Raw genomic sequence first — 72089 nt, forward strand, 5'->3', positions numbered from 1 at the left:
AACAGCCAAATATAAGCAATGAATCCCAGTAAAATATTTTCAGGAAAATAAGTCAAATTATATTAGTATAAAAACCAAATATATTGATCTGCATATTCAATTATACACATTGAATGAAAAAGCATATCCTAGTTTCAAAAACTTTAATATTAAAATATACACATAAACATATACATAAATATATATTAATGTGTATGCATGTATATACACATAAGTAAAAAATTAGGAAATCAGATAATTTTCTGATCATAAATGTGAATAAAAAATTGGGAAATCTAATAATTTTCCACACTTCCCATTAGGTTTGAGTATAATGTTTAAGTCTACATCAAATAACTATGCCCCAGTCATTTAATGACAGGAGACACAGCTCCAGAGATATAAGAGCTTGTCTTGTCTTTTTTCTAAGCCAAGGTTGTATATTTGATGTGATCTGAATCCTTTCTACTTTGCAAAATTTGATGGGAGAGAAAGTGCCTATTAATAAATAATAAATTGTATAGCAGGTTAGAAATGATAATTACCAGGGGGTGGGGGGAAAGATCAGGGCAGGGGAAAGGAATATAAGGAATGTCAGGAGTCAGAATGGTTTACAATTTTAAATAGTGTGGTTAGGGTAAGTGTCATTGGACTTGAAGGAGAAAAATATAAATGGTCAATGAATATGGGGGAAAAATCTTAAAGATCAATAGTAAAAGAAATCAAAGCTAAGAAGAAAATCTTTATTGATAAAATTAGCAAAAGTGATAACTATATAAAAATACCAAATACGTTCTTTCATGGTGTGCTAGCAGAGTGTTAAATCAATTACATTCTTTCTGAGGGTCATTTGAAAACAAAAAATAAAAGCCTTAACAATATGCATATCTCATGAGTCAAGAATTCCAATTTTAGAAAATCATGTGTATCAAGTGTGCATAAATACTTGAAAATCTTGTCTAACTAGGAAAGATTAAACAATTATCAAACATTCAATAGACTACCAAGCAACGAAACAATGATGCAATCTATATGTATTGACCCGAAAGATACCCACTAAAAATCTGTGTGTGTGTGTGTGTGTGTGTGTGTAAAGCAAATGTTAATTGGTGATAGTGTTCAAAAGACCTTGAACTTCCTGCAGGAGAGGAGTGTCCCTACCAGAAGACTCTCCTCCTTGTGTCCATGAACATGAAACCCTGAAAATAGGCAGTTTCTGAGGAACTAGCTAATGTCCATGTGGTACGGCCAACTGGGCCTTGTTTCACTGTTTTGGTGACTTTTAAATTCTATGTTAGGTAAATGTCATACTTTCCACACGAACTTTAATTTTAAACACAAGCTGCCATTGGTTTCCCTTGATTATTCTACCAGTTTCAATCACTATGCCATAAATTTGTCTCCCTTATTTTTTTTTTTAATTGGCCAGACATGTTGTGAAGCTGTTCACAGAGAAGTCAGAGGGTGTATCATCAACAGTTTTCAATATAAGTTTTCCATTAGACATAGATCTGAGGAATCCTGGTGACCCAGAAAAAGACCCTGTGCTGTGTAAGGTGTTCTGTTCTCACTCTGCTCAGTGAGCCTCAGATCCATGCCAGGCCATCTATGCATTTAAAAAATATATATATATTTTTAGTTATGGATGGATGCAATATTTTATTTATTTTTATGTGGTGCTGAGGATCGAACCCGGTGTCTCACACCTGCGAGGCAAGTGCTCTACCACTGAGCTACAACCTCCAGCCCCCATCTATGCTTTAATTCTGCTGGCCAATGGGGCATGCTTTGGTAGTAAATTCGCCTTTCCCTAAATATAATCCAAGAGACTAAAACATGGTTTAACATAAAATTAATTATGAGAGTAAATATTTTATCAATAAAAACTGAAAAAAAAAAAAGGCTGAAACCAACCACTCCCTGAAGAACATCCAGATAACAAGCAGGTCACTCCCACATTTGAAGGGAAAGGCTCATATTTTTTGAGCTTCATCCCCTCTGTTTCAAAAAGAACTTAAAGTGACAAAAGATATGGCTATTAAAATATCTAAATTTTTGGCTCACGAGTTCAAGGCCAGCCTCAGCAACTCAGCAAGGCCCTAAAAGCAACTTAGGGAGACTGGCTCCAAATTAAAAAAAAAAAAAATTGTGCAATACTCTAGAGTTGGCATATGAAGTAGGATTGATGGGTATAGTGGACAGACTCCAGACTCCAGGATAGCTGATTGCCACTCCCCTATTAATCCTTTCCCTTCAAATATGGGAGTGACCTGTGATTTGCTTCTGACCAATAGAATGTGGTAAAGGGACCAGAATGTATGCACTTAACATACATGATGATGTGTGATATACACACGTGATTGCATAGATAAGAAAGTCGGGTGTGTTTTGTTTGAGTCTCTTGTCCTGGCTTTGGAAGCAAGGTGCCTGTGTGGGCATGGCAAGAAATTGTGGGTAATCTGCAGGTACTTCCCTGTCCCTTTCCCACCTCACAGCTAGCAAGATACTGGAGCCTTCCATCGTACCACTCCAAAGAACTGAATTCTGCAAACCTGAGTGACCATGTGAGAAGGTTCTTCCCCATGGAGCCTCTGTGGCTACCTTGGGATACTTTGTGGCCTGACACCTTGGTGGCAGCCTTCTGAGACTCCTTCCTTGTTAATGATTTTATATTGATTGTGGTATGAAATGATTATATTTTGGGTAGATTAAATTATATCAAAACCAACTTCACCTTTTTGATTTTAGCTTTTATAATGTGGTTCATAGAAAACTGAAACTTAAATATGTCAGTACTGTTAAGATTGAGAGCAGGTGATCTAGAAGTCAAGTCTGGACTAAATCACAGCCAGAATCCCTGGGGCATGGTGAACTAGCATTGTCCCTGGCAAGTCCCCCATCTTGCAAGATGAGCCTTATCTAGCCTGGACCTCTCTTTTGAGCTCTAAAACCCTTGTATCCAATTGTCTACTTGACACATTAACTTAGATGACTAGAGTCCCTAAATTCTAAGGGCCCAGAAAAATCTCTGTGCCTGTGTCAGGGGTCTCCAAGATCACCCTTAGACCTGATTATTTATTTGGACTCTCAGGGCTCAGAAAAGCAGCTATGTTCCTGGCTGTGATTCATCATACCAAAAGGAAACAATCAGCAAAGGGAACAGACATACAGGCAAAGTCTAGGAGAAACCAAGCACAAACTTCCAGCTGTCCTCTCCCAGTGGAGTCACAATAATATGTGACAATACATGCCAAGTGTTGCCAGTTTACCCAGGGCTTGGTGTTTGGAGTTGTTACCAGGAGTACTTTGAGTAGATATGTAGAGCCCATCCATGTGATTGACATTAGCTATTCAGATTCTAGCCCTAACATAGGCATTCACCATTAATCACATTGTTAGGATAATTTTTTTGCTCACGTTGGTACAGCCTGGACCAGGACCAACATCTGAGACATACAAATACTCTCTTAGCAGGCAGAAGATGCCAAGGCTCAGAGGTATTCTCAGGAACCAACAGGGCCAGTCCTACAGACAGACCTGTCTTGATATGTAGCAACCCAGGTCTGCTAACTTCTTCTGCCCTATCCCCTATCCCCCAAGCTGTTCTTCCTCTAATCCCAGCATCTACCATTGCCTAAGCCATGAGCCTGCCTAGATCGCGCCACTTAACCCCAGCACCCAATCTGTGATTCTACCTATAAAATCTCTCCCCTGCCCCAAATCACTTTTCCCTTGGGTTACTACACCCTGGTCTCTTCTCCAGTTTACTTTCCTCCCCACAACTCTTCATGTAATTGACTTACATGGGAAAGATTTAAGCTTTTGCATTAAGCTACACCAGTTGTACCATGACCTATTCTAATATTCTGTGCAAAGACTCAAGTGAGAAAAAGTTGGAAACACAAATCATAAAACAAGATTCCTACTCTCTTGAGAAAGAAGAGTTCTGGGACATGCTTACTGTGTTAAGCATTATACTAGAAACAAATATTTCTGAATTTTAAATATATGAATATTAAGGTATTACTGGCATTACAGTAGTTCCTGAGCCCTCCCCAATCTATTATTTGTAAAGAAGTATTCTTTAAAAACAAACATTAGTCATATGAAAGTTTTTATATCAAATAATTAATCAATCCACTCTAATTTTACATCCAGCTTAGGGGAGAGAAAAACACCCAAAACACTATTTAGAAAAAGGACTAGAATAACTGATTTGTTTTCCTTATCTTTGTGGCCCAAATCCTTGCAAATGCTAAATTAGATAACAGGGAGAATACCCTATGCTGCTTTGCATATGAACCATTTGTGAAAAACAATCTATTACATAGTACTTCCTGTGGTTAATAATGCCAAGACAAAATTGAAAGCCTGGTGTGACGATCACAAAATGGATGAGAGGCCCTGGAACAGAACCATCAGTTACATTATTTAAGACTGAAAGTGTGGATAGTTTATTTTACAATTTAGATTTATATGGCCAATCTATCACTTAACTCAGATTCTCCACTGCAGGGAGTGTGTGCTTATCTTTTTATTCCCAAGGACTGGAAAGAAGTGATAAACCCTGACACATAGTAGGTGCTTAATAAATGCTTATCAAAACACTGAAAAAGAGTAAAGACAAACATAAAGAAAAGTGTTTACTAGAGTTCAATAATCCATACTTAAATTCAATCTAGAAATAAGAACATGATTTACATTGGGAAATATATTTCAAAGATTTTACAACAGGACAATCATAGAAGGCCTTGATAATTCATGGCGCTCCAGGCATACACACCGCAAAATCCTCTTCTGGGGTCCCGGGGCTTTCAGATGCTTCCCCAGGGGAAGTCAAGACTGGATTTCAGGGTACTCTTTTCTCAACATGCACCATGGAATGTGTTTTTCCATAGAAATCATGTTATCACAAGCCTATAAATAAATCCTGGCTAGCTAAGGTTAAATACAGCACTCTTTCCAAATAACAAAGAATTTCAATTATACCATGAGACAAACAATTTGCTATGGACTGTCCTGTATCAATTAATATATTCCTCTGTAAGAAAACACCTATTAAATTTAATGATTTTCTGGTATCACTGATTGTTCTATTAAGTTCTTCATCACTGTAAACTGCAAGTGCAAACATTTAAGAGAAACAAATTTTTATCTCCCATTTTCTTTGCCACTTTTACGCTTTGAAAATTCAAAACAGATATGTCATATAGAAAAATGAATGAGGCATAAAATATTTCAGACTTACATATTGATAAAGAAGAAAACAAGGGGCTGGGGATGTGGCTCAAGCGGTAGCGCGCTCGCCTAGCATGCGTGCGGCCCGGGTTCGATCCTCAGCACCACATACAAACAAAGATGTTGTGTCTGCCGAAAACTAAACAATAAATATTTAAAAAAAAAAAAAAAAAGAAGAAAACAAGATTATCAGGAGGGCTGATAATCCTGAAGTACACTATGGTACCATCATTTAATCATGGCTTAGATGTAAGACTGTAGCACAGCAGTATTAGTATATTGCAAATATCTTTAGAAGAGAAATTCTTGGAAATTTTATGTATGGATTCAGGGGTTTTCCAACATGGAAAATCACACCAACATTCTGGAAACCCTAGGTGATTGGGGATCATTTTAGAACAGGAAAGTACATGCCAGGCCTGGTGTCATACACCTGTAATCCCAGTGACTTGAGAGCCTGAACCAGGAAGACTGCAATTATGCAAGATCCTGTCTCAAAAAAAAGACAAAAACCCAAAACAAAACAAAAATCTAGAATTGCAAAGTATGGCAAAACAAAAGTGATAGGTAAAAAATACAACTTCTAGCAGATCTATGCAAATACCAAAATCACAATAAATCTGGTTTTCATTTTACTGTTTCTTTCACACCTTACATTTTCAAATAAGTCTCAAGGAAATTTTCTTTCCAATAAGAGAATTCAACACATTTTAAAATGAAAACACAACAAAAAAAAGATGCTGCTTTCTAGAAATCCATCCTCATGCAATACAGTATTCTCTAAAGAGGATTAATATAAAAATCAGATTATTTACCTCTGGCAAAGTACAACATGAAAACCCCTGGGGAAAATTTATTTCTAAAATTTCTGATTGCCTTTTTTTCGACCACATTATTGCAAAATAGCAAAAGAATGATTATATCTTAGCTAGGTCCCTTCCCAGAATCTCTCTTGACATTCTGTAAAATTTGTAATATTTTAAAGACTAAAGAAGTGTCCATGCATCAAGCTGAAGGTAGCGAGTGACTAATATTCAAGAGCCATCTCCTTGGAACTATAAATAGGGTTAGTGTTGGTATATTCATTAACGTCTCAAGATACTATCAGCCCTGAAAAAAAATGGCCACTGCTACACAACGCTAAAGAGTCACATATAGTGAATGGATAACATGAAAGCCTTTTTTTGGGGTAGTCTTGGAAATTTAAATGGAATAGTTACAAACAGGGTGAGCATATGTAAGTGGTTAAATTGCTAAAAAACGGGAAGGTAGATGGGACTTAACTACCACACCTAGCAAAGACTGGACCTGTGTAGGCTTTTATATACAGCAAAAAGCAGGGAGGGTTAGGCACTTAAAAGCTTTTTGATGGAAATCCAGGGGAAGAGCTTGGGCCTACAAGTATTATTATTACTATCAATAATAATTTACTGTTCATGAAGAACATGCTATCAGAAACATTACAGAGACAAAAGAGCCTAAGATTGTTCTGAAAATGAAATGACACAAGACTGTCCAGAGTATCATATCTGGATTATAAAATTCAAAACTTTTGTACTGCCATATTTACTTATCATTAGTGGTAAATATTTCATTGAAAAATTATTAAAAAATTATTGTCAATGATATAAAGTCCTAGCTGATATAGATTATTACCTTACTGGTACCCATCTAATAAGGAAAATATCACCATCCATCTTAAATATCTTTATCATCCAAATATCTTAAATCAATGCTCTCAAAATTGTTATTCAAAGGTACTTTCGTTGACTTGCCCCATTACTCCCCATTACTCTATAATCAAATCTTTTAAAAATTATAATATCCTATGTATATAAAATAAAAATCTAATGCTGTAAAAAATCTCAAAAATGTAATGTTAGTAATGTTGATTATCTAAAGAACTCAGCTTCATGGAACAGATTTTCGAATATTTATTGCCCATATGGATAAAAAAAAAACACAAAACCTTAAATGCAATGTGGCAATGGTCCTAACACACCTGTAAACAGAATACAACTGAAAATTTTACTGTACTCATGGTTGTGTAGAAGTTTTTAAGTCTTAAAGCCTCTTAACATAATCATGTATATCTATGTACAAAACATACATAAATTTCATTTTATTTAAAACATGAAAGAGGTAATTTCAAAATCACACTAAACATAATAAATATAGAACTTGCTTTGTTAAAAATCTACAGTATACATTCAAGTAAAGGTTAAACTTCCAATGCCAACTATATTTGGGACAAAAATTAAACATTTACAATAATCAGTTTCCTAAAAGTGCTATTTTTAATACCTATAAAGAGGAAACTCATTCTAGTGCTTTGTTTCCATCCAAACATCTATACATTCCTTTATTCACAGAACCAGATGTTTCTGTTACTAAAAATACATATCCAAAGCTTTTATATCCTTTTAAAGACATTTAGCATTTCAGCTCTTTGGGGGAAGACAGGGAAATCCAAACAAACAACTCAGACCATCTTGAATTATTAGAGATGACTGACTTTATGGCATACCCTGTTTCAACTTAGATGTGAAATCTGATGAACATGTTAATGAAAAAAAAAAAAAAAATCCCATCCACACATCTAGGGTAAGTCATCTTTTTCCACATGAGAATTTGTATAGGTCAAGGAGCATCCACTGTAGCAACATTCCTGTGACCCAGGTCTTGATGCTATGCTCCACTTCTGATTTGTACATTCTCTTCCAACCTGATTTGGTGTAGTTTCTTCAGGAGTTATATTCAGTACATTGATTGAACTGTTGGAAAAAGAAAGGTAAATCTTAATAATTATCCCTTCCCTCTTTTATATTATATATGCTTTAGATATCCCTCAATGTCTAAATTCTGGCTGCTCCCACATCCTGTGCTAAGTAAATTTTGAGGACATACTGATCAAGAACATTAAAGAGAAGTGCTTCAAAATGGGTTATCATTTTTACCTATCCATCTCCTTACTATTGGTTTTATCTGTCCCTCTAATCTACTCTGAAGCATGCTGCCCAAGTGAAGCCTAAAGTAGATACAGAACATGTGGATTTTGAAAGCTAATGCTCCATGTCTCCATCTTTCTGCTACTATTTTCTAATCCTATTGTTTTTTTCTTTGCTTGTGTGCTTGTTCATGCTTGCTTTCATGAGTCCATCCACCCATCCATTCAGATATTTAATGAGGGCCTATAAAAGTAATTAAGAGATCAGACTCCAAAGCCAGATGGTTTAAGTTCAACCAGCCTCAAAACAAAGAAATATGAAACGATTACTTTAAAATCCACAAAGCTGAGTCAATGAATAATATATTTTTATTGCCTGAATATCTTATATAATTTTTTCAGAAAAACTTTTTAAATGTACATTTCCCATAACCTTTATTTACTAACCTGACCTTACAACACGACAATGTTGTTAGTCCTAAAAACTGAAACCAATAACCTAAAAATTTTATTTACACTTTATCTATACTTAAAAAAATTGCTTATACTTAATTCAGTCCTCAAAATCCCTGAACCTCAGAGCTGTCTCAGGTAAGTTCAATGATCAACTTAGTTCTGTAAGTAATACAGCACGTGTCACCCTGCACAGATTCAAAGCACAGCCTTTGTATAAAGTTCTACTCTATAGTAAAAGAAGTAAGGAAGGAGCTGTTATAGAAATTAGTTAAAAATACACCTAATTATTTTAATGTAATCTTATTATAAAATAAAAACCAAGTTTCTTCAGGAATAAAACATATGAATTTATAAAATAATATAAAATTCAAGAATTATGTCAAGATGCACAGCTTTATGTAACTCTATTCTGTTCATCTCATTCTCAGAGATTAGAATAGTTAAACAGAGTTCATTTAAGCACCAAAATTTTGTTTCTTTGCCACTAAAGTTGTTTAGGGTAGCCCTCAAAATACAAAAACAGAAAATCTTTTAAATAATACATTTTTATTTACATATATTTTTGGTGCCACTGAATGTTTACAATGAACCAAACTTAATTTATATTAAAACTTAACTCACATCCTGTCATGTAGGTACTAAATGTTAGACTTTTTAATTAAACCACAAAACAATGCCTTCAAGGAATACTGACCTGTCAAATATTTCATAATAAAAATAATTATGTAAAAAAGTAAAAATTTACAAACTTAAAAATGACTGAGATAACTTAGATATAAAATGACTTCTTTGTATATGATGAGAATTTATATCTATATGTAGATAATTCTGATTGATAAATTTGGGAGTTTCAGTAACATTCCATGTAAGAAAATACTAGGTTTATATTATTGTTAGATTATAAATTAAACTTTCATTTCCCATATTCAACATATCAGTCAATCTACTGGCCTTATCTTTAAATACACCTCAAATCTCTACATTTTTATCTTCACATATGACCTGAGTTCCAATGACCATAATCTCTCATCTCAACTCCAATAATGTACTCCTAACTGGATCCCCTGGCTTAATTACTGACTCTTATACTGTTTTCCACATAACAAAACTGTACACTTTTAAAAACTTGGATTCCCACCCAAATCTTGAATAAAATTCTGAAATGCTTATCCAATGCCCTTAGAACAATATGTGATCTACAAACTATGTACTACATAAAAACTGTGAAAACAATATTGTTATATTAAAATATTAACTATTGCAAATAAAATTGTATTTTACATGTGAAGTAAAAAGACACACATTATATAATTTTGAGCTCAAAGAATAGGAACCAGATCTACCTTGCTTGCTGCTGTACTCCTGGCACAATGCCAATATACTGGACACCTAGTAAGTACTTGTAGAATGAATAAACGCATCTACAAAATTTCTATCCCAAACTTCTACTATTGCTAATACTACAGGTATGTCAACTTCTCCTCAGCATTGCAATTTTTGGAAACACGTAAAAAGATCACCCACAAACAAATACCTATGTTCAGATACACAGGAAGGTGTTGGGCAAAAGTCTGAAGTAGAAGGTGAAGCAGGAAGAGATTTAGTCAGTTTAGAAATGCAAACTGGAGACCCATTAGACACACTGTGAGGCTTCTTCTGCTGTGTCCTTGAGTGCACTATAAGATTGTCCCGATCAGAACCTGTTAAAAAAAAGGGGGGGGGGGAGGATGCAGTACATGTGGTGAGGTATTAAAAACAGTGAAGACAGCTACTAGGATGATCCATTTGAAAGAGATATGAGAGAACAAATTAAATTAACTTGCCAACTCTGTTGCATATCCTGCAAACAGAACTATCTAGTTATAAAAATGTTACCTCTAGACTGTGATTTTTCAAAAACCTGACATTATTTCATTCACAATGAAAGTTACTTAAGATAGGTATAGTCTTCCTCTCATTCTCATTTTGACTCAGTAAATAAAATCTTAAAGTTGATTTTTAGGTCAAATTAAAAGAACTTTTTCTGGTGATCTACAAAGGTTTATATTAATAATCTGTACATTTCATTTGGATACATATTCAGATTAAAGAGTTTATGAAGTACTCACTTCCTGAGAAGGCACTGAAAAGTTTCACATTTTCTGAGTTCTGGTGGTCAAATGTAGTCATATTTAAAAACTGCTGTTTTAACCAACTGGCTCTTTCTTCTTCAAAAGCCTTTCTCTACCATGACGACAAACCAAAGAAATAATGGTTAATACTTCAATATACACACGGTTGCCATTTCACGACTTCTCCATTGGTGTTTGCTCTCTGGCTTATTTATACATATTCCTTATATCAAATAAATTAACCTAGGAAACTAAGAAAATCATGTTTAAAAAATTCTACCCATTTCACCAAATAAACCAACAATCCCTATTTTCATAGTAATTTTGAATTCAAATGAACAATGCAAAAACATACAGAACACATTATAAACATAAAATCATAAACAGAAAAAGTACTTTATAAATTAATGAGTGGGGGGAAAAACGGACTTCTGGCTTCATCAATCATTTCTTTCATTCTCTAGCCCTTTACCAGCCACCACCACTAAGCCACAAGAGGGCATATACAGGTTATGTCACACCTCACCTTTCTGAACAGCAGTCTCTCATCCTTCCCTCTCATGTCCCACTGCGCCACCACTGTCCCCAGTGACCACCAGCAGCTAATATTTTTATGCAAAGAAAGACACCAGGCAAAGTAGCAAGAGCAGTGTCAGACAGGGGCACAGAATGAAGGTGCTCCCACGGGACATGCTGGCACAAACTGCTCTTGCTCCCCGCCCCCAGGAGACAGCTACTGATAAAATAGACTTTCATAGTGGGGGAAATCCATGTCATATCACCTCTTAAAATATAGAGTCCTTTATTCATAAATATTAATACAGAATCATGTATCTTCATCACACATTGCAAGAAAACTAATGACTTGAAAAAAAAGGCCAAGATATTTTATTTATATATATATATATATATATATATATATATATATATATATATATATATATATATATATGATGACCATGGGTAACAGGTAATTCAATAAATGGGAAAAAAACCTTTAAAAAAATTTTAACATATATTATCAGATGAATCAATGACTGTAAAACAAAGCTTTAAAAAGAAAAGCAAAAATTAAGATTTTTTTTAAAAAGCAAAAATTAGAACATTTAAAAGATAAATTCTGAAAACAAACTATGTGGCTAAAGTGAATAATAAAACTAAAATCACCAGTTTGGTGATTCACAAGATAAAGGTAAAAGAATATCTAAAGAAATACTCAGAATGCCAAACATTGTCTGAACATACAGATGTCTAGAATACAGCGAAGTCAAAAAAGAGAAAAATTAAAAAATAGATAAAATTTCCGTAGACACAATCTTCCAGATAAAAAGAACTATTTGGACATATCCTGGTAAATTTTCAGAATAGTAGGAACAGAAAGGTCCAAACACTTCCAGAGAAGGGGATAGAAACTAACGTTATCTACAAAGTAATATAGGTTATAATATAATCTGGCCTTTCTTTAACAAAATCAAACATGAGAAGAAATGGAATAATTCTTCCAACACTATGAGGGGAAAAAAGGTGACAGAACAAATGTGGAATGTATTTTTGGGTACTCCAGGATTCAAAATGTTTATATCTTATGTACTATTTATGAAAAGTTACTTCAGATGATAACATAGGAAATTCAAAAGAAACCCCTAAGAGAAAAGCATGAGATACATATAAGAAATACAGCAGCTAAATCTGTATTTAGAAAATATAGAAAGTCAGAAAGGAAGCTACAGAGAAATTCAAAGAATTCACTAACTAGTAATACAGCTCTTATGGGTAGCGAAGTTTAATAATACAGAAAATTTTCTATGTGTCTAAACATATTAGTTTATGGAATGAACAATATTTATATAATCATGATGCTATCAGTGTTGTTGCCTGGTTTTAAATTTTCAAGTCTCAACTTTTGACAAAGTACTTATTTCTACCCTGATTATATTACAGGATGGAACACAAATGTGTTAACACCTGACAATGAAAAATAATACCATAAACAAAAATAGCCAAGTAAAGGGGGAAAGAGAGGTGGAAGAGGATAACTATCAGAATTTCTTCATCTTTCTTTGCAGGGATTTGATACTGTCTGAAGATGAACAAATGTGATATGGAAACATCAAATATATTATTTATTTATAGTAAAAAAGGAAACCAAAACAGCAAAAGTTAATATTATGAAGAAATCAGATGTGAATGAGGAAGAGTATAGGTGGAAAATACCATAAGATCACTATATTCTTTTATCTTACACAACAGAGAATTGATAGACTAACATCGAGAAAAAATTATTTAAATACTATATATTTAAGTTAAAAGAATACTTTCAGAAGAATTTACCAACACAAACATTTAATAGTGGTTACCACTAAGGAGTGAAACTAGGAATAAAGGAAGAGGATTTTTTCTCACTTTGTAGTCATATTTTTTTTTTAAAAAACTGTGTTCAGACATTACTTCTATAATTTTTGAATGGAAACATATAGGTAATACATTGCTTTAAAAAGCAAGCTGTAGAATTATACATGAATAAACAATCTAAACTATTAATTATTAATGCATACATCCCTGAATGAGAGACTGGAGATAGAAGGAGAATTTTGTTTTTAACTGTATTTTTTTCCCCCCAAACAAAGCACATGTTCTTGCTTGACTGTCTTCTGGCATACCTACTGATAGAGGCTAAGGTGCCTAAGACACTGTTGTATGAAACTAAAACTCTTCGCAGAAGAAAGCCAATCTGAAAGGAATAAATAAATGCTTATAGCTTATATTTTAAAAACTGCAATTCCCAATTTGGTAAGGGAAAAAAAGATATCATTCTATAATGTTCATATGCTTAGCCTCCCTTCAGTTTATGAGATGACCAATAAAATCCTTTAGAGAAAAAACTGGATAAGAAAGAAATAAAAGCAAACTAAAAGCACTCTACTGAAGGCTATGCCCCAACCTCCCGAATTTTCAAAAGCACAACTATTTAAAATACCTCCAATCCTAGGCGAATAGCAGCTTCTGTAAAGTTTCGTCTTTCTTTCTCAAAATTCTTTTTTTGCTCTTTAAAAAGGGACCATTCTTCTTTGAGGCGTTCCTTTTCTTCCAACAAATAACAGTCTCGTAATAGTGAAGTGGTATCATCGTCACATGCAGTAGCGAGCTGCTGCTATTAATTTTAAAACATAGTAAGTTCCAGGGGATCCCTACAACACTCCGAGTTGAAATGAAAGCAAGGGAAGACAGGTTAAACTTTAGCGAAAGGGCAGACATTTATGAAGAATCAGAAAGTCACATGACAATTCTCCTTTCTCAAATACTACTACCTCAACTATATAAGAAAGGGTACAGGACATCACCTGTTAGCAGACAACTTGGTTTAGACTGGGAAAAGTGATAAATATAAAGATCTTAAGAAATACAGGAATAAAATCTAGTAAGATTCTGTAAAATTCTGGCCTTTTATAGGGGAGAACAGCTTTGAAAGGTAATTCACATTTACCTGTAAAAGTTGCTGCTGTGTTTTAATCATTTCTTTACATTGCTGAATTTCTAACTCCAGTTTCTCAGTTTCTTGTTCATGGTCTTGTCGTGATATCACATCTTCATCATTAAAACCTTCTAAATGTACCTTTGAAACTAACAGAAATCCAGTAAGATGACAAAGATTAATACCACCATTAGTTTTGGGATGTTTTGAGCATGTATTTAAAAATCAAGGGTCTCAGAACTTTTTGTAGAATCTCATAGTTTTCAAAAAAGATAGGGTTTTTTTTGGTACCAGGATTGAACTCAGGGGCACTCGACCACTGAGCCACATCCCCAGCTCTTATTTTATTTAGAGACAGGGTCTCACTGAGTTGCTTTAGTGCCTTGACATTCCTTAGGCTGGCTTTGAACTCATGATCCTCCTGTCTCAGCCTCCCAAGCCGCTAGGATTACAGGCGTGAGCCACTGCACCCGGCTAGTGCTTTCCTTTTAATAAACAAAATAAAGTTAAATTTGTTATTTTAACATTATAAAGCTTTTTAAAAGCAAAGCAACTAGAAGTTCATAACAACTCTAAATTTGTATGACTTTTTGCAAAGCTCTGTTGTCAACCTTTAATTTGTAATCCATATATATTCAAGACTATGTCCTGATTAGAAATAGACAAATTAGCTACATTAACAGAATGTTAACAAAAATAATAAATTCATAACTATGTTCTGGCTGATAGTGTTTCAGAGATCAATGCAGTCTTCAAATCTTGTTCTCTCATACGACATTCAACAAATAGGAAGTCCAGACATACTTACTATGTACTAAAAGACAATGACTAACATGAATAACATGTACATTAATACTGAGACTAATAATTTTGCTCATTATTCTTTACTACTTAAAACAATGATGTTGAATAAATTTTTGGTAATTTAAAATAAATTTTCTTTCATGAACTTCTTTTAAACCATGGAGACTTTATTTAACAAATACAAAATATTAGGGATATATTCATCAACATAGATTTAAGTGTAAGCCAGGGAATAATGTCTAAAATAATACTGTTAAATGAAAGAAGCACACTGAATTAAATATATATAATATTGAAATTTTATTTTTATATTTTTAAATAAATAAATATTTTGTAAATCCATACAGAAGTCTACAAAGATATTCACCTGTTAAGTATTATATAAAAGGAACTGAACCAGGATATTCTACTTTATATTCTTCTTAATTGATATTTTGCATTGAACATCTATTATTTTGAAAATAATTTTTAATTATTTAGAACCTAGTGACATGCAAGTATCTTGGAGTGAGCAAAAGATTCATCTTTTTCTGTATTAATGAATGTCTTCATTTTCAAGATATAGAAAAAAACAAACAGTTTGCTCAACTGTATACTGCATTCAGAGCAGATGGATACATGAAATCCTCTTTTCAAAGATTTACTTTGAGAGCAAAGTTTATTTTTCTTACTGAAGTTAAAATTTCATGGCAAAAAGTAGGCAAAATCTTGCTTTAAAACCACCAAATTGAGCTACCAGCTTCATGGCAGAGCCCATACTGTGGCTTTCCAAGTGACTGGAAATAAATGGCTTATCACAAATCATTTTGCATGCAGGAAAGAAGTAGTTACCTTGATTATCAAGTTTTTCTACATGACTTTTCAAAATTCTCCACTGTTTTCTGATGCTGTTTGTAAGCTGCTCTCTCACAGTTTCACAAGATAGGTCCCACATACTCTCTCTGGTTAGTTCTCCAGCATCTTCTTCAACATCAGAGATAACCTACAAATGATGACAGTGAAAAAAGAAAGACCAGTATTTTAAAATGGTTTTACAACCAGGCAGTAATGATCAGATTGATTACAAGAAAGAGACCTACCTAAATAATTTCTGCGTTGTATTTTAGGCATACATGACCCAGTACTTCTATTTTGAGAAAAAACAATGTTGAAGATAATAACTCCCCAACTTAGATCTCCTTAAATCTGAATTTGAATCTAAGCAGTGACAAAAGTCATGGAGCTGTTTGAGGAAGAGATGCTCACTACCTGTCTAAACTCACATAGAGAAGTATTACATTATATATATATATATATATATATATATACATGTGTGTGTGTGTGTGTGTGTGTGTGTATATATATATATATATATATATATATATATATCATAAACTAATAAACCTTTGAAATAACCTCTGAAGTAAAAGCAACTATTAATCCTACTTTCCTCATACAATTTTTATACAACTAGAGATCTTTTAATTATGCCAAGACATGAAATTATAGAAGAATGTAGCAAATTTTAGTGATAAATTATTATAAAGAATTACAGTAGGACAAAGGACATGGGAAAATAATATTAAAAGGCAAATGTCATAATGACCTGCCATCTACATAAAATAGTTCTAATTTGTTATTATCATCCAGGAAGGTAGATATACTTTATTAATTTGAACAATAAAAAGAGAAAAAAATAAGATACAAGATGGAAAGAAAGAGTTGATTAGACTGTTCCCACAGCAGATACAACAGCACTGGGCTAAAAGAGGTCAAGGTCCCCAAGGCAGAACATGTACAGGAAAGGCCCAGGATGTGGCTCTTGTGATTCTGATTGTTGACAATTTATCTTCAGGAGTTACTTGTCAGTAACTTCCAAGGAGTCACATCTTTTCTTCTGTCCATTATGTACAAGTCTATCAGAATACAGATTGAATATCCCTTTTCTATAATGCTAGGGACTAGAAGTGTTTCAGATGTTTTTGGATTTTGCAATATTTGCAATATATACATATACATAATCTCAGGGATGGGACTTAAATCTAAACCCAAAATTCATTTATATTTCATATATACCGTATACACACAGGCTGAAAGTAATTTATATATATTTTAGTAAGCTTTTGTTTTGACTGCAACCTACCACAGGAGGTTATCTGTGGCATTTCCTACTTGTAGTATCATGTTGGTACTCAAAAGTTTCAGATTTCAGACCTATACTACAAATTAGTTGTTTAAAAAAACTAGTAAGATTTCTTACTGGGTGTTTCCCAAACAGTATAACAAGATGAAAATTAAAAATTTACCTAACTTGAATTTTAGGTATCAAATAGCCAATGTAATAGGTATTTCATTTAGCAAGCCAGCTAAATAATAAATGAAATATGGATGTTACTTAGGCATTCCAAGGTTACATCTTGCTAAAATGCTCCAAAATCTTTCCTTTAAAGAAGGGAATGGTTGATTACTTAAATTTTAAGATTAAAGGAAGCTAGAAAAATGGATCTTCTAAAAACAGCAAATATACTTAACAGGTATTTCCCCAAACTTAATACATTGGAATTATGAAGAATTACACACTGGCTAACTCATGGGAGGAAAGGCATCTGAGAAAGATCTCCTTGATTTATTACTCACTTTTTCTGAATAAAGGTGATAATGAAAGATTATTAAAGGATGGGTCAAAAACTGAGAAAGACTAAGTAATGGAAACCATGCTAAGTCTGAAGAGGTATCAGTGAAAGTTAACAACTGACTAGAAATGAAGGCTTTGTGAGAAAAAGGTTAACAGTTGATTAGACTGTTCCCACAGCAGATACAACAGCACTGGGCTAAAAGAGGTCAAGGATGGGTCAAAAACTGAGCGTATAAAAGAATACAGTTTGTATTCTCAGTTTCAGTTGTGTTCAGTTATCTTAGTCAACTAAAATCCTAAAATACATATAGAGCAGTAAGGTATTTTCAGGGGAAGGGAGAAATCACATATAACTTTTATAAAGACAAAATATTAACTATTTTATTATTAGCTACTAATTATTAATCTCTTATTGTGCCTAATTTATAAATTAAACCTTCTCAGAGGTATATGTTATGGTTTGGATATGAGGTGTCCCCCAAAAGCTCCTGTGTTATGCAGGAATATTCATAAGTAAAATTAGATTAGGAGAGCTGTAACCTTCCTAGTTTCAATGGACTAACTGGGTGGTAACTGTAGGCCAGTGGGACATAGCTGGAGGAGGTGGGTCATTGGGTACATGCCCTGAAAGGATGCATCTTTCCCACAGTCCCTTCCTCCTTTCTTTCTCTCTCAGCTTCCTGGCTTCCATGAATGAAGCAGCTTGTGTCTATCATGTCCTTATGTCATGATGTGCTGCCTCATCGTGGGCCCAAAGCAATGAACTCAGCTGATCATTGACTAAGCCTGTGGTACTGTGAGCCAAAATAAATTCTCCCTCCTCTTAAATTGTTCTTGTTGGGGATTCAGATCACAGTGATGAAAGGTTGACTGATATAGTATATGTATAGGAAAAAACATGAGAAAGTTTAATAGGAAAACAGGATATACAGGGTTCAGTATGATCTGTGGTTTCAGGCATTCACTGGGGGTCTTGGAATGTATTCCTATGGATAAATGGGGTTGGGGGACTATGCATTCAAGTAACATTTAAAAACAAATTTTAAAGAAAAATAGGAGGCAGGATGAGCTTATTAGACTTATTTGTTAAACCCCCAAATAAATAAGTCTCAAATATGGGTTTAAAATACAAGTTCTGGTGACTTGCTAAGAAATTAGCATTTCTCATCAACAGTGTTATTTTTAGATTTTAATCACTAATGTGAATTAAGATTACTATCAGATTACTTAACATGTACAATGACCACTTCTCCACATGTCTCTCCCAAAAAGAGCTTTTAAAAAAAAAAAAAATTATTTATTTTTTAGTTATAGTTGGACACAATATCTGTATTTTATGTTTATGTGGTGCTGAGGATCAAACCCAGGCCCTTGCACATGCTAGACCGCTAAGCCACAATCCCAGCCCCACCAAAAAGAGCTTCTTGAGGGGAAGAGTCAGTATCTTTTTGCTTTTTCTTTCCAGAAACTACAACATAATGAACAAGCAATAAATACATAGATGAAATGATTATTTGTTTCCCAAAGTTAACAAAAGTACATCACATGACACTTAGAAATAGTTGAAAAGATATTTGGGGGGTTGTGGCTGTGGCTCAGAGGTAGAGCACTCACCTAGCATGCATGAGGCACTGGGTCCATCCTCAGCACCACATAAATATAAAATAAAGATATTATGTCCACCTATAACTAAAAAATAAATATTAAAAAAAGAAGATATTTGCACAACGGTTACAGCACGAGCTCTAGAAATAGACTTTGATTCAAATCCTAGTTTTGTCATGTATTATACTGGGCTACTACGGTGGCTCAGTTTCTTCACCTCTAAAATGGGGATAATTATAGTACCTAAATAATCAAAGCTTAATATTAATATTCTCACATATATAGTACATATCATAGTGCTTAGCATGGACTAAGTCACCAAAAGATTATCTCCACTATTTCCCAGGGCATGTCTAGAAACATGCAGGGACACTGGTTGTCACAGTGACTGCAGGTAGCACAGCAGTGACTGTCCTGTTCAAAATACCAATAGTGTATTCACTAGGCATACCTACCCAATGTTTGAACTGCCCTACTGTTATGGTTTGGATGTGAGGTATCCCCCAAAAGCTCACGTGTGAGACAATGCAAGAAGGTTCAGAGAAATTGATTAGGTTGTCACAGTTTTAACCCAATCAGTGAATTAATCTCAGGGATTAACTGAGTGGTAACTGAAGTGATAGGGTATGGCTAGAGGAGGTGGGAATTGGGGTGTGACTATGGGTTATATTTTTGTATCTGGCAAGTGGAGACTCACTCTCTGCTTCTGATAACCATGTGAGCTGCTTCCCTCTGCCACTCTCTACCACCATTAAGTTCTGCTTTACCTTGAGCCATGAGGAATGGAGGTGGCCTTCTATGGACTAAGAACTCTGAAACCGGGAGCCCTCAAATTTCTTCCCTAACATTGTTCTGGTCAGATCTTTAGTCATAGCAGTGAAAAAAACTGACTAAAACACCTACTTTGCAATCTAAAGAGCATATTAGAGAGAAAAAGGCCACTTACAGTTCCTGTACTATCATCTGCTCTTTCTCTAGGTTTCTTCTTTTGGGGAGAAAGAAGAGAAATCATTTCCTTTTTCATTTGCTGAAGAACCTTCTTAAGTTCAGCATTTTCCATTAGGATTTGTTTCTGACGATATTCATAATCATTCAAGAGAATTTTGTACATTTCATCTTCATTCCTGAGAAAGAAAACATTGTTATGAAAATGCAGTGGAGAAAACAAAGTCTAAGTCTATAGATCTAAACTGGCCTTTACCTGGCTTCTGTTTTACCAGTCCTCCAGGAGCCTCTTTTTCCATCAGCTCTCCCCACATAATTTAAAACGTCCATGGCTACAAACATGAACACACAAAACAAAACCAATTCTTATCATACGTTATTCAAAACTTTAATGCATCCTATACACACTAGGGATATGAGTCAACTTGATATATGGGTTCAGATTTGGGCTCAACAGCCTAATTTCAAATTTTTAGTTCCTCTGCTGGTGAGCACTGAGATCTTAACTACTAAGCCACTTTCTTCACTGACACAATAGGAATAATGAAATTATTTACCAAAGAGTTTTTAAGATCATAAGAAATAATGCTAAAGGTAGAGCTGAACATAGAGTCTGGCACACAGTTAAGCATTTAATAGTTCTGATTTTTTCATTACTAATTTCATTATCGACAGTTGGCAAACTATGGCCTGAAGGCCAGCCACCTAATTTTATAAATAAAGCTTCCCTGAAACACAGCCACATCCATTTGTTTACATATCTTCTATGGATACTTTTTCTTTACAATGGCAGAGGAGTAGTAGGTACAAAAAACACCTGTAGACCCCACAAAGCCAAAAAATATTTACTATTTGGATTTCTATAGAAAAAGTCTGTCATGCCCAATTATCGTCATCATTATCATCACCACTGTCATCTTCAAAGAAGTCAAGAATCCTGACAATAGCAACAACTCTTCTGCCCTAGATGGAGGACACATTTGCTATAAGAATGAAATAAGATGAGAATAAATTACTGCAATTTTATAGTTAATAAAATCACTATGATTACGTCATTTCCAACTGGGTTTGAAACTGAAAACAACTAGACCCCTAAATATAAGGGCCAGTTTTCCAAAATTAAATCTTTGATATGCCAGTAAAATTGTATTGTACAGCTCTACTTTCGTGTCTGATTGACTTTTTATCTATACTATTGACTTGCAATCAGGCATATACTTTTGCATGAATTGTTGTAGTTTTCAGAAGAATACTTTTAAAAAGGAGACCTTAGACACTAACTTTTACAGTACTTCTTTATGACTAATCACTTCAAAACATGGAACCAAACTTAAAGGAATTCAAACTGATATAAGTGATTTGGTCTGATGAACAATTTTCTGAACTCTAAAATCATTCTTTTGACATTCAGAAATACACCCTGGTTCTTAATATTTTCAGTTCTTTGCTATGGAAAAATTAAGAGTATCTTTGGGCTCAGTTTCTCTCTATGGCCCAATACTACACCTGTTATGTTAAACAGATATATACAATTAATAAATCAAACCAAAATGACTTTTTTCCACTAATCAGTTCTCTAAATTTCCAGTTTATACAGACATACTAAAACTAAAATCAATCTAAAATCTACTGTATAAAGCATGAAAATAACACATCTTGAGCTGTCGTCCTCAATCCTTTTATAATTTTAATTCCCTTGGCCAGATCTTAGCCAGCTGCTTACTTATTTTTTTATCCTTCTTGTTCATAACAAGTTGATGCAGACGTTCCTTTAGCTTATTATATTCACGTTCTTTTCTCTTCATATCATGATTATACTGAGTAGCTCGGCTTGCAATGATATTTTGTAATTTTTGTACCTGAAAAAAGCATTTCCATCAAATGAGAAATGATAAATCCAGTTAAAATTCACAAATTCAAAAGAGAAAAGTATTAGCAGTCATCTTCCCATAGTACTTAAATTGAGATAATTCTCCCTTCTTTTTAATGATTACAAATCACTTAAATGAGTCACGAAGTTTATATTTCTTAATTTTAAAATTTTCAGAATATTAACTTTCTAAATTATATTCTATATCTTTTTACTATACAAATATTCTTAGTAACTTAGAAACCAGAAAATCTTATGGAAGTATTAAAATATTAAGGGCTTTGTCTGAAACAATTAGGATCCAGATAGTCATCTTAAAAAATGACCTCCTTCTCCTATTGACTTGCAATCACTTTACTTCGAACATTAGGTCCGGATAGGCGGAGTACACCAAGTGATCATGAGGTACATTAGCTAGTGGACATGTAGTAGGTAACTAGGCCCACTTCTCTCTGATCAACATTTGATGATCATCTATTATGTGTCAAAATAGGTATCTACCAAAGCTTCTCAGGCAGTACTTGACATAAGTGCTTTATTCTACAAAGACATTCTCAATCCTTGCTAGAGAATAATATGATTAACTTATTCCTTACCAAAGATGAACTGTTTTCAAACCATTTAAATCAACAGATCTGGTCAAACTTTTCACAGAAAAGTTTATTAAATATACCACTAAATATTAAATATACTACTAAAAATGAATGATAAAATTATCCAAATCAAAGGGTTTTAAAGACTTACACTCCCTTAAGAGTCTTTCATAAAACACTGAAAGTGTATTTTTATAGCTATTACATGGAATAAAAATAAATAATAAAGTAAACAATAAAAACATAATAGTATAGGTACCAAGTATAGATACATTACAAAACAAATCCATTAATTTTGTAAGTCCAACTAACCACTGAAGAAATTAGAAATTTGTCAGAAGATGTCATAATTCTAAGAACCCACTGGATTAGAAATTAGAATTCTACTAAGTAAACCTAAAGCAAAAATTAGAATTATTATATCTTTCACCTCAGAAATAAGATTTTTAATGAGAATTGCTCCTGTGCCCACTGAGCCAAGTAATTGCTTAACTGGACCAATAACGTCAATATTTCAGATAGTACAAAAAGGGGCAAGTCAGACATCAAGTGCAGATATAGCAGAGCACAAAAAACCTGCATTTAAAGCACCTTGTGCCTGTGAAAAAGTGAGTGAATCTGTGTGCAGGAAGGATGGTACAGGACACTGTTGTTATCTGCTATGAACCTAAGCCAAATCGATCCCCTGGGAGTGGAAGGCAGAGTGTGTAGTAGGGAGAGTTCCAAACCTCTTAGTTAAATATGATTTTATACACAAAGGTACACCACAGCAATTTGACATAAATAATAGGTTTTTTAAAAGTTACATGGCTCTTATGGTTTCACCTCAAATTTCAAAAAATAAAAAAAAAAAAAAAACTTCATATGCAATAACTTGATAACTTACCTCATCTTTTTCATTTTTCAGGAGCTGATGCAAATTCCTGTTTTTGCATTGCAATTGTCTGTCTCTCTCCTGAAGCCCAATCATTTCCCTCCTGGAGGTTTCCAGTTGTTCCTAGAATATTTGTATGCCATTTTGACCAAAATTATATAAATTCAAAACAACTGAATTCTTAAGTCAATAACAAAAAAGTCATACAGACTAGTTTTGTAAGCTAAAGTATAGTGGCACACAAAATGTTTATTTAGAGCAATTACTATGCAGCATTTATCTAAATTTACATATCAAATTCTATTTCATTTAAGTTCCAAATTTTGTGTGTATGTACAAAAGGAGCTTCAAAATGGTTCTCTTGAAAGACTTTTCACTTATTCCATGATGATGCCACTGAACCCATTTAAAATTTCTTCAGACTTTTTATTTCTAATACTTTTTATTTTTTACTTTTTGGTACCAGCGATTGAACCCAGGGGTACTTAATCACTGAGCCACATCCAGCCGTTTTTATTTTTTATTTTGAGACAGGGTCTCATTAAGTTGCTTGGGGCCTTGCTAAATTACTAGGGCTGGCTTTGAACTCGTGATCCTCCTGCCTCAGCCTCCTGAGTTGCTGGGATTTCAGGCACTTGACACCAAATCTGCCTTGTTTTTAATACTTCTGCTGAACACTTTGGAAGATATCCTCATCTATAATATCATCATCACCTTTCCTTTGAGAACAAATTTTTGGCTTTGAGAAAGAGACAAGTGAACTACAGCTAAGCCAAAAGAAGGGTGGGAATACCATCCCTGGCGTTACTTTAGTTCAAGTCCAAAACCTCTGCAAAGACATGCTAACAGGCACCCCCATCGTGATGTTTTCTGAGCCCCGTACACCTCCATCCTGAATACAAATGTGCACTCTCCCAATCATTTCTCCACCTTTCCACTAGAATGACATTTACACAATATCTTCCCTCTGTTTACAACTTGTTTACAACTCTTCAGCGCCTCCCAGTTTCTGAACCATATCCTTTCAAACCATTTGGAACCGGGGTTAAAAGCCTCACCTCTCACCATTCTTCATCCATATTTTACACACTCCAGCCCCTGCAGGGCTTTCTGGTTACTTGAAAGTGAAATGCACTCTCAAGCTACCGTGCTTTTCATGCAAGTTACATGCTCTTCCTGGAATGCCTTTTCCAAGAACAAAGAAATCCAATATACAATAGTATATTTAGGAAAAAATTAGACTTGGATCCCAGTACATTATATCCTCAACAACATACATAAGTCCTCACCATATTTTGAACACCTTATTCCTCTCTGCCAATATTTTTAAATATAAGCCAGGTATGGTGGCACATGCCCATAATCCCAGTAGCTTGAGAGGGTGAGGCAGGAGGATCACAAGTTTTGAGCAAGCCTAGGCAAGTTAACAAGGCCCTAAGCAACTTAGCAAGACTCTGTCTCAGAATAAAAAGTTCAAAACAAGTTTTTAAAAAGTGTGGGGCAGTGGAGGGAGCAGCATAAGCTACTGGGATGTAGCTCAGTGATAAGCAGCCTGGGGGTTCAATCCCTGGAAGGGGGTGGGGGTGGGGGGGGTGGACATGAAAGAATATTAAAGCAAACCAGGAACCAGTAACAAATGTTCTAACATTTTAAGGCAGCAGGCCAATGGCCTTGTGAAAATAATTTCATTTTCTCGGAGAAAAATTTAATAAACCATCTTTCTATATGGTCTTTTTCTAAGCCCCAGGACTTTTGTTAGATATTATCTGGTCTATTTTCATTATTGAGCTTTAGAACGTTTGACATAAACACATCAAGAATATTTTTCTTAGAATGAACTAATAAAGCTCTTACAAAGAATTTTAAATTAAACAATCTACTTTGTTAAGGAAGATTACATGGGGTGGTGTAATCCTTTTCCTCAGAATATAAACATTTTCTAAGTTAAATTTCTAAAGATTAATAAGTCATTAGAGTAGTCATAAAATCAATGCCTTCAATATAGATAATAGGAAGCAGTATAACTGATTTGTGCAAATTAAGCTCAAAGTTTCAAAAAAAACTAAAGCTTTTAAAAACAACCTTAACATTTGATAGTCAATGGACATTTATAATAATTATTTATATAATAATGATACTAAAATACAGAATGATATATGTTTTCTACCTTAAGTTTTGCATAGCAGTTCTGCAGATGGTCCATATCACTTCCCAGTTTCAGATTTTTTGTTTCCACATTTTCCTGAGCTAGAAGGTTTTTCCGCTGAAGTACAAGTAGCTCATTCATACAATTCAAAACAGCAACTATATTTAATTCTCTTTTTGTGTCTTTACTTTTGGATTCTTCATATAATGAAGGAAAACCAAAAGTGGTCAATTCCTGGTAGGAGAAAAATGTTTTTTTAAAAGTTGGTTATCCTTAGGGAGATATTGGTCAAAAAGATACAAAATTTCAGTTAGATATAAAGAATAAGTTCAAGAAATCTACTGTACAACATGTTGACTATCATTAATAACAATGTATTGTATTCTTGAAAATGCTGAGTAGATTTTAAATGTTCTTACCACAAAAAGTATGAAGCATGTTAATTAGCTCATCTGAGCCACTCTACAATGTACATATATGTTAAAACATTGTGTTGTATATAAGAAATATATACAATTTTTACTTGCCAATTAAAAATTTAAAAGTTAATTTTTTAAAAGTTGATTACCAGAGAGCAAAAGAAACAATATTTTCTAAAAAGAAACAGAAATATTTTCTAAGTCAGAGAACTATACTGAGTTCATTGAGAAACTAGTAAATTTCCCAAAGAACAAAAAAATTAAAAGAACTGTTTTGTGTGTGTGTGTGTGTTTTTTTTTTTTTTCCTAGACTCTGCTCTATAACCCCTGTGACCTGGAGTAAGGTACTTAGTTTTCTGCACCAACAAAATGAGGTTAAATTCAATGGAGAAGCCCGGGATGATGGTGAGGCCAAACTGCTCCAAATACAATAGCTAATCTTATATGAGACTAGATCATTACCAAGGTTGTCAGTAAATCTAATCTAAGTCTCTGGCCACTGCATAACAATGTACTTGTGCTCGACAAATGTTTTTATAACCTTCTATGTATGTTCTATTGAATAATGATTTATGCTATTTATGAAAACATGTTACCTGATCAAGATATGAAATACTTTGTTCAATATTCTCTTCTGTGCAGAAGGCACTGAAAAAGCTGTGCACATTTTTTGATAAAGGTATTGAAGAACATAGCACTTGCTGTGAATATAGACTTGATGGAGACATCTTTGTTTCTGAGGTATATTGAGAGAGATTTTTACTTTCTGAAAAGAATCAATAAATAGCATTTGCATAACTAATTAAAAAAATGTTTGTAAAACTAACTTACCAAAGATTTTAAACTTTACACATATACACACATATTTAAGAATTTTTAAATTGGGATGAAGCCATTTTTATCTGATACCTATGTTTTTTCTTTTTCCCCAAAAACATAAAATTAAAGTAGTATTCTTGGTAGGCATGTTAAGTGACAATACACCTTAACTTCTACTTCTTTAGACTTATAAAAAATTATAGACAAAACACACTTGTCTATTTCACTCAATGCTTACGTGACAAAGGAACAAACCTGGGAAACACTGAAGTAGCCACTAAATATATTTCAAATGCATAAAAATTTTACTCAAAAATATTATGTATCCAGTAAGCTATCTAAAGCACTGAACCCACTGATTATAGCACCTTCTTAGCTCTCTCTAATAACTTTACTGAAGATGAAAATTGGACACTTGTAACTATTTATCTCTCTCTCTAGTCACATCTTCAATATTTTCGTAACTTTTTAATATTTTTGTTGAAAACATTCACCTTGACAATTATTGCTTTGATTGCTAGTTATTTTAGATTCAGTTAAACTGCTTTGGTTTCCCTTTACTTTAGATTCAGTTACCTGCAGACAGACCTGGATCTGTAATAGTCATCCAATCTCCCATAGCAATTTCCAGAGCCAGGATACCTGAGGAACCAGTTTAGCACTGAAACATGTAGACCAGCTGCTGTCACTCTTCTAAGTAGGCATCTCCTTAAGAAGCAAATGACAGAATAATGGCCTCTAATTTAAAATATGAAAACCAGTATAAAACCATTATGTAACAATTAGTTGCATGTGCTTCAAAACCAGAAGGATTTGCAACATTTATTCCCACCCATGTGGATACAGAACATTAGTAAAGTTTAAAAATTATATAAAAAGATGTTACATATATGTACAAATATATAAGGATCAAGGCTAAAGGTTCTCTAGTTCTCATGGGGGTATTTGTGTTACTTCACATATAAGCTACATGGTACCTGATATGACTCACAATATAAATCTAAGGTAAGGCATTGAACTAAGTAACATTTTTATACAATATCCTTTAAAACAAAGCATAACTCTTATTTACATAGATAAAAAGATGAAAACCTTCTTGGCCATCATTCCCCATTTTGTTTTCCCAAACTTTTCTTTCAAATTCTAATTGCCAGTGTTGGCCAGTGTAGGGCTTGATGCTATTCAAATAACATCAATTTAAACTACTATCAAGCCATCTGGCAATCATGTATCAAAATTAAAAGTAAAAAATGTCTTCATCTAGAAAGTTCACTTCTAAAATTTTATTTTAATAAGGTAATGTATACAAAGATTCATATACAGGTTGTTCATTACAATAGGAAAAAGAAACAATTATGTTCCACAATAGAGGACTGGATAAATGAGACATTTATACACAGAACACTGAATAGCCTTGAAACAGAACTAGGGTCGCTAACAAATATCTAAAGGCCAGAATACAAATGAACTAAAAAAGTAAACTAAATAAGACATGTAACCTTTTCCATCTACCACTCATGTTTCCTCTTCTTTAGAGATAATGGAAAAGATATTTCTCCATCACAAGAAAAACAATTCAAGTAAAATTATAAATGGCAACTGGCAATTGATTTCAAGGTCAGGGACAGAAGGAGGAGGGGTGGAGTCTGCAGGCAAGCTGAAGAACATGTGCCAACACTTTGGACAGCTGCTTCTCCACTAAAGTAACTTGTCAAAAGAGAAAGCAGGTTCTATGTTGATAGAACTTTGAGTTTTTAGAGATGTTGGAAATCTAAATTTTTATGTGAAGTCTCCCTATTTTTAAATGGTAGAAGCCAATTAAAAGTTCTTAGCTCTATGCAAGTTATATTGTCAGAAGTGGGGGAGTGGGTAGAAGGGTATATGAGAACCTTCTGGGGTACCAAAAATGCTCTGTATCTTGGTCTGAGAATTGGTCACATGGGCATACATATAAGTACATTTTATCAAGTTGTACACTTAAGATCTGTGGCCCTGGACTGTAAATTGAAACTCAAATAACAATGGCCATGTGTAACAAGCCAAATAAAATGTGTTCTCAGGCCAGATCTGGACTGAGGATTAACAGTTTATAACCAGTATCCTCAATATTTCAGGCTGTGGAAAATAATAATGTGATGTTAAGATGAGTTGGGCACAGTAGCACAGGCCTGAATCCCAGCAGTGTGGAAGGCTACTGCAAGTTCAAAGCCAGCCTCAGCAAAAAGCAAGGTGCAAAGTAACTCATGAGACCCTGTCTCTAAATAATATACAAACAGGGCTGGGGATGTGGCTCAGTGATCGAGTACCCCTGAGTTCAATCTCCAGTGCCTCCCCCCCCACCAAAAAAAAAAAAAAGTTAAATGAAATTTTCACTCATCCAACAAACATTTATTGAGCTCCTATTATGTATCAGACATATTTTTTTAGGCACAAGGGAGGCTTTGCTCTTAAGAAGTCCACATTCTGGTGTAAGGGGGAAAAAGACACTAAAGAAGCAAGCAATAAACTAACAGTGATAAGAACTAAAAACAAAGTAAAACATGATAATATGAGATAATATGAGAGTTTAGGGATGGGGAGTATCTGAGTTTTACACTCAGATAGTGACATGTGAACTGAGACCTAAATAATATCAATGACCAAAGCAGATAGGTAGAAAAACAGCAGGAACAAAGACCTGAGATTGAAACGAACTTGATAAGTATGAAATACAAAGAAATCCAGTGTTTGAAGCACAGTAAGCAAGGCTAGAAAAGTAGAGGGTCAAAGTTCTCTGAATTGCAATAAAACATAGGTAAACAGTTGTAGGCAGGAAAGTAAGAAATTTCATCAATTGCTGTTGAGTAGATCACAGGTAGGCAACAGTAAAGGTTGAAATCAATAAGGAGGCACTGCAACAGCCCAGGTGTAATGACCAGTGATACACCCCAGTGCTTCCAACAGTGGAAGTTCAAACAGATGAATTAGAAATGTCCTGTGTGTGTGTGTGTGTGTGGTGCTGGGGATTGAACCCAGTGCCTTGTGCATGCAAGCCAAGCACTCTAAACTAAGCTATATCCCCAGCCCTAATGAAGAAAAAACCTTTATGACTTGCGGATGGATTGAAATGTGGGCAAATTAGGAATCAAGGATTATTTCCAATTATGGAGAAGCATCCAATATATTTTAATGCAGAGGATGTTATGTGTTATTTTATATGTCATGTCACACATGCATACATACACGTGGAAGGTTATCCAGTCTGGCAATGATCTTTTGCAAGTATGCTACTCATGTGCTTTGGTAAGAAAGGGTACCCTGATCAATTCTGTACATCCCACTATCCTTAAATGAATGCCTTCAATAACAGAATAAAATTTGAGTCTGCACCAAGTAAGAAAAACATTTATTTTACTTCTGGTTTTCAGAGATAGCAGCTATAAGTAAAATAAGACTGCAAAGGGCTATGAACCCATTTGTTCTTATGTAGCCCTGCTTTAGGTAAATAACCTCTCTGAGCCCTACTTTCCCCACTGGTAAACTAACAAAATAATGGCACTTATTTCAAATTTCCCATGAGGATTAAATGAGATAATGTATGAAATTGGTACACTGTTTGGTATATGGAGCACACAGAATAAATATTAGTTATCATCATCATTTAGACACAGAAAATTAACTTTAGTAAAAGTTCACATATCCGTCATCTTCATGTTAAAGAATCCACACACACACCACCAGGACTGCCCAAGGTCACGCTTATAATTGGCTGTGAATGCAGGACACAAAACTAAGTTTTCAAAATCCTGTGCTCCTTTCATTCTATCATTATTTAACTTTTCAACATTGTAAATGTAAATTTACCTATAGCAACCAAAAATAGAATGAAATAAAAAATCTCCAGATTTTCTTTAAAAGATCACTTTGCAGGGCATGGTGGAACAAGCCTGTAATCCCAGCAGCTTGGAGGGCTGAGGTAGGAGGTATGCAAACTCAAAGCCAGCCTCAGCAAATTAGCCAGGTCCTAAGCAATTTATCCAGACCCTGTCTGAAAATAAAAAATAAAAAGGGCTGGAGATGTGGCTTAGTGGTAAAGTATCTCTGGGTTCAATCCCTGGTACCAAAAAAAAAAAAAAAAAAAGAAAAAAAAAATTCAGATCTTGTAATCCACTTTAAACTATTTCATTTTTTATAAAATTTAAAATTCATCCCTGCTTTGCCACAATCAGCTTCTTTCTCATTTATAAACCCTTTCCTACCCTATCCTAAACATTAATGCAACACTGAAACTAATCTTACAGACCTAACAAAAACATTTGGTTCCTGAGAATAACACGTTTTTTTTTTTTTTTTTCCCATCAGAAAAGTTCCTTACCTAGTTCGTGTTAAAACTCGGGTTCTTAATACACATCAAAACCCTGTAGAACTTTGGGGTAGGCAGCTTCTCACACAGACCCCAGTTATTCCTGCTTCTTGAGTATGGGCTGCATTTAGTGACTAGGTTCTAACAGAAATACAACAAAAGTGATGGGATTTCACTTTGAAAATTAAGATTATAGAAAGGGCGTGGCTTTTATTTTTATTTTACTTACTGTTTCTCAAATCCCTCTTCCTGAGGCAAGCACACTATTGTGTTATGAGTGGCCCTATTTAGAAGCCAATGTGACAAGGAACTTATGTATGTGGCCAACAGGACCTGAAGCCTGCTAAGAGTCATGAATAAGTTTGGAAGTGGATCTTACTTCAAACATTGAGCTGCCTATAGTCTGGCCAACACCTTGATGGAAACCTAGTGAGAGATTCTGAGCCACAGGCACCCAGCTAAGCTGTGCCCAGATTCCCGACTCACAGAAATTATGAAATAGTAAATGCTTGTTAAATTGCTAAATTTTAGAGTAATCTGTTATACAAAAATAAACGAAGCATATGAAAAAAATGTATATATGTATGTCTCTAAGTCCCTTCTAAAATTTACTCCATAATTACATGTCTCCTACTGAAACAACTAAAAATTGTATTATACATTTCAAATGCAAATGATCAGGTTTAAAACAATATCATCCACTATGCAATTAATCATCCCACGTTACAGTTAAATGCCTCCCCCACTATTTTATGAACTTCTAGAGGGTAGGGAATGTACTCATCTCTGTAGCCACATTCCCCATATATAGCAGGTGCTCAATAAATCTCTACAATGAACTGAGTCTCACACATGACACTTCAAATTCTGTGCCTATAGCTATGTTTTCTTTCACCCATCCCCAAACTAATGCTTTTTCACAACATAGCTCAACCACCAAACCCTGCACAGTCTTCTCCAACTACTCCAGCCCATAAAACTTTATGCTATACCCTCCATATATTTACTAGATAGGAGCTATCTGTGAAAGATAAAACAAAGTACCATACGCTTATATTTCTACATTCCCTCCCACCAAGCTTAACAGAATAGTCAGTGAATACTCAAGAAAATAACTCATCATAAATCCACTCATTCTGGAAAGTAAACAAGATAAAGGAAAAACAGCAATGGAAAAGATGCAGAAGATGAGTCAGTCCTTTGGGGGGGGGGAAAAAAAATAAAGGCATTAATCTTGATTCCATTTCTCCTATCCTTGTTATCCTCCAAATTTCAGAGTTCAGCTGAAACACAGCATCTTTTTCTTTTTTTTTTTTTTTTTTAGTTGTAGTTGGACCCAATGCCTTTATTTTTCTATGGTGCTGAGGATCGAAACAGTGCCTCACCTGTGCTAGGTGAGCACTCTACCACTGAGCCACAACCCCAGCCCCCCCCACCCCCAACACAGTATCTTGATTCCCTTTACAGGTTACACTATTTTAAGTGTTCTTTTCAAGCTCTCTTGCAATTCACTTGAGAAGGTACAATGCCCACCTAATCATAATTCTAAAACCAACTGCAATCAAGTGTCAGGAAATAATAGCTTTCGGTTGTACATAATAACATTAGACCACCTGGGCTTCTAAATATTGCACAGGATTTTTTACAAACAGCTAAAGGTTGTTTTTTGTTTTTTTGGGGTTTTTTTGCTAAAATATTACAAAGTTATAGTTCTCAAACTGTTGGGTTAAGAAAATAAAATTGTTAAAAATAAATCTTTAAACATTAGTCCTATCTTACAAGTTCAGTCATAAAACTTGAGAATTTAGTTATCTGCATATTTTAAATGTTATTATAACTACCAAAATGAAATATGATTATTTAAAATAATACCACCTTCTACTATAATTTTGTCCCAAAAGGGACTATAACTTTCAATTCCATTGCTAATACTTCTGCTAACTTAAACAAAACTACTGAAGTATGTATATTGGTAAGAAACACATATAATTCAATCTCTTAGAAAATCTACAAATTCAAAATCTATAAATTATTTCATCTGTGTGGTATAATTATATAGATATTTTCCAAAAATGAATTAATCTTAAATAAAATTTTAATACATACCAAAACAACCAAAATTCAAAAATTGCTATTATCCTAATAATTTGCCTTCTTGTTGAGTTTGTAGCTATTAGGTGGCTTCACAGTTGGAAAACACAGGGCAAACAATGCATGGCTCCCTCACAGGCCTGGGTCAACAGACTGGAGTCACATCCTGATTTAGGTCACTTATTGCAAGACCATCTCTCCAAGCTGGTTTCCTCACCTGTAGAATAGGAGTGATAATACCTATTTCTTAAGGTTGTTGTGAGTGTTTAACATAACTGGTGGAAAACTAAGTACAGTCTACTAATTTAATATACACATGTGCCAGGCACTGTTTATATGTATTATGAAGTCAGTCCTCACAACAACCTTGTAGTATATTGTTTCCCTTTTACAGATAAGATTGAAGCAGAGAGGTTAGGCAATTTGCCCAAAGTCATAGAGCTAAGGAGGAGAAAAATCAGGATTCCAACCCCACCCTAGAGTGCAGAGACATTCTCTTAAGGGTCCTGGTCCTGGTGTGTGGTGGGGGAGAAGCTTTGGTCCCAACGCTGCCTTAAAAGACAGGACCTCTTACTGGATCTTCCAATTGGGCAAAGAGATTGCATAAAACAGTGCAAAGCACAAATTATGGTAAAACATTTCATGTGTATCCCTTTGGGCTAAGGGATACAATCACAGCCAAGCTCCTAGCCAACACCTGTCATTACAAAGCTACCTTAGATTAAGGAACAAGGAGCTACATGCTGTACTTTATAAACTCCTTACATACCATACCCTTCAATGATTTATTGCTGCAGTATGAGAAACAGTATGGTTATGGTTATGCACTGGATGCAAAGTCAGACCACCTGGTTTCAAACCATAGCTCCACCACTTACAAACTAAGTGATCCTGAACAGAAATCTCCTCTGGGCCTCATTTTTCTCATCTGCAAAAGGGGGATAAAAACAGTCTTTACCTCAAAGGATTATTATTGTGGTCAAACAGTAAATTTAGTTAATAATTTTATTTAATAACTTTTAAAAATAATCTTATACATATAAAGGACTTAAAAAAAAAGTTCTTGGGTACAAGGTAAGTGCTCAATAAATGTTAGTTATTATTAGCTATTTCACTAACTTGGAAAGGTTTCCAAACTATGTTTGGTAACTTAAAAGGTTGCAAAATAATACCTAACTTGATTTTATTTGGTCTTTTAAAAAAATCTAAAATTATACATAAAATATATATTTTAAAAATCTGCTCCATAAATTTATAAGTTTGCATGTGAACAGAAAAACAAAATGGAAAGACCAATCTAGAAATAAAAAGGGGAGAAACAGGGCAGTACTTTCCATTTAAGAAATAGGACTTTTCTTCTCTTCCACTCTCCCTCCTCCTCCCTAATCTCTCCTCCTCCCTAATCTCAGGGGAAACAGGATTATCTTTCTTCCCCATCCTAAGCAGAGTTATCTGTCCTTGAGCACACACCCACCACAGGAATGAAGCCAAAGGCACCAGAGGATCTCAGGAATGACTACCACCCAAATTAATAAGTGAATTACAACTCCCAACAGAGAACACTGGGAGTGCAGCCTTAGAGTCGCCTCTTTAGAAGCAGCCTGTTCCTGCTGATGGGCAGAGTCACACAGCCTCTGGGACAGGAATCCCCAGTGTTTCTTCTTTGCTAGCAAAGCAATAAAACTTATTTTCCCCTTTTCTCAAAACTGTGTCCTTGCTATTGGATTGTTATCAGGAACAAGAACTAGGCTTTTCAGTTAACACTTTCATTCTATTCTCTATGTACATTCACACACAAACACACACACACATTATGGGTAATTTTTACTCTTTTTGGTTCTTTCCGAATTTTCTATAAGTGAATGTGTTTTCATATAATGAGAAAAAAAATATGGTGGCAATAGTAAGGGCGATTACGGTGATGTTAGGCAAAGGCAATGGGGATGAACTGCACCTCTCTCAACCTCCAAAGCTAACGTTAGAAAGGCATAAGTAACGAAAATATATTTTCAGATGATCTAAACACACAAAAGCAAGCAGTTCTTTGGGCAAAAACTGATCAGAAATTATACAAATGTCTGAGAGTTATGGAGATAATTGATAATATAGGGGAAAACAACTTTACCAGAGATCTACAAAAATATAAGCAATTATATTTCTTGACATTTATTACCACATTCAGTCAAACAAGTAAGCAAGCATAACTGACAAGGATGTTGTAGACTGTATCATTATTGTAATGACAAAAAGTGAAGACTAGGCATCAGAGAAACAGCTAAAATCCAAAATATATGGAATAGTCAAAAGCAGCCCAACTCTGGGATAATTAAAGAACAGAATAGATCTGCACGCACAGAAGATTAATGGAAACAGTATGATCACCACTTTTGAAAAATCAAACTACCTATACATTTAAGAGAAAAGTCTGAAAAAGTTACCAATTTTTACAAATATCACTCTTGGGGATCAGATGATGTTCCTAGCTTCAAGGAGGGGTGGAAGACCAAGACCTTTACTTTATACACTTTTATGCAGCTTGAATGTGTTAGGAGACATGTATAATTTTGTGCAATTTTTAGAAGCAGGGGTTCAAGCAGAGTTAAAAATGAGATCCTGTGTGTGAAAGCACTCAGCTTAATCTCAACTGCAACATTACTACATGGATGTCCGGCTATCAAAACATGTCTATGGGAATGTCTTTAGGAACATAGTCCATCAGGAACACGGAGATCCAAAACACAGAAGCCAAACTTTCCCCAACTGTTATGAAGAATAAAGTCAGAGTACCAGCAGACCTAGCAAAGGTGGGACTCTGCCCTAGTTCAATTAATAATCCATCTTGGTAGGAGGAAAGGAGGAGGGAGACTGACTTTTATTTATAACCATTACAACTTTCTTCAAAAAGGAATGTTTTTACTCTATTAACTGTCCATGAATCAAGCAACTAAGATGCATTTCTGCTTCAATGGAAAGGTTCATTAAATCATATATGGCACTTAAGAATCTATGCACAACATCTGATATTTTGTTTTTCACTGACTTTCCACTGGTAATGTATTCATCTGTTTTCGTCCTGTTTCTTCAACTAAACTGTTAGTTCAATTTAGTTCAGGGCAACCTCACTTCAGGAAAACTGCACAGAATACTGAAAGAGCAACAGACCCAATGTCAGGGCCTGTGGTTCTCAGCAACATTTCCATCACTTAAGAAGCAAACTTGAACTGATCATAATTTCTTTGTTTCAGTTTCCACATCTGTAAAATTAGGAGGTTAAACTAGATGATCTTTAAAGAATTGTCTGTTCTACTATGATATTTACACTTGTCATGGGATCTAATATGAAATTGAGACTATTACATTTATATTACAATTTTTTCTCCACATTTTTATAATAGAACATGTACATATTATCTTCACAACTCAATGATTAATAGAGATTTCATCTAATTTTAATAATATAATAAAATTTATTAAGCAAATACCACTTACTTGGAACAATTTTAAGCATTTTACATGCATTTACTTATTCAATCCAAATAGATACTTTCCCCCATTTACAGATGAGGAAACTGAAGCCCAGGGAGTTTTCTTGTCCAAGGTTACACAGCTAGAACACAATAAAGTTAAAGATTCCAACCCTGGTAGCCCAGCACATTTAACCATGACACACTACTATATCTACTGCAGGAGAGGAGAGTATGTACACTACACCAGCTGCTATTTCTGGATACAGGTACTCTTTTCTAGCATATCACCCTGATGCTAGATTTCAATCAGACAGAAATGATTCCAAATGAATAACCAGAATGTGAACTATCTAAAAGTAGGAAACAATATTAAATGTAGCTATTAAAAAAAAATTTTTTTTAAATCTAGTGACTACAGAACCCTAATTGCCAGGCTTTTCTAGAATTACCATCCCCCTTCACTTTGTGTTTCCAGAACACCATGCAGTGACTTTTACAATGTAGATCTAACTAATAAAACTTCTCTTCCATCACTTAAGTGGAGTTCCAAATCAACAGACATCATCATCCTCTTTGTATGGGTTATGCTTACTGATGATTTATATTGTACGTCCTACATACAGTTATATTCTAACTCTATGAATACAGAGCAGAAAGAATGTTGAAGTTGCTATCTTTCCAATAGGATTGCACAACCAAATTGCAAATAATTAATAAGACTGATAAACTACAGACAAAAACCTTATCTGTCATGGATTATAAGTGGCCACTCTCTAAACTAGATATTTTTAAATCATATTTAGTCATACAAGTCCTTTAGAACAATATTCTGCCAATCTCCTCCAAACAATGTTTCCAAAATTAGCACCATTTTTAGTATCCCTGGTACAAAAACATTTTTTAGCGATCACATATGCCAGGAACTACATAAGTAAGTTGTCTAAAACTTCGCTTTTGCAGGGCATGATGGTGCATGCCTGTACCCAGCAGCTCCAGAGGCTGAGGCAAGAGAATTGTGAGTTCAAATCCAGCCTCAGCAAAAGGCAAAAGCAAGGCGCTAAGCAATCATTGAGACCCTGTCTCTAAATAAAATACAAAATAGGGCTGGGGATGTGGCTCAGTGCCCCTGAGTTCAATGGCTGGTACCAAACAAAACAACAACTTTGCTTTTTATCCCCCACCCTTTTTTTACATAAAGCAAACACTCCTTTTATAAATAATATAAAAATATAGTAAATGGGAAAATTAATGGTGATGGGTCGACTGGCTGACTTAACCAGTGACAATGAGGAGAGTTGAAGATACAAACTATAGAAGTCAGACTGACAACATGCCTAATATACAAAGGGAAGGCATTTATTTTCTCATGTAAAAGCCTACCTTTGGTACTTAACAGAAAATACTGTCATTTAAGTAGAGAGAACATAGGAGTAAGATTACTAAAACTGCATTTGGGTATGTGGATAATAATGAGTGCAGTGAAGAACTTACTGAGTTTAGAAATGCCCTCACCATATGTTCAAATGGGGGATAAACTCTAGGGCTTGGAGACCAAGAGCCATTTGAGCAGATTAAGGAGTCATCAAGTCATCACCCAATCCTTGAATCAGTGCACATTCAAATTATAGCACTTTTATATCAAATAGAAATACTATACATTCAATGAATATAACTTATTTTTCCAGGCATGGTCAGGATATTTATCAAATCATCACAACCCTATGAAGTAGGTAGCTGTATTACCATCCTTCAAAAATAAGACAGCTAAGGAACTGGGTTACATAGCTAGTAGTTTGGTAGGCAACCAAACATTTGATTCAATATGAGAAAGGGAAGGGAAACATGAAGCAAGTTAAAAACTGTAGAATTTTAGTTAGGACTATTCTGATTGTTTATAACTGGTTACAGTTTAATTTATGTTATGAACTTGTTGTTGTTGTTGTTGCTAACCTAAAAAACAATTTATATCTCTTCTCATCTCAGGCTCCTGCACTGCTAGAACGTGAGGTTTTTACGCATTCTGATTTTGTAATACATAATAATTTCTCCTAATGGAGCTGTATCTTATTTATGTTTGAACCCTAATCCCCAAGTCTTAACAGTAGAAGATACTCAAAAGAAGTTTTTTACCAGTGGTCCACTTTATGCTTTGAATATAACCCTTGCTGCTCTGCCACTGCAATTTATTTTTAAAATGGACATGTTTCTTTCTCTTCCTCTCTCCCTGTTCCTCCCTAATCTCTCCCCTCCCTAATCTCAGGGAAAACAGGATTATCTTTCTTCCAGAGCCTAAACTGAGTAATCTGTCCCTGTACACATCTACCATAGGAACAAGTAGCACAAACTTTGCGGATGGCGATCTCCCAAAGTAACAAGTGAATTACAACTTCCAACAGAGAACACATGGAATGCAACCTTTAAATCACCTCTTTAAAAGCCCCCGGTTTCTGCTGATGGGCAGAATCACAGCCTCTGGGACAGGAGTCCCCTATCTTTCTCCTTTGCTAGCAAAGCAATAAACCTTCTTTTTCTTTTTTCTCAAAACTGTGTTTTGAGAAAATCACTATTGGATTGGCATCAGGGACAAGAACTGAGCTTTCAGCAACAGTTTGTTGTATGATTAATTATTCCTGCTTTTCGAAAGTATCTGATCCTTTAATAAAATATTTTTTTAAGTCTAACTGCTATGTAAAGTTAACTTCCAATATTATTTGGATTGTCAAAGTTAAGAACACTTTGGGTCATTCAAATTATTGACTGTGGTGGATAGACTCTTCTAAAGTAAAAAGTAAATATAATTCCCATAAACAAAACCTTTTAAAGTTTCCTTATTGCCTACCGGTCAAAGTTCATAGCACCATTCTTGAACTTTACCACAAACACAATCCACCTAGGGCTAACCAAACCACCTGTAATTCTTCAAACATATACTGCTGCAAAATGCACCAGCTGCTTGGTGAAGTTCCCTTTAGTCAAGGCTCAGCTGAAATTTTCTAATGCCTTCTACATCAGCATTTTCTCCCTTTTTTCTCTACTACTCATCTTTCTATTCTCAGGTCTGGCAAGTAGCAGCTTATTAAGTGTTTAATGCTATTGAAAGAATGATTACAGCCTGACTTGGTAAATCTGCTCGTACTACATAAAATATTGGCCCACCATCAAAAGGCATAACTCTAGGCTGTTTTCCATTATTAATAAGAATGGTATTTCTCTGTTCTACCTTATAAACTCATGAAGATAGCTTGTACCTTCATTACCAGCTAAGTACATCATTACATACAAAACAGTTCCACATAGTGTCAAAACTTCTTTTATGTCATAAGCAATTGGTCAGACCAATAATGCATGTTCACAACCATCAGAAAAGTTACAGAAAAATATCACTTAAAAGTTGTCTCTTTTTTAGATCGGTCTCAATGTTACCAGGCTGGTTTCAAACCATCTCCCTGCCTCAGTCTCTCCAGATGTGTGACTATGCACATGTAACACCAGTCAGTACTCTCCAGATGTGTGATTATGCACATGTAACACTCAGTCTCTCCACATGTGTGATTATGCACATGTAACACCACACCCACTTATTGCTCTAATTTATGTGAAATGGATTAAAAGCACAAAAACCTGAGGTAATGTCTTTTCAGCTTTTTATCCAAAGGTACTCAAATGTCTACCTTTTTAAAACTGTGTCACAGCCAACTTTGGCCAAAGAGCAGACTTTATCAAGTTTTAGAAAAGCCTAAGTAACTTTGTGTAGAATTTAAGACCTATGGAAAACACTCTGAACAGTTAACATTTTAGTTTTCTTATATATCTGCCTCAGCATGTTTAGAACATAATGTGCTTAACAAGCCTTGTCACAAGGCGCAATGTGTGATGAGATCTTCACATTTCATCCTAGAATAACCGGTCTTTGCAGTTATCTTCAAGCTGCTTCACCCACGTTCTTTAATCCTAGGGTTATTATTTTCACTGTACAGATGGGGAAAGAGAAGGGAAGGAAGGGTATAAAATGACTTTGCTTTAGAAGCCCAGGCAGTCAGGAGAAAAGCCTTCCTTTTAACTGTATTAGTTTCTACTCTTTTTCTCAAAGAACAATTTTGTTTGAGAAACTTTCATTGGTAGCAGGTACAAGGGTGTCAAATTAGGCACCTTTGTTTGAATGAACAAATAAGGTAAGCTTCCTAGGCCTATGATAGCTCTAGAATGAGAAATTTAATGGATTGTTTTGTGTAGTTCATAAATATACCTATAACTTTCAAAATTTCAAAATAGCTTGATCTAAACTTTAAAGGCATTTCTTTTCTCTCCAGAGCACTAACTAAAATTTTCAAATTTTATTGTGTCCTAAATGTGTCAAGTTATCCAGACCTTTCTAGTTCAGGATCAAATTATAAGGCTGCCAGGATTTTCTTCCCCTGTTCCTCCTCAACCAGAGTGCCATAGCACCTCCCCATTCATAATCAACCTGGGACCTAAATTCTGATGTGAATAGCTAAGGAATCCCAGCAGTTTCTAAGTCCAAGAAGCCCTCACCCTTAGGCTTCTGAACCACCCTCTCCAAATCTTCAATCCATTATATGACAGAAAAGGGAAATATGTCTCATCAGTCAACAAAAACTATCGTGTTTCTAATAATGAGTTTGGCATTCACAACTGTGAACCCTGAAATAGAGTATTAATATAAAAATTCCGATAAGTGTGCCGAGAGCAAATTATTTAGCAGATGCTACTTTCTGGGCCCAAGTGACTTGCATAACAAGGCGACTAGCACAGACTCCAAGAGGTGCAGGGAGCTCACAATTTGTTTTACTGTACTTTACTGGAAAATTCTAAGCCAAAATATTTCTCAAACATTCCTGCCTCTTGAATGATGTAAACTCTTCCCCGAGACCTTTAGCTCTCTACCCGGGTGTTTTTCCCCTTGCAGGAGCCACTGGCCACCCAATAACTCATTTTAACGACTGCCTCTTGCGGCTGGCACTGACAAATCGCTGAAGCCCGCAAGCCCTACCGCCTCTAAGAAGCCACTGCAGCCCCAAATTGGCCAACCCCTCCTCCCCCATGTCTCCGCGTCGCTCGTCATCCCCAGCCAGGCGCCACCCTAGTTCCATCCTGGAGAGGGTTTGGGGCGACCCAACCGGAGCCCTCTCGTGGGCGCAATGCTCAACCGCCAGCAGGAATGATCCCGGAGCTGGCACCTACCTCCTGCTCCAGACGCGGCGAGAGCCAACACTCGCCAGCACCCTCCAACGGCCCCAACGGCCGCCGAGCTTCTTGCCGAGAAGCTGGGCGCCCAGCAAGGTGCCAGTGCACACCTCCAAGCCCGCCCCCACACCGACCCGCCTGCCCCCAGCCCCGCCAGCCCCAGCGCCCCCTGTCGGGCCGAGCATGTCACAATCCCGCCGAGGGGCGAGCTGCTCACCGTCACAGCCCCCGGGAGCGGCGGGGAGTCACCGCTCGCGGTGTCCAAGAGCGGCTCCCGCAGCCCCGCGGGCCCGCACAGGCGCGGCGGGACGCAGCGCCTCGCGCCGACCGCCCCTCCTCCGCCGCGGGCTCCCGCCTTCCCCGCCCCAGACCGAGCTGCGCTCCTCCCCTTGCAGCCGCCTCCCAGCCCCCGGCAGGTTCGCGAGGTTCCCACCCCGCCCCCGCACGCCGGCGCCGCAGGCTTGGCCGCCGCCCATTGGCTCCGCTAGTTGCTAGGCGATGAACAACCGCGGCCTGCATTGGTCGGGTGGGTGCCACCGAGCCTCCTCCTCACCTCCAAAAAAACCCAGAGAAAAAGAAAACCTTATCCCTGGAGCCCGAGCGCTCTGCTGGTGCAGCTGTGACCGTGGCACCTGTTACGCCCTGCGATTCACCCGGCTGGCCCAGCTCCCCGCCCCCTCCTCGCGCCCGCTGCGCTCGGACCCGGGGCTCTGTGGGGGCCGAGGTCCTGGCTGGTTTAGAGCACGTTTTCTTAGCCCCCACTGAGTCCCACTACGATTCCAGGAGAAAAGTGAAGCTCCCGGAAGAGCCACGTGCGTTTACTAAAGTGGGAGAATAAACCAAACCACCGAGTCGGCATCCAGAATTAGGTCAGGCCCCAGGGAAGGGAGGTTCAAGCCTCGGAATCGTGGATGCAAACAAGCCAACCGGTAGAAAGGTACAAGTAAAATTAGGGCAAAGAAGCGGACCTGGGGAGAAAACAGCAGAAAAAAAGGAAGATCGTAAGAAATGGCACTAGTGTAATAGAAGTTTATCCAAAAATGGCTCACAACCACTCGGCAAAATATGTGCAAAGGAAATGTATGCTGCACGTGGCCAGGGTCATGTCAGCTCCTCCCCAATCCCTTCACAATAAAAAATTCCCCGGGCAAGAAAAGAAAAAAGATGCAGAAATCTCAGGCATGTGAGTTGGGTTGTAAACACAAACCTGCACTTTGGTGTGTATATGTGTAGCCAAGAGAATTTACTCAAGAGGAGAAAAATAGGTTTGGGGGTTTTGAGGAGGCTCCTGAGGGCACTTCGAAACCAAAATAGGGATGAAAGCAGAATAAGAAATACTTACACTAAAAAACAACTTAACACACACATTATCGCCAGTCTGGATGAAGGATCAAGGTGAGAAAATGAATGGACCTCAAGAGCCCAAGGAAATTCTCCTTTTTGCCTTGGGCATAAGTGGAAGCCTACTTACTAACTGCTGTTGAGCACTGGTATTGACTGCCAAAAGCCTAGGTAGGGTCCATCTTTGTAGGGTCGCTTTTAGCGCAGAACTGGGGCTAGAGAGAAACCGATTACTGCAAAATATTAATAACTTGTGCCCTAACTCAAAATATTAATAACTTGTTCCCTAACTCCCTCTGCTCCAACAGAGGTTTTGAAATTTCAAATGTCCATTTCTCAAAATACCACACTTCTTCCATCTCAAGGAGCCACTTAATATGACAGTTGTTTTCCAAATAGCCCTTAGGGCTTCATTTTGACCATTTCACCACCTCCCAGTCAAAAAAAAGAAGAGCTCACCTCCTGACTAGAAGATGAATCAGTTCAATAAACAAGGTCTGGCAGACCCTGTTGTGACCTTACCATTGATGGTAATATTTGAAGAAGTTTTGGGGTCAGGCGGAGGTGAGCTCTGAAAAGTTTGACCTTCCCCTTAGCAGCCCAAGGATGAATCAATCAGGCCTATCTGAATAAACCAAAGGTTTTCAATCTTTTGGTTTCTGGACTCCTTTCCATGCATAAAATGCTTTTCTTTATGCGGGTTCTATCTGTCAATATTTGTCATACTAAAAACTCAAACTGAAAATTTAAAATTATTATTTTTAAAAAATAAGGATAAAAATTAAAGTCACATTGTAATGAATAATAAACCAATTTTCAAAAAATTAATAAAAGAAATGCTATTTAAAATTTTTCATATATGTTTTAACTTCTGTCTTAATAGAAGGCATTCAGATCTTCATACTTGCTTCTGCAACCAGTGATTGCACTATTTCTAGGAAGGTCTGCAAAACTCCATTGTGCACCCATAAGAGAATGAAAATAGCAAAAAAAGATCTTATTATATTAAATATAACTCTCTGAAAAGGTCTCCCCAGGATTCCACAGATCATACTTTCAGAGCCACTGATCTGAACCGTAGTATTCTGTCCTTCTTTGTCAAGGACTGATTCAGGGGCTGAGAACGAGACTTAATACTGGTCAGTACATAATGAGAAATGAGGGGTAGGACTTCAGGGGAAAGGTTTTACTCTTCAATCCCATGAAAAGAAATCTTTTCCTTACTTCTTGTCTTCACCATCCTCCATTGAGCAAGACATGTTTGGAGAGTCACAGTGGCACATCTTGTAACCATGAGAGAAAAGCAGGAAAAATACAGAAAAGGTACCAGAGCCCAGATTTCACTGAGCACTAAATTAATCTTTCCTGGCTTTGCATTTGTCTTACTGCTCATCATGTGAAATAGTAATGGCCTGTTGCTTAAGCCTTTTTGGGTCAGGTATTCAGTTACTTTCCACTAAGAAGATCCTGACTTCTACACAGGACAAAATAATTAATATTGTAGCCGGAAAGTAGTCTAGGGACACTTTGAGCCAAAATCTGGAAGAAATTGGGGTTGATAGAAAGAAATTTGCTATGATAAGGAACGATAAAGAGCAAAGATAGGATCCAAAATCTTTTTGAAAAAATCTTTGATTTGGCTCCTTTCTCCTCTTTAACAAAATTAAGGAGATATGTCTAGGAAATGTTACTGTTTTCCAAAACACATGAAAACTTTCATTCTTGCTCCTCTAGATTATTTACATCTCAGTAGTCAGAGGAATCCTTTGAAAACACAGTAAGATCCTGTCATTTCTTTGCTTTGGCTCTCCTCACTCTATGGTTAAGCCAAAATTCTTACCATATTACAAGTTGCTTATAATCTGCTGTCTATCTCCTTACTTTCTGACTTTATGTCCTTCAGTTCTATCAACTAATAACTTAATAACTAGTAGCCACCACATTTTTCCTCAACCTTGCCAGGCACATTCCCTTGCATTGGCTATTCTCTCTATTTGAATGGTCTTTCCCTGAGCATCTGTGTATTTCCTCTTTGAGGTCTGCTTAACTGTCACCATCTTTGTGAAGCCCAATCTGACATTATTGAAAATGGGGACTCTCTTCCAGCTCTCCAAATCTCTCTCATTTTGCTCTTATATAATCTTTAACCATAATTTATAGTTTACTTATTTTGATTGTTCGTTTGGCCTGTCTCCCTCCACTAGAATGTAAGCTCAGTAGGAAGAGATTGTGTCTGTTGTGTTCATTAATATATCCCCAGTACCTAAAACAGGTACTGGTACTTTGTGATTTGCAAATAATTATTTGGTGACTAAAATGATTGTTTTTTAACATTTCAAAGTAAGCATCTTAGTAAACTGCATATGCATTCCACTGATGCTACTCAAAAAGTATCACGTCTGTAGGCAATCCATTTGTTGAAAATAATTTTTTCTTTGAAAACAAGTGATTTTCAGGACAATCCAAAAGTCATTCAGAGCCAAATCCAATGACTATATTCTGGGGCCAAATGTTAAAATGCTAAGTTGGTGTTTTTCCTATTAAGATACTGCATTAATATGAGTAGGAAAAAACAAGATGTATTTGATTGGGAGACTGTAAACTAACCCTGAACATAATTTCATAGAGGAATTCTAAAAAAAAAAAAAAAATCAACCAGCAACCAGTAGAATAAGTGCTATATGCCATCACTTTTTGCTTTTTTAAAAATAATATATATACTTTTTTTTTAATATCAGAAATTGAACCCAGGGGCATTTAACCACAGAGCCTCATCCCCAGCCCATTTTTGTAGTTTATTAGAGTCAGGGTCTTGCTGAGTTGCTTAGGGGCTCATGAAGTTGCTGAAGGTGACTTTGAACTCGTGATCCTCCTGCCTCAGCCTCCTGGGCTGCTGGGATTATAGGTGTGCACCACCATGCCTGGCAATATATACATTTCTATGTTTGTGTTTATGTGTGAATGAAGAATGTGGGCAGACTTCCTTTTTGCCACCACTACATCAGAGTCATCTTTCAAAAATAGAAATCAGTTCCTTTTCATCCTGAATTTAAAAACTTTATTGGCCTATCATTGTATCCAGTAAGAAATTGAACTTCTTAATTCAGTCTTACCCAGAATGATCTGATTCCTGAAAACTCTCATTCACACAGAAATATTAAAGCTGTAAAGTTAAAGGGGGAGCTTTAACTCCCCATTTAATTCCCCTGGCCTTTTGCACTTTCCATTCAGTCTTTGTCTGTGACAGAATACTGAGATAATCAACTTAAAAGGAGGAAAGGTTTATTTTGGCTCCCAGTTTCAGACTTTACATCCATGGTTGGTTGGCCTGTTGCTTTGGGGCCTATGGCATGACAGGGCACCATTGCAGGGAGCACATGGTGGAGCAAATCTGCTCACTTCATGGCAGCTGGGAAACAAAGAGAGAGTGTTCCCAGTGACTCTGTCCTTCCTTTAAGCCTCACCTCCTAAAAGTTGTATCACCTCCCTATAGTGCTGTGGGCTGGGGACCAAGTCTTTAACACATAGGCTTTGGGGAAGATATTTCAAATCCAACCTGTAGTAGTCTTCCTGGAAGGCTCTTCCCACAAAAGTTCAAGACTCTGATTCTTCTCATCATTGAGATCCTGCCTCTCTATATAAAGCAACCTCCTCAAGCTCAGTCTTATGTGTTTCTTGGCTTGTGTTCTGGCTCCTCGCACTAAAACATAAGTGAAGGCAGGAACTGTCTTCTGTATCCCCAGATACTCATGCCTACAAAGTGTGCATTATTGTGATTTTAAAATATTTTAATTCTGCTGAAATAAATAGCTTCTGACCCCCAACCTATTCTATTCATATGTCTTCCTTAGAAACAACTATTTCAAATAACCCAGCAAGCATTCTAGATGCACAGCCTTTAGCATGCATATTCAGATCTGGATAATAATGGGCCAACTCATAAAGGCTTTCTGCTGTAATGCATACCATCTGGGTTATTTCAATAGCAGCAATAGTTTCTGGATCTATCAAAGTACATTTCTTATTAGAGCCTGTGTTCTGTAACAGATGAGAATATGAGCTGAATCACTTCTGCTTAATGGTCCTGCTTTCATTACTTTTGTGTTCTGTCCAGGATTACATTTTCAGGGATAACAGGGAGGATAAACTAAGTTTTTCTGGATTCTGAGCTACGCACTTTTGAATCTGTAGGCTTTTCTTACTTGCCCAATCAATTTAAAACTGTTATAAATCACTGTAAAACATTATGGAACAGAACTCAGGGGCCAAGAGACTTCAGAGTCTTACACATGGGCTTTAGAATGATCAGGAAGTACTCCGTGATGGAGGAAAAACTGGAGCAACACCTAGGGACAGTCTTCATTCTGCAAAACAGGCAATAGTTCCATGAGTTTAAGAAGCTAACTAGATCCCCCCTGCACCAGAGCCCACTCACCTCCAGACCAGACCACCAGCTCTGTTTTCTGACTTGTAAAACATGGCCTTAAACTTAATGGGGTTTGGTTGCTTTGCTAAGAAAATTTCTGCATCATGCTGTTTTTCCCAAAATGATTCATTTCAAGCCAATTCCTTTGGATTTGGGCCAACATCAGTAGTAGTTAAAATGACAGTGTGTGCTGCCTACAAAGTGCCAGCTGAGTTTGCAACAAAAACAGACCACTGCTGTTTATAGTTCTTTTTACTTCCATCCAGGTGAAAACCCCAGAAAAGCAAACTGTCCTTTTTTCTTCACCACTCTGCACCACTGTGTCACACTCAACCAGGTCAGCAGACTAATGATTGGGGTTCCACACTTCTGGATATTCTTAGTGTTTTAGATTTTGTGTGTTCTGCTGAGTGAGTGTTTTACCATATGATTTCTTTCAAAAGTATTCATTTAGAGGAAGAACACCTGCAGAATTTTATCAAGCACTAATAATTTGGTTCCCAACTTTTCATTTGTCCAAAGATTCATTTATTAATTTTAAAATGTGCTACGAAAAACTTGATTATACATAAATCACTCAATCAGTTAATACTGTACTATCATAGAAAGGTGATCAAGTATCAACTAGAGTAGATCTCAAGTGGTATTTCTAAGAGAGAAGCTTACTACCTTTAGTAAATGCAGTGTGCACACATGCAAAATATGTACATGCATGCACACATATGTGCACGATAGTCATCATCATAAGCATTCAGGACGACTATTCTAAATCATGATGCAACACTTTAACCAGGTTAACTCAAGTTGTTCACAGAGTCTCATTTTTAGTATCTAATGCCTAGCATAATATGACTCAGTTTGCTTGTTTTGAGACAGGGTTATCCTATGTTGCCCAGGCTGGCCTTGAATTCCTGGCCTCAAGTGATCCTCCTACATCACTTCTCTAGTATCTGGGACTACAGTAATGTGCCACTGTGACTTTATAGTTTAACCGAAATCTTATGGGGTTTTATCACACAGCCTATAACTATCACTTTTTAAAAAGTCATCACGGAATGTGCATACTCTCAGGTTTCTTCTCCAGTCTTGTTTTTGCCAATTCCCCCTTCCTTTCTAGCACACTCACACACTTTCACACAGATATGCAAACTCAAAGTCACACAGCCATGCACACAAAACTAGCCATGCCAATTCCAGTGGCCTCTATACATTTCTCATACAGAGCAATTTAGCTCATTGTACTCTTAAACTTTACAATTTTGAACTCAGAGCTTTGCTCAGCCAACAAAGGACCTTCCAAGGAAGTGAGGGACTATAAATAATGCAAAATGTTTTCCAGTTATACTGAAATCTGTTTTAAAATCACAGAGTGCAAAGATCCAGCATTAACTTGAAAATTCAAACTGACTTAATTCTGCACCTAAGCATCCTTTTATTTCATATTGCCCTCTTCTCCCTTTTCCTTAAAATGGATCTTGATGATTTAATGAATATTTATTTAATGATTATGGCATGCCAAGCACTGGAAAATGTAAGATAAGAAAAGGTCTTTGTCTACAACAGCAACTAACTAACTCCAAATAAGACAAAATAACGACAGTGTGAGTATTGTAAGTAGAAGCCTGGCACAGTGGCACACACCTGAAATCCCAGCTGAGGCTGAGTGAGGCTGAGGCAGAGGATTGCCAGTTCAAAGCCAGTCTCAGCAATGGTGCAATGCTCAGCAACTCATGAGACCCTGTCTGTTTCTAAATAAAATAAAAATAGGGTTTGGAATATGGCTCAGTGATCAAGTGCTCCTGAGTTCAATCCCAGTACCCCCCATCCAAAAAAAAAAAAAAAAAGAAAAAGAAGAAGAGCATTCTATAAGGCATTTGAGTAAGAATGCCTGGGCTGAAACCTTGGCTCAGGCAACTAGGTTCATGTTTGTATCAGAAAGCTCCAAACCCAACCTGCAAACACTTTCCTTTGGCCATTTTGTTTAATAAACAACAAATGCTTTGTATTCTAAGCCACTATTGGGTTGGTGTTACTCCTAGCCAAAAGCACCCTATCTGATAATTCACTGAAAAAAACTCTCATGAAGTGACCTGAGTTGGTAATATTTCATTTTATTGGTATGAATATCAAATGTCACTAGTGGGAACAGTCAAAAGAGAAAAAAAAGTCAATGAGAAATGCAATATAGGACTTATTTGTAAAGCACAAATTGAATGGAATAATTAAGAAGCAAGAAAAATATGAGATGTATGTTAGTGAGTTTTCCATCACTATGACAATGTACTTGAGACAATCAATTTAAAGGAAGGAAAGATTTATTTTGGCTCCTGTTTTCAGTCCATGGTTGTTGGTTCTGTTGTTTGGGGGCGTGTGGTAAGGCAGAATGGTATGGTTGGGAGTGTGTGATAGAGCAAAGCTGCTCACTTCATGATGGACAGGAAAGAGGCAGAGAAAGAGAGAAGGAGGGAGGAACCTCCGTCTCAATTTCCCCTTCAAGAGCATGCTATAATGATCCAGCTTCTTCCACCACAACTCCACTTCTTAAGGACTCTACTACTTTCCAATAGCACCATCATCTTCGGACTGAGCTTTCAACATATGAGACTTGGGGGGACATTTAAGATTCAAACATAATTAACTGTTATATTTTATATTAGAAATATGGACCTAAAGTATAAATGTCTTTCTGAATCATACTTTCTTTCCTTAATATTTTAATTAGGTCAGAAAAGTTAAAGCTTATTGAGAAGTACAACTTTTCATTAAATTATCGCTGTTCTGAAAATTTCAGTTCACAGGACTAAGTTTTATTGCTAGTATTTGTTTTATGTAGTAGGTATTTTCAAGGAAAAATAATATGTAAATAATATCTTTATAAATCAAACCATATTCTCAATGTGCCAGTTAGTGAAGTTAGATGTTTAAAAGAAAACTATGGTATGGGCTGGGGATGTGGCTTAAGCTGTAGCGCGCTCGCCTGGCATGCGTGCAGCCCGGGTTCAATCCTCAGCACCACATACAAACAAAGATGTTGTGTCCGCCGAAAACTAAAAAATAAATATTAAAATTCTCTCTCTCTCTCTTTAAAAAATAAACCTATGATAAATCTTTCTGTATGATGAGTGACATCTTTGTAGACTAGTCTTTTTATCATTTGTCTATTCTAAAAGAGTCCTAATTTAATATGATAGATTTTCTTATCTATCATCATTTAAAACCAAGATTTTTGTGAGGTGAAGAGTTTTCTGTAGTATGAATCACACTATAGAAGACTAAGATGTTGCAATCAGCCAACCAGTTTGTATCTTTTTATTCTGCAATTGACTATTCAATTTTATCTTACTTATAAATCTCCATTTGATTTTATCACTTATATTTTACTTGGAAAATTTCTTTTTCTACCTTCTCAGTAAAGAAGAAATCCAGAGGCTTGTCCCCTGATGGATTTTTTTTTTTATAAACCTCTATCAGTGATGTCAACAAATTAGTGATCAAACTGAAGTATAATGAAGTAGTATCTGCTTCATACTGAATAAAACACCCACATACATATTCAGGTCTGTAAAACTCTGATAGCAATTAAAATACAGTAATACAGCTTTAGACTTAATACCATATATGAGTCTGCCTGTCCCTTTAAAAAGAAAAGCAATTGCATTTTCGTTGCTGGGCTCTCTTGGAGTTATTTTATCTTAGCAGCTGTTCCTGAAGTCGACATTATTCAGATGAGGCTTTTCAAGCTCATTGTTGTGTTTTTCAACTTTTGTATGCTATCAAACACAAAATCCAAATTTAAAATGATGGGTAGGGGTAAGGACAATTAAAAATACTGGAGAAATAAAATAATACCATGAAAACCCCTCTAACTTTCATTTAACAAAGATAAAACTCGTGAACATAATCTGCCTGAAGCCCCAGTTACAGTAGCAAGGCAAAACCCCTGCACCTCTAAGCTAAAAGTTGGAGGATATATTTAGTAATAAGTGTGTGGGGGTGGGAGGAAGTATCCTAAATGGAAATCATGGAAATTTCTGAGGCTATAAAAGGTGAAGAAAGAGAACATGAACCCTTTTGGCCCCTCTGGAAATAAGCACATTATGAATTTTGCTAAACACAAATAATTTTGGTATAGGAAGAAGCAGCTTACGACTCACAACTCCCACTTCATATGTATTTTTGTTTCACTTGCTTTCCAGAAGGCAATGCTGCTGCAGCACAATGCTCAAAAGTAAAAACTCTGGACAAGAACAGTGACTGCCATGTGCTTGTGTGGAAATTCACATTTTGTGTTTAGTTTACCAATTAAACCAGTAGGTTAGGTAAGAGAAACTTCACCAAGATGCATTACTTTAACTTATTTGGGGTCTATGGTTTTGATTTTTATGTCATCTATAATATTTTCTATAGTATGATATTACTAATTAATTGAGCCATTACTACAAGCATTGTTCTAAATGCATATTAACTCATTTAATCCTTACAATAACTCTGTGAAGTAGATATTGTGATTGCCTTTATTTCCTGATGAGGAATTAAACAGGGAGAGGTTAAATAATTTTCCCAGTTAGTCAATTGCAGAACTGGAGTTCAGAGTCTTCTCTTAAACACCCTGTCATTACCAATCTGTTTAGAATACCTTAATCTCTGCTGCTGTCCAGTCATTTTACTTCAAAAGATTGCTAATTAATAAATAAAAATCTTCAGGGCTGGGGTTGTGGCTCAGAGGTAAAGAGCTCACCTGGCATGTGTGAGGCACTGGGTTAGATCCTCAGCACCACGTAAAGTAAAATAAAGATATTGTGTCCACTTATAACCAAAAAATAAATATATTTTTAAAAATGAAAATCTTCCTAAAACCGAGCTGCCTGAAAGCATGGCCACGGTTTCTTTCTCACCCCTTTTCACAATTGCCATTTCCCCACTTGACAGAAAGTTATTCTCCTCACAGATCCACATTTCACCAAGGTGCATTGTCACAGGAGCACAAAATGCAGAAAATTAGAAGCCTGGGTGGTGTTGAGAAAGGGAATGACTGTGATGACCCAGAACAAAATTGTCACCAGAGCAGTAAAAATCACTGAAGTCATAGATCATTGCATGATGTGTCATGTAACTGAAAGGAATCCCAGGAGTTGAGTAATGCTGCTACAACAAATTCTGTATCCACATCTATTCATTTCTATGAACATAGTACGGCAGGATTTATATCTACGAAAACAGCATCATCAAGCACATGAATAGAATTGGGGCAGAACTCTGTCTTCTTCTAGCTGTAAATAATATCCGTCTTCTGGTAAGAAAAAGCCTCTTCCATGTAATTGACGGATATACTTTCAATAAAATTCTATCTATCTATCTATCTATCTATCTATCTATCATCTATATTTTGGTACTGGAGATTGAATTCAGGAGCAATTTACTACTGAGATACATCCCTGCCCTTTTTTAAATTTTTTATTTTGAAACAGGGTCTCACTAAGTTGCTGAAGATGGTCTCGAATTTGAGATTCTCCAGCTTCAGCTTCCCAAGTCACTGGGATTGTAGGTATGTGCCACCTCAGCAATAAAATTGTATTTTTATGTTTAAAATTATGTATTAATTTGTAATATAGCTACTATTTAACCAACTACTGTCTGTGCACACATCAATTAATATAATTGGGTACTAGCGATTATAATAGCAATAACTATCTGGAGACATTTTAACATCTAGAATATTAGAGTCATGGGTAAGTAAAATTACATAAATATGTAGTTATAATATCTGGATGAAGAATGATATGACGATAAATAAAACTCTTTTAAGTATGAAAACATGCAGTATGAATGAGAACACCCTGTGGGGGATAAGTGAAAATATGAGTTGAAGAAGGAAAGGAAACAATGCAATCTTCTATTGAAGAAAAACTGATTCATATACATTTTAAGTGAATAGTGTTGAGTAATAAATCATTGCGGGATTTAGATTCTTTTGAATAAATTTAGAGTGAGCTAATTGCTTTTGCAATATGCTGGAATTATACCCTTTGCAAACTCGTGATGAAAAATTATAGGTGGCGACATAAAACCGTGGGAGGAATACTAGGTTTTTCAACTTATTTTCAGGGGGCCAAGTGGGCCTCACAAATGAGACTCAAACTTATCTTTACCCACCTTTGTCTACAGGTTGTCTTAGTCATTTTTAAGTCAGTTCACTAAGCTAAGAGCTGCTTCCTTTTCATGTGAGTAGGAAAAACTATCAGTTGAGAATTTGCAAAGAGATTTCCCCTTATAATTTGAGTCCCAATTTTCCCTAATTTTGTGGCTTAACTTGTGCAAACTTACTTTTTTTTTTCTCCTTGCCTGTTTGCCTGACTAGCTTAGTCACTATAAAAGAGTGTTTTTTTGAAAACAAATTGTAATTGTATATATTTAAGGTAAACAACATGATGTCCTAAGATCATAAATATATAGTTATGTTTATTCTAAAATGACCAGTGTAGGGAAACAATGAAGATATCCATCATCTCACACACTCACTCATTTTTTTTTCTCTGTAGCAAAAGCAGCTACAATCTACTCATTTAGTAAAAATCCTGAATATGATGCACTATTGTTAACCATTCCCCTCATGTTACACATTAAATCATACCTTGAACCATTGGGAAGAGCATCGAGTGGATTTAGAATAAAGGAGAAACCTGATTAAATGATTTACAAAGAACACACTGGCAGAAATATGGAGGATGGATTGGAGAGAGGTGAGACCAGTGAGAGAGACTAGTTAGGAGGTAACTGTAATAATCCAGGGAAGAGCTAATGAGGACCTAAATCAAGATAGAATGTGAATTGCAGGTGGCACTGACTTGAGTTCTTCAGGAAGAAGGATGGACAGACAGCATTATTAAATCAACCGAATTCTAATGAATTTACTTCGTGCTTTCTCTTTATCTAAGAATTGCCTGACTCAAGTTCCAAGAATAATCAAATCAATTATTCCTTCCTTTTAAGTGGCCACCAGGTTACCATGTCGGAAGTATTTATTTTGATGAGCTCAAGCTTCCCAGGTCAAATTTCACCACTCACCTCCTTATCTCCCTCTGTCATCAGAAAAATCCCCTCTAACTACACTGTTGTGAAAAGTCCTTTAGCTGGAGGGGAAACCTGACTTTCTGCTGAGGCCCTGAATTCCCTGAAGTCCTCATGAGTGGTGACCAATTTTCTCTAGTGTATCACTTTCCACTGGGCCAGCAGGTGATGGAGCGTCCTTCTTGCTCCTCCTTATCACTTGCAAACTTTGGTTTCTTCCTTGCTTTCCTCCATCAGTTATTTTGAAGCTCATGGCATCAGACTGTATCTATTAGTGTGTTTTCTGTTACTATAAAAAATACCTGAGATAATCAACTCATAAAGATAAAAGGCTTACTTTGGTTCATAGTTTTAAAGATTTCAGGCCTTGATTGAAATACCTGCTTCAAGGACATGCTGCCAATGACCTAAAGACCTCCTACTAGGCTCTTAAAGGAACCATAACCTCCCAATAGTACCACAGAGGGGAGCAAGCCTTAATCTTGGACCTTTGGGGAACCCCCTAAGATCCAAACTATAGCAACTTCCCTCCAGACCTCCTTGCTGTGGTCTTTTGTTCCTGGTCACTTCCACACATTGTTGAAAATTTTAACACTTTTAAAAGACAGGTGTACTGTCTTTCTCTCCTCTATTCTCTTGTCATTATTCCCAGTAATTTTAATACCTACAGAAATAGGTCATCCAATCCCATGCGCTCCCTATTCCTCAATCTCTTTATTCCTAGTGATCTGGTCTTCTACCATTCTACTTCAGCCACTGTCCTCTGTGGTTGTCCTTAGACCTTACCATTTACAATTACTGCATCCCCTCAATTATCTTAGTTTCAAGCATCTTCTACAGTTTTAGTTCACCCCATCACACCCAGCTCAAAAAAATTCACACTCTGGACATGACTTGCTTTTATTGTCATCATCACACACAGTAACCTCCTTGAGAGAGTCCATAACTGCCACCAGGGATGATATAGCTTCATGAGTAACAGTGCAACCAGCTCCTCTCTGTGGTACTATTGGGAGATTATGGATCCTTTAAGAGCCTAGTGGGAGGTCTTTAGGTCATTGGCAGCATGCCTTTGAAGCAGGATCTCAGCACCTTCCTCTTTCTCTTTCACTTTGTAGCCCTAAGGTGAGCACCACTTGCTCTTGAGATGATATGCTACTTTCCCACAGACACAAAAGCCACAGGGCCAAGTGTTAGTATGGAATTTATAGGGGCCAGAGAATAAAAATTCTCTTGATACAAAAGGGTTTTTTTGTTTTGTTTTGGTACCAGGGATTTAATCCAGGGGTACTTAACCACTGAACCACATCCCCAGCCCATTTTTTATTATTTTTATTTTGAAACAGGTTCTTGCTAAGCTGCCTAAAGTCCACTAAGTTGCTGAGGATGGCTTTGAACTTGTGATCTTCCTGCCTCAGCCTCGTGAGCCACTGGTATTACAGGCATGCACCATGATGCCCCACTTACAAAATGAGGTTCTAAAGAGCCATGGCAGTGTGCGTAATAAGAGCCTAGCTGCATTTTTCTCATTGTGGAAGATACCCTATTAGTGAAAAACAGTACATTTGACAATAAGGAAGATAAAGAGCTGATTCTTAGACCTGAACAGAAGAGATGATGTGTAGATACTGCAAAGACATTTTGTTAGGACTACAAAGTGAAAAAGAAAGAGGAAGGGGCTGAGATCCTGCTACCTGCTTCAAGGGCATGCTGCTAATTACCTAAAGATCTCCCACTAGGCTCTTAAAGAATTCATAACCTCCCACTAGTACCACAAAGGGGAGCAAGCCTGTGGACAATAAACAAATACAAAAGTGTCTTTTCTCCACCCACTATTCTAAATCCTCAGCAATAAATTACTACACCTTACATGGACCTAAGAATTCTGTGATATATTCCTGAATCAAATTGTTTATATCAATGGGCCTGCAAACATTATTTGCCTGTACTCTCTTTCCATTTCTCACCTCTCTTTTGGTATACTTGGCCTCATTCTGTCATACTATAGACATGATTTCACCAGGAGGTAGAAAACACGGGCACAGGTTACATATGAATATAGCAATTGAGTTACTTTTATTTGCTTGCTACCAAAGAGCTGTGAGAATAATATCTATTCCACAAAATTTCAGGGAGACACTCTGATTATCTCCAGATGGGTGATATGCCCTTTCTTGAACAAATCACTGTATCCTAAGGAATATGATCAACAGATAGCTTAACTTGGAACCCTTACTAAAATCCTCTGCCAGAGGCAGGGTTACCATGATTGGTCATACCAGCAGAGCTACATGGAGTAAAGGAAGGCAGTTGAGGGACTGCTGCCATGAAAAAAGAAAAAGGGATGCAGGATAAATGAAAGTGACAGGTACACCTACCAAAGGTTCAAAAGTGGAACAGGAACCTGGAAATGTGGGCAGCCAATAAATCCTAGAAGACATGACTGTAGTACATTTAGATTACAATTTGTTCCATACCCCAAGTGGGATTGGTAAAATGAATTTAAATGTTTTATCCAAACATCTGTAAAGTTCATACTATTAAGCAAAGGACCAGTAAAGGAAAATTTAAGAACAAATTAAAAAGTCTATTGTTCCAAATTGCCATCACATGAGACACAAGTCCAATCAGAACAATTTGACTAATGATGCCTTTCATTTATCATTTTCTTAAGAAGTAAAGCTTTAAATCCACCTCTGTGCTTTATGCAAACCTAGTATAGGGATTCAAACACACAAATACATTCAGAAACATTGAAACATGGCCTTGAGAACCAAGAATAAGTGTTTGAAGCTTTTTATCTGTATAGAAAGTTTGCTATATCATTTATTTGGTATACTATTGTTGATAATAAATGTCTCCTTTTTCAACTATATAAGAAACAACAAGCAAGCAACAAAATGAAGAAAAACAGGAAACTCCACAAACTCCACTGGAGGTCTTCATTCTCTGTTGTTTGAATTTCTAAAGCCCAAGGAACTATTTATAATCTGAATATTTTCAGAATTCTACACATTTACATGCTGCTACCTGACTCGATAAGTGAAGACACTTAAAACAGAACTGAAAGCAACATGGATAGAATGGTCAAACCCAGACCAAATGGCTCTTCAGTGTGAATGCAGTAGGCTGGTGGTAATGTGGTGACGTGGTATTATCTAAGGATCTAAAAAGAGCAAAAGTGAAAAATTTTCAAAAATATATCTCCCTTAGTTGAAAGTCTTGATGTCTGAAACTCCACCTGGAGTAATTATGGGAGACAGATGACATATGTTGCTCTTGTCTGCCTAGCACCTATTCATTCTACCCATGGCAGCATCTTGATTTTCCTTAAGAAAGCATCTTTCCCCAACTCTCCTTGAAACTCTTCAGTACAGTTGATCTGACTCTCAATCTGGGAGTGGGAATGAGATCCAGTCTTGGCCAATCAGAATACTGCATGCCCCTAGCCTCAGCAATTGGTAAATAGATAGACACAACCCAAAAAGATCTAATGGTGGGATTTTGAATGAGGGAGGTGTAGCCCTCCTTCAACTGGAAAGCTGGAGTGACAGTGATATAAGCCTGGTTTGCATGGGGCCACTTCCCTTTCTTCTGCCCCTTTGCTCACACCAGCCACTGTCATGCCAGGCGCAGGAATGCCTTTGTAGGCTGCCACCTAGGCCCCCAGAGCCAACCAACGTTACTTCCCATTAACCTTTTCCAGATTTTTAAATACTCTAGGATGATTCACTAAAGTCTACACAGCCTGACTTTCATGCTTTTCAGACAAACCCTGGAAGATCATTCCAGGAGAACCATGTTACCCTGAGTAAATGTGTGTCATTAATATTCCTGCTAATATGCACACAAAAGGGAGGAAAGACCTACCCATTTGTGAGGAATCACTTCAATTTTCTTCTTATTCTTTTTTAAATCAAGTCCTTGAAAAGGAGCTAAATGGACATTTACATTTTTCCATTATAAAAATATGCTATAAATACGGAATTTACTGTACATAAAGTAAAAGAGTCCTATTGGTTATAAGTTGTAGTCAACAAAGACCTTTGAAAATGAATCCATTTTGTTCTGTTCCTGGAAGTCTTGTGTGGTGACTGACGGGACATGAGGAAAAAGGCAAAGTAGAATTAGTTCTCTGAATGTCCTGCACTTCTCCCTCATTTCCAGATTTGATAAGGTTCCAGAAGAGGGAGGGAGGCTTGGCCATAGGTCCATCTCACAAATGTTTAGAGTTGAGTTTTTATACATGTTTTGCTCCTTCAAATCATACCTTCCTCTGAAATTGCTTACTGTCTGCCTGTGTAGAAATAAAGGAACCCTGTGTTGACAGTGTAGAAATCTGCGATATAGCAAAACAAAAGGACAGATAGAATCCATTTCTCATAGAGCTTATGATTACTGTTGGGTGAGACAAAGAGAAAACAAATCAGTCTTCAGATGTCGATGATAATCCTAAGGAGAAAATAAGATAAGGAGTGTGACAAAGAGTGACAGGTGGGTGAGAATATCTCAGGTGTGGTGGGGTGGTCAGGCTAAAATCCAGGGCAGAGCACTCCAGGCAGAGAGACAGGTGAGTGTGAAGTCTCCGAAGCCAGAACTTAGTGTGTTTGCCCTATGGAAGGTCAGTGAGGGGAGTATTGGTTCCCAAGGCTGCTGTGACAAATTGTCGGAAACTTAGTGGCTTAAAATAACACACAGTTGTTATCTTATGGTTCTGGAGGTCAGAAGCCCCAAATGGCTTTCACCACGCTAAACTCCAGGTGTCAGCAAGGCCACAGATGCTCCAGACACTCTAGGGAGAATCCGTTTCCTTTTTTCTAACTTCTAGAGGCTTCCTGGATTTCTTAGCTTTGGCCCTGTGCTCCAACTTTAAATTCAGCAGTGTGGCATCCTCAAATCTCTGTGCTATCTTCTTTTCCTTCTAAGGACCCCTGTGATTTACACTGGGCCCTCTCCAGATAATCTTCACCTCAACTGTCTTAACTTAATCAGATTTGTAAATAGTCTCTTTTGCTTCATAAAGTAATAATTTCACAGGTTCCAGGAATTAGAAGATAGCCATTTGGGGCAGGCTATAGTCTGTCACAGAGTGTGAAGGAGAAAAGTAGTGGGTGAAAATTAGACAGGCAGATAGGCAAGGGTCGGTTGGTTCAGAGAACAGAGGGATTGAAATGTTAATTCCTTCAGAGTCCTTTCTCCATCCCTATCAAGGTAACTACCTCTGTTCCTACCTGTTGCTAAGGTGCCCCCTTCCTGCCCACAAAACTCCACTTGGGCCCCTCCAGCTCATCTGCTTCTTACCTTTGGCCATCCCACCGAGCATCTCCTGGGCCTAGTCACTTACACAGGAAGGAGAGAGATAAGGAGCAGGAGAATAAAGAAAGCCTAGGACATATAAAAAATGCAGAATAGCTCTTACTTCTTGGGATACCAGGATACCAGCTATGGCCCCTTTCTCCCTCCCGGGAGAAGTCTAGGTTACCCCTTTTTAAATAAACCCAGTTTTATATGCTTGCCTCGGAGTGCTTCTCTAATGTTATACTTCAACATTATGTGAGGAAGCAGGACTCCTCACCAGTAACAGTGATATTGTGAGGAGTCTGAACTTCAGTCAGTCAAATGAAATGGGCAGGCATTTGATCTGATGTAAATTGTGTGTGTGTGTGTGTGTGTGTGTGTGTGTGTGTGTGTGGCTAGAGATTGAACCCAGGGGCTTGTGCATGCTAGGCAAGTGCTCTACCAACTGAATTATATCTCCAGTCCCTGCTGTAAATTTTTAACAAGATTACTCTGAATATTGCATGGAGAATAGAATAGCAATGCCAAAGTGGGAGAAAGGAGATTATTAGGAGGCTTTTGCTATGGCTCAGAAGACAGGATGGGGGCCTGCATTTTGGGAGAGCTACTTAGCTTTTCTATGGCTCAAAAGTCTTATAAAGTAAAGTGAATATTTTAGGCTGTATTGAGCTTGAAATAATGCCTGTGAAAGATTCAGTGTCGTATTTGATTCCAAAGAACACTCAAGAAATGGTAGCTATACTTCTAGTATGCTTTATTAAAGTTTACATTTTATTTTAAAAACTAGGACACTTAAGAAGTAGAAGAAACCTTAAGAGTTAAGAAAATGAAGCTCAGTAAGGAAAAGCAACTTGTTATCGGGAGAAGGAGAAAGAGCAACTTCCTGTCTTTAAATAACCAGCAAAGGTATCTCCATGGGAAAGCACAGGAGGCAGATACTGTGAAGTGCTCAGGCCAGAGCCTCCTGGCTGGGTGGTGGGGTTAGGGAGGGCATGCAGGTGGCTTCCAAAGGCCTAGTTTCAAATTCTATTATAGTACTTATTGGCTATGCGATTTGGAGCAAGTGTCTTAATCTCTCTTTACCTCATTTATTTCTCTCAAAATAGTCAAAATATCACATCCCACAAGGTTGTCATGCAGTTAAAATGGGAAAACATACCATACAACATTTGGTAAACTGCCAAGGCGATAAAGTTAAATATTATTTATGCCCCGCTTCCCAAGTAGCCTACTTTCCATTCTCCTCACATCTGTAAGGCATGGGGACATGCTTATTTTCAGTTTTGTAGCAAATCTCATCTTTTCACACAGGTTTCTGCTTGAATGACAGTCTTCTGATGTCCCTGTCTAGATAATAGATCCAGCAATGTTTATTTGTTTCTATTTCTGAGTACATCAATATTTCCTTTCAAAAGTTGACATTCAAACACAAAATGTGCTTTCTCCATTAATATGGTTCTGGGTTTTCATTTCTCCAAGCTTTTTTCTGCTTGCGATTTCATTTGTTATAAACTGGAACTGAGATGAAATAAAAATAACTGTACTCTTCCAAAAGATAGAATAGATTTAAAGCTATATGCAACTGGGAAATATTTATAGCAAAGTCAGTTTAAGGATGTATTTAACTAACTAGTATATATATATATATATATATATATATATATATATATATATATATCTTGCATAATAGGGTTTGGAGAGGTTGAAAAGAGCATTGGAGATGGCAGAGTTCTGAAGCCAAGTAAATAGCTCTGAAGTAAATAGTTCTGAAGTCAAAGCTACTATCATACAAAAGGCCAAACCAAAAACAGTAATAGTACCCTTCAGCATTCAGGCACACAAGCTGCAATAAGCCAGCTTGGCAATGGCTTATCTGATTATTAAATGGCAACTATCTGCTCTAATACAAGGTGACATCCCCCTCCCCCACCCTTCTTTGTTTTCAAGAGTTCTCAGCTGTGAGTATATCAAATGCTGTCTCCTGTTAGGCCCACCAACTCCCTGGGGAAGGTCCACTGAATGGAAAAAAGTCAGCCATTCCATGTATCTAGTCAGATGAAAGGCTATTCTCTGAGGGGTAACCTCAATCCCATGGTGAATGGGGAACGGAGCAGCCCATCAGTGAATCCCAGGGCACCAGACATTGTCTGGTAAACAAAAAGAAATTAGAAACAGAGGAGTAGGACACACAAACCCAGACAAATTAATGCTTTCTCTGTGTTAATGTTTATCCTTGCTTAAGGGAAGATATTTGAGACAAGTGGTGAGTCATCTGTAAATGACTGTCTGGTTAGACCAGGGTGAGAAGGAAGGAGAAACATCATTCAATAGAACATGTGAGATTTAGATTTCACAGGTAAAAGCTTTTCAGATATTGAACATAAAGATGACTTCCACTTACCACCAAACCTTTGTTACACGTTGGTTTTGAATTTAGGCTGGGCTCTATCATACTGTAGGTGTATGTATAGCTTAAAAATGAAGAAAGATTTTTAAAAATAAAGGCTAAATATTAGCAGTAACTATAGGAACCATGGCCAGAGAAACATGCTAAAGGGTGTGATGGAGATCAGTAATGCCTAAATGTAAAAACATCTATTGAACAGATGTCTGGATATCCCAATAAATAAAATAGGAGGAAAAAACTTTAAAGAGAAAAGGAAAACCTGCAGAATAAAGAGGCATAAGAATCCTATCAATTAAATGCCATATGTGGACCTTGTTTGGATCTTGACTTGAATAAAGGAATATTAAAAAAGATCCATGAGACAATTTGAAATGGATTAAAGACTTAATAATGTAAGACCCAAAACTATAAAATTCCTATAAGGAAACATTGGGGGAACTCTCCTTGACATTTATTAGAGCAATGGTTTTATCCAATATGACACCAAAAGCGTAGGCAACAAAACCAAAAATAAACAGTGGGGACTACATCAACTAAAAATCTATACAGCAAAGGAGATCATCAGCTAATAAAAATGAGAAGGCAACCGAGAGAATGGGAAAAAATATTTGTAAACCCTATTATCTGATAAGAGGTTAATATCTAAAACATATAAGGTACTCTAACAATTCAATAGTAAAAGAAACAAATAACCCAATTAAAATATGGACAAAGGAGCTGGCTCAGTGGTGCATGCCTGTAATCCCAGCTACTGGGAAGGTTGAGGCAGGAGAATCCTGTGTTTGAGGCCAGCCTGGGCAGCTTAGATCCTGTCTTTTTATTTTATTTTATTTTTTAAAATATTTTATTTTTTAGTTTTAGGTAGATACAATATCTTTATTTTATTTTTATGTGGTGCTGAGGATTGAACCCAGTGCCTCACACGTGCTAGGCGAGCACTCTACCACTTGAGCCACAACCACAGCCCAAGACCCTGTCTTAAAATAAAAATAAAAGGGCTGGGGATGTAGTTCAGTGGTAGAGTGATCTTGGGTTCAATCCCCAGTACTTTAATAAAATGTATAAATAAAGGGGCACAGGATCTGAACAGACAGTAAATTAAGAGAATATAATAGTGGCCAACAAATATATAAAAGTAGATATGTAAAAGTGCTCAAGAACATGAATTATCAGAGAAATGTGAATCATAATTGTTAGACCAGGACGCAAGAAAAGACCACTGACTCCAATTAAAATCAAATTAAAGCAAGCTTATTATTTCGACCGGCCGGGCTGCCTCTCCCTCCCAAAACGTCGGGAACAAGACAGCAACCCCAGCTTTCCTGCAGCCCAGCTTTATAGCCCAGAAAGTTACACAAAGGGGGGTTACAGATAACAGAATTCTGACAAGCATCACACTAATGGTAGTTTACATTTTTGATGGCCCCAACATCAGAATTTATGAGGACCATTAGAGCCTCAGAGAGGGTTGTTGTCTGGCCAGGGAAGGCCAATATTTATGAGGTGTCACTAAAGTTTCAGAGAGGGCTGCTATCTGGTCAGAGAGCCAGGCATGGGTGAGTTCAAGGCATGGGCAGGCATTCCATGCAGGTTCAGAATTTGCAGTAATTTATAGTAAAGCCGAAATTATCTTTTCATGGCTTTGTGGCGAGATGGCTCCCAATTTTAAGAAAAGATCAGGTTGGGTCTATCAATAATCACACACAAAAAAATATCACCTCTAACCTAATGGGAAGGCTATTATCAAAAAGACAAAAAATAACCAGTGTTGTCAAGGAGGAAGTCTGTACATTGTTGGTGAGAATGTGAAGGTATAAGAATTGTGGAAAACAGGACGAAGTTCCTCAGAAAATTAAATATCGAACTGTTAGATGAGCCAGCAATCCCACTACTAGGCATCTATCCAAAGGGTGTGAAATTGGTGTGTCAGAGACACCTGCACTCCAAAGCTCACTGCAGCACTATTGACAATGACCAAGAACGGGAACAACCTCAGGGTCCATCTATGGAGGGATGGATAAGGATCTGTGATATACATATACAATAGAATATTATTCAGCCATAAAAAGAAAGAAATCCTGCCATTTGTAACAATGCAGATAGACATTATGTTAAATGAGATAAACCACACATAAAAAGACAACTACTATCCAATCTTCCCTATATGTGGAATCTAAAAAAAATTAAGCACAGCAGCAGAGAGGAGAATGGTGGCTGCCTGGGGCTGGAGGGTAAGGGAAAGGACACAAACTTTTAGTTATAAGATAAATAAGTTCTGGGGATGTGATGTAGATCATGGTGACTATATTTAAAAATATTAATATATTGTGGTACCATGTTCCATGGTACATGCCTTAGACACCAGCACCTAAGGAGGCTGAGACAAGAGGATTGCAGGTTTGAGGCCAGCCTCAGCAATTTAGTGAGTCCCAAAGCAACTTGGCAAGATCCTGTCTCAAAATAAAAAATAAAAAGGCCTGGGGATGTAGCTTCATGGTAAAATGCCCCTGAGTTCAATCCCCAGTACTCCAAAACAAACAAAACAAACAAACAAACAAAAACTGTATTGTATACTTGGAATTTGCTAAGAGAATAGATCTTAAGCATGTTGCTCTCACTATAAAAAAAGAAAGAAAGAAAGAAAGATAACTACGTAAGGTGATAAATGTGTGAGTCAACCTGATTGTAGCAATCATTATCACAATAAATACATATGTCAAACCGTCATATTGTATGCCTTAAACATATACAATTATATTTGTTAGTTATGACACAATAAAGCTGAAGAAAAATCAATGGGACAATTGGGAAATTCAAACACTAGATATTCAATACAATTATGGCTTTTTTGGAGATACATACTGAATATAGATAAAGTGATATAATGTCTAGGATTTGGTTCAAAATATAAAAGGTCTATGGTTGATAATTACTAAGGATGGGAAATGGGTATATGGTGCTTCTTTTTAAAAAAAAAAATTTAGTTGTCAACAGACCATCATTTTATTTATTTATACATGGTGCCGAGAATCGAACCCAGTACCGCACACATGCTAGGCAACCACTCTACCACTAAGCCACAACCCCAGCCCCTGGAGCTTCTTTAGACAATTCTATTTTAGTAAATTATTAAAAATATGCATAATTATGTTTGTTTCTTCAAAAAAACAAGCAGGCTTTGAAAAATAAAACAAATGGCTGTTGTTAGAAATGCATGATCATATTTCTAAATATTTTTGAAAAGGACACTGCAAAAATTAAATCAAAGGTCATAAACAGGAAGCTTTTTCCTAAATGAGTTAATACACATAAACTAGTGTATCAGGTATACTATATGATGAGTGTTCAAGGAATATTAACCAGGGCTCAGGACTGGGGTGTCCATAGCTTAGTAGTACAACACTCTGTCTGGAATCCAGAGGCCATGGGTTCAATCCCAAACACTGCAAACACTCTGTCTGGAATACAGAGGCCATGGGTTCAATCCCAAGCACTGCAAAAAAGAAAGAAATTTTAACCTTTGTTATTATTTTCTTAAATGAAGTTTTTTGTTTGTTTGGTGTTTTTTGTTTGTTTGTTTGTTTGTTTTATACTAGGGATTGAACCCAGGGGCACTTTACCACTGAGCCACATCCTCAGCCCTTTTTAATATTTTATTAGAGACAGGGTCTTGCTCAGTTGCTTTAAGGCCTCACTAAGTTACTGAGGCTGGGTTTGAACTCACCATCCTCCTGCCTTAGCCTCCTGAGTCGGGATTACAGTTGTGATCCACTGCACCTGGCTGAAGTGGATTTTAAAATTAGCCTATAAATATTTTATTTTTATATAACTGAACATAATCTCTTTTTTAATCCTGCTTTCTCCTGGATGGTGAGAAAAAACTTCAGTCTGTTCTAGGATCCTCCTAAGTGTTTACCTGTGACTGTATCTAAGTTACAGAGGCTTCTGTAGATTCATGTACTGGAGTTGGAAGTGTGGGGAGTCTATCTGATCGTCCAAGTCTTCTGCTCCTGCTTAGCATCTGCTGAGGCGTCCCATCCCCTATGACCTACTCACCTTCATGTTCTCTTTTCCCCATCTTCCGGTTGGGTGGGTCTCTCACACAATCTGAGCCCATCTCAGGCCTTGGGAATCATACTGCTGCACCTACCGCAGTGGCACATCCATGAGACTCTCCCAGGTCATTTCTTCTCTGGGGTTTCCCCTTCTCTGAAGCTCCCTCTGGGAAACAAGACACTGATCTTCTCTTCTGCTGAAACTCAAAAGTATGGTGGGGTTTGGTCCCTTCATTGCCACACACTGCTCCCCAGTCCAGGCTAAGCCCAGGCAGCTGCAGGGGCCTCCTTCAAGACCCACCAGCAACTATTTGTCACTTATCCATTATTTCCCCTCAACACTGCCTTCTCTTCCAACCCAAGAAGCACTTGTTCTCATTCAGCTCTTCCCTGTCACAGGTCTCTGTACCCTTTTGAAACTCAAATACCCTAAAAAAAGTGCCTTTTTCTCTGACTTCTAGTGTTATAGCCCTACCCTGAGGCAATTATTCCAGAAACAGTACCTAGCTGAATGGAGAAAAAATATGATAGGATAATATGTCTGTAAATATTTCAATGGTTTTTCCTTCCATTCCAACAATGCTTGAATGGGAAAAGTTACATAGCAGAGTTACTTAACCTTCTTCAAATTCCTCTAAGGAGTTAAGACAGGTTATCCATGTTTCAGAACTTTCAGAATGAGAATTAGGTGGAAGGTCAGCCTTCAATTCAGCCCCTGAAGGAACAAATGAACTCTCCAAGGTAAGGGCACAGGTACAAAGAAAATTTCCACTCCAGAGGTTTCCAAAGAAGACACAAACTCTATTCTGAACCCAGACCAAGAGAAATGTGGCCAGATGGCATTCACCAATTGCTGCACTTCAAGTTTTCATTGGAGTGCTCAAATTTTCAGGAAAGTCTTTTTTTTTTTCAATACAAAATACATGGTAGTAAAATTTTGTGCTTTTAATTTTAGGTTGTTCCATTCCTCTGCACATTTAGAAATCAGGCTGTCCTAGAAGTTTCATTCATTTCTCCATTCATGCGTTCAGTGAATATTTAGTGAGTAACCATGGACCAGGCACTACGCTGAGAATGGACAGTCACACAGCTAAGCATGAAGCAGATTGGTTCTGAAATATGCACTGAGCTTCATTTCCTAATCCAACCTGATGGGTCTATGGATATGAATTTGAAAAAAACATATAACCACTAAATGCTCTGTCTGGAGACATTAGTTATAATGGGCTAAGAAATGGGTAGTTAGGAGATACATAACTAAGAAAAAAACATTAATAGTGGCTTTTGGCTGAACAGACTGAGGATAGAATGAAAAGGCCTTTTATCAGCGTATAACTGTGTGAGCAGAGTGCTGGTGATGAGAGCATTGTGCCTGAGTGTCAGGTTAAATGCCACTGCGTTATTACTGGTCTAATGAATTTTAAAAGTATCATTCTAACGCAAATCTGGTGAGCAACAAAGACAAAGAGGTTGTGCTGCCACAGCCGAAAACATTGTGCTACCAAGGCACTAACTAAACCCTGCACAGACTGCCTGACACTCTGGGCCCATTAGAAACTCAAAACAAACATCTCTTTGAACTTGTAGTTCTTAAACCAAGTTAAAGACCAAGAGGAAAAGCACTAATTGTAATCTAACAGTTCAGGTACCAAAAAAGACCACGGATTATTTCAGTCTCACACATTCCAGGTTTCCCAGTTTGCTGAGAGTAGAGAAATTAATTAATGTTCCATTCTTTCCCCCTGACACATCATGTATTCTTTCCCACCCAAATGTAAAGTTGAAATTTTCTTTGCTAAATTTCTATTAATTAGTGATTATTAATGGGGCCTGCAGCCAGTTGAATCAGGTCATTGGCTAAAAAGAAAGATTCCCTTATAGAAGTTGCTAGTGGTTCTCCTTTCTTTTCTTTTCCTCCCATGGCATAATTTTATTATTTATAGACTAGTTAAGGGGTCAAAGTTATTTCCATATGAAGTCCAAACAAAGCTGGCATTCAGAGGAGATTTCTTCAGGAGATTGGGGGCTTTGAAAATAAAAAGAGAAAAAGAAATGTCCTTTTTCCATATTTGAACTGCAATCACAGTATAAAGATTATCCTTATTTTACACACAATACTTTATTCAAATAACCTTTTTAAAAAAAATCTACTTTTTTAGTTGTAGAAGAACACAATACCTTTATTTTATTTATATATTTTTATGCGGTACTGAGGGTTGAGTCCAGTGCCTCACCCATGCTAGGCAAGAGCTCTGTCACTGAGCTACAGCCCCAGCCTCTCAAATCACTTTTTTGTGACACAACTATGTCTATACAAACCTACATAAGAAGAAATGAAGAAGGAAACAGCTTCTGAGAACTAAGAACCATAAAACCTTTCACTACAGTGTTAAGAGTAATTGGGAACCATGACTGAGCTGCACCAGTGAAACCAACCTTCCTAAAGGAGGAGAGAATTTGCTGACTCAGGGTCTTTTGCTCCTCTGCAAATCAGGAAGTCTGCCACCAAGTCCCAGGTCTTCACTTGCGAGTCACACTGGGTAATTATTTCGTAACTCAACTTGGTATGTTAGTAATCGCAGCATATTGGACATCCTCCTATGAACAGTTGTGTTAAGGGTCTTTTCATGTACTCATTTAGCCTTAAACCCAATGACTAAACTGCGACAGATTATTTTGTTTCCCATTTTTCCAATTAGCTCAAAACCAGATCCATGGCTTGCTTCCATTTTTGACAGTTGGCTATTCTTTCCCTGAAAGGGCAGCAAATCTGCTTCAAGCTTTATCCTCTTCACATTTTTGACTAGTACATGTGAGCTTCTAAGGAAAATGATCTTACTAAATTTAAATTAATAACTGGAAATTCCTCTTTTAAGGTTTCCAGGTTTAATTGGAAAGGGATTAGACTTTATGCTTTTCTTCTTTCTCTTAAAAGAAAGGGTCCCAGGAAGGGCCCAGCGTCCTGGGTATTCCCACATGTGCATTGCAGACAGCTTTGTAAACTGACAAAGCACCGGCATCTACCTTTATGTCCTACCTGGTGGTGAGTATGGCTTTGCCTGGGCTTGTCTTGATCACCTGCAGTCCCTATATCTTCTGGATCTAGTTGGTTGGTAGTTTCCTAATACTGCTGTAGGTTTGGTGAAATATAGGAAATCAGACTCAGTGGCTGGAATTTAGAAATTCTGGCCAATCTGAAGGTTAATACTATACTCTTCTCTCATCATGGCTAAGGAAGTAATCAGATCCCCTTCTCTTTCTCAAACTCTGGCATACCAGTATGTCACGTAGGGTCTCTCTCTTTTTATACTGGAGATTGAACCCAGAGCTTCATACAAGGTAGGCAAGTGCTCTACCACTGAGTACATCCCCAGCCCTTTTTATTTTCTTTTGAGGCAGGCTTTTACTAGGTCACTGAGGTTGGACTTCAACTTGAGATCCTCTTGCCTTTAATCCCAAGTAGCGGGGATTAAAGGCATGTGTCACCACACTTGGCATATTGGACATCCTCCTATGAACAGTTGTGTTAAGGTTCGTTTCATGTACTCATTTAAACAGTATATCTATTACATACCTAAGAGTAGATGCACTGGGTCCTAGAATAGGCCATGTCTTACTTATTTATTTATTTGTTTTATTGTTGTTTGTCAGTGCTAGGGATTAAATCCAGAGCCTCACACATGCTAGGAAGGTACTCTGCCACTGAGCTACATCCCCAACCTTATTATTTTGAGAAAGCATCAGGCCCAGACTGGCCTGATACTTGCAATCCTCCTGCTTTACCCTCCCAAGTAACTAGGTTTACAGGCCTGTGCCTCTGCACCCAGCACCTGGTCTCTTTTTTAAGTCAGTTTGAACAGCATGGATTAAGAAATATTAAATCAGTCACCGTGATCCACTGCTGAAAGTGTTACATGGGTCTCCCTTTCCCATAACCGCCATTGTAATAGGTCCTCCCAAAGTTCAAATGAATTAAGAAATAAGATACAGGAAACACAAAATGCCTTCATATTTCTGACAAAAAAGGTTTTCCCCAAACCCACATTTTCCAGAAAATATATCCATCAAGTCACTGGCACAGATAGGTAATCATACTTTTTAATTTAATTTTATTTTTTTTTTAAGAATTTCTTTTTTTAGTTGTAGACGGACACAATACCTTTATTTTGTTTATTTTTTTATGTGATGCTGAGGATTAAACCCAGTGCCTCACACATGCTAGGCGAGCACTCTACCACTGAGCCACACCCCTAGCCCTGTAATCATAAGTTTTTGCAATAAGAACAAGCCCTGTAGAGAACTGAAGCAGAGGAGTGTAAGTGTAGGAGAACTGACAGACGCTGCCTCAGGAGGCTGGTAGCTTGAAAGAAAAGTGAAAGGTAGAGTTGGGTGTGCTCAGTTCCACTACCAAATTCACCGATTAGGTAAGTCTTTTTCCTTCTCTGGGGAAGAGGGAGGAAAACAGCAGGTGGAAGTTGCTTGTATTATCATCTGAAGAGTAGAATGGAAATTCCTTTCCTTCTATGGACACATGAGCAATGGAGACTAAATGTTCACCCTTAACACACATGTAAATGTTGGAGAAGTTCAAGGGAGGGAACAGGCACATTCAGTTGGGGTGTCAAGCCTGCCTTACCAATACTGCTGGGCCCTCCAGGTAAGGATGTGGTAGACCCACAAACAGACCCTCTTTATCTTCCCTGGCCAATGATGCCTTGTAAATATTAGGCTTATGGAATCATGACTGTCTGGGCCAACATAAGTCTCTATAAATAATCTCTGGCTTTAGGGGGCAGTTTTAACCATTTCAGTGACTATCTAAAATCCTAGACACAGATATCTAGAGCAGACCCTGTAACCCTGCCCCAAGCCTGATGGATGGACCATCACCTTCTTGATATTGCTATATTTTAAATTTTTACTTTTGATTTTTGCAACATTAGGAGAAAAATTTATGGTCAATATAATTCTAAAGTTACTGAGAAATGTGATGAATTTAACATAATTAACAAGAATAGACTTTTTTGAGCCTATGAAGTCCTATGCTTTACCTTCTCATCCAAACTTATTCAAGTCTTCTTAGTATATTAAGAAGGCAAGTATCTCAAGAATAAGATGTTGTTTTGAGAAACTGATGTAACTCCATTTTTGAAAATAAATAAATAACAGCAGCTTCTACCTCAAGATCTGTCCTAAGGAAGTGGGCGTGACTCTTGTCCTTGGAAAAACCCACAGAGCACTCCTAAGCACATACCCACCCTGCTGAGTTGTTTGTCTACAAATAACAGGAGAGATCTGCGGTGCCAGGTGCCCTGACTCAGTTAGGCTAGGTGAGGACTCATAGCAACCCCCTAGCAACCACCAATCAGCATGAGACAGGGAAAATACCTGGGATGCCAGATGACCCCCCCCCCCCAGTAGTTTATGGTGGTTGATAACATGTTGGGAAACTATGTAGTTTAGCACGTACCCCCCTCGTGGCCTAAACCAATCAGTT

At 36.8% G+C, this 72089-nt stretch overlaps 1 protein-coding gene across 4 annotated transcripts; it reads right to left on the minus strand.

Annotated features, from left to right (window-relative positions):
* Window positions 1-7127: 7127 nt before the first annotated feature.
* Ssx2ip (SSX family member 2 interacting protein) lies at window positions 7128-42303 on the minus strand. Of its 4 annotated transcripts, none has more exons than XM_071617990.1 (14): window positions 42215-42303; window positions 27481-27600; window positions 26670-26839; window positions 25676-25888; window positions 23521-23631; window positions 21895-22030; window positions 20428-20503; window positions 20173-20350; window positions 15839-15989; window positions 14216-14352; window positions 13709-13882; window positions 10729-10843; window positions 10155-10320; window positions 7128-7991 (listed from the first exon to the last, which is right to left on the minus strand). In XM_071617990.1, exons 2-14 carry the CDS (start codon window positions 27509-27511, stop codon window positions 7817-7819), a joined length of 1833 nt encoding a protein of 610 aa, XP_071474091.1. In that variant the 5' UTR covers window positions 27512-27600; window positions 42215-42303; the 3' UTR covers window positions 7128-7816. The 4 variants fall into 4 exon arrangements, with proteins under 4 accessions (XP_071474091.1, XP_071474090.1, XP_027790951.1 ...); XM_071617989.1 differs by having other exon boundaries at window positions 13709-13879; window positions 27469-27600; XM_027935150.3 differs by having other exon boundaries at window positions 27469-27600.
* Between the last annotated feature and the right edge of the window lie 29786 nt (window positions 42304-72089).

This window comes from Marmota flaviventris, chromosome 10, assembly GCF_047511675.1.
Source record: "Marmota flaviventris isolate mMarFla1 chromosome 10, mMarFla1.hap1, whole genome shotgun sequence".
Classification (NCBI taxonomy): domain Eukaryota; kingdom Metazoa; phylum Chordata; class Mammalia; order Rodentia; family Sciuridae; genus Marmota; species Marmota flaviventris.

Coding starts and splice junctions, on each gene's coding strand:
- Ssx2ip (XM_027935150.3), bottom strand. CDS start 27,511: ATGGGAGATTGGATGACTATTACAGATCCAGGTCTGTCTGCAG. Junction 26,840..27,468: donor AGATCCAGGTCTGTCTGCAG/GTAACTGAATCT, acceptor GATTCTTTTCAG/AAAGTAAAAATCTCTCTCAA. Junction 22,031..23,520: donor TGAAAAATGAAAAAGATGAG/GTAAGTTATCAA, acceptor TGCTTTTTTCAG/GTACAAAAATTACAAAATAT.